Genomic DNA, 70,709 nt, shown 5'->3' on the forward strand with positions numbered 1-70,709 from the left:
GGAAATAATAGTGAACATATTTTGCAAACTCTCTGTAACAACACAAGTAATAACTGGACCATGTTCGAAAAGGGCGTAGGATGAAGTAAAGAACTTTTCTGGTCCTACCCCTTTCTTATACGTCATCAATCAAACCAAAACAAAACAAAACTTTCAAGACAAAACAAAAGTAGAAAAGAAGAAGAGAAATGCCAATGAGTCGAGAGGCAGAGATCTCTTTTTAATTGCAACTCCCGTGCCCCCATACACCGCACGATCCCCTAAGTGCTCTTTTATTCACACCGGCCAGAACGGACTAGAACTGACAGCAATGCATCGAGTCCCCCCCCCCCCCATGTACCAAGTGGCGACATCAGTCCCATTCATGGTCCTACAGTCAGTCAGTAAACGGTCTCCCACTTAGTCTGAGTCAAACCCCCGAAACAACAACAACACTAGAATAACCTCAACATGAACTCCACACCATTAAGACACAATTTTAAATCTAACGTTAACAGTCCCATTAGCCATTGTGCTCTGCCAACGTAGAACCACTGACAGTCAGAGCAACCGCCTCCCCCGGTCGCTACAGTATGGCGTCATCGTTTTGTTTGTAAGGGGCGTGTGTAGCAGGTTTGGAATGGAGTGTTTACTCACTCTATAATTACAAATGTACATTCCATGCAGCCCCAGCCCACTGTATAAAGTAAAGGCTTGGCGTACTGTTGGGTCTAAGATGTTACACAGCCACCTGCCACTACTGGGGGCGGGGGGGGGGGGGGGCTGCATGCATTACTAGGGGGAGCTGCAGCGCCCCCCCCCCCAGCACCACCTTCCCACGCTAATGTTCACAGTTAATCAGCAACTCTTGCGTCTTGTCTCTGCGTATTACCAGAGCCGGCCCAAGGCTTTATGGGGCCCTAAGCAGAATTTGATTTGCCCCCCCCCCACACGCTAAACCCACTTCCCACCACTGACGATATATGTCCATGGTTTTTTGTCCTCCTCTGCTTTCCTCCGCTTTCGCTTCTCTGCGCCAGACGGATAAAACCTTTTAGGTGACACACTGTCGCGATGTACTTGCTTACAGTTATAATGCACATGTACCTGACCCCAGCTCTGACATAGGCAGCGGAAATGATTAAATCAGTAGCATTAATTTGTCAGTCTGCTAACAACATGATATCAAAATATTTGGTTTTTGTTTTTTGGTGATTACTACTGATATGATATATCACACACACAAAAATATATATATTTATCACCCTTTCGTGTTCGACATTTCAAGCGCTCTTGGGGGCCTCCTGCTGGCGCGGGGGCCTTAAGTGACCGCTTAGTTTGCTTATGCCTGGGGCCAGCTCTGTGTATCACAATACATACAAATTTAAATTTGGGAGAGATGTTCTTGTTTGCGGTGTAAAACACCACCCAGCAACTTGTTGGCACGGTTCAGTGTTGAAATACCGTCATGGAAGCATCAGTGGGAGGGCAGATGTCTTTTCAATGGCCGTCGCCGTTCATCACCGTGCCCACCTTGTGGTAGATGGGGACTGAATTTTTGTTGGCAGGCTTGCCGCTGTTTACCCTGTTTACTCTATCTCTAAATCTGTCTCTATATCTGTCTCTATATTGGAGTGTCTGAGGAGGTGTTGAGAGTTTAGGTTTTGTTACCAGAGACAGTGCACAAACTGGCCATAACGTTTGAAGAGACTTTCTGTTCATTTGTAGACTGTAGATCTCATATCCAAAAGGGGAGCATCTATTTAGAGAGAAAAGCGGATCTCTACCGAACCATTAATACCTGATTTGTATGGTGGTACTGTACAACTACTGGTGTATAGAATAAACATGGTCAAAAACAGAATCGCTTCGCCGGTTCTAGTCCCTGTGTTACCTCCAGCTTGGTCGGGTGTCCCAACAGACGCAATTGGCCGTGTCTGTGGCAGGGAAGCCAGATGTGGGTGTGTGTCCTGCACTAGCGCCTCCTCTGGTCGTTTCGCGGCACCTGTTCGGAGTGGGGTGGGGTGGGGGGGCTGGGAGGGGAATAGTGTGATCCTCCCACACGCTATGTCCCCCCGGCGAAACTATTCACTGTCAGGTGAAAAGAAGTGGCTGGCGACTCCACATGTATTGGAGGAAGCATGTGGTAGTCTGCAGCCCCCCTGGATCAGCAGAGGGGGGTGGAGCAGCGACCGAGATGGCTTGGAAGAGTGGGGTAATTGGCCAAGTACAATTGGGGAGAAATAAAAACAAAAACAAAAAAGAAAAAACAGAGTCTCTGCCTTATGGTTTCTTACCTTTAAAGATAAAAAAATGTCCAAGGCAAAGTTAAACAACTTCAGAATGCTATTTGCAGTTTAAAAAAAAGGGGGGGGCTGAGATAGCACTGAATCAGGGAGGAATGTCATACTTCTTTTCAAAAGCAAGCATCCTTAAACCACATGCCAAAAGCAAATCCCAGTGCAGACATACGTGTGCATGTATGTGTATACATGCAAAGTAATGCTCTCAGGTATACAGATAGCTGGTTCAGGATAAAGGATAATGAGAAACAATCAGCAGTAAACCTATATTTGAACTGAAAACTTTCCCCCTTCTTATAATAGTGTAGTTGGTGGGTCTATGTCAGCTGTGCTGCTTTGATGCTTTGCTTTTAGATGTAATGTGAAGAACCGTTTGTTGTGTTTTGTTGGCTTTTCTCAAGCCTCAACGTTACAAACAGGTAAGTGGCCTCAAACAGTACAACCAATTCTGTCATACAATTTCAGAGCCCAAGAAAATCTGACCGTCCTTCTGGCAGTAAATGCCCACTGTGTTCCTCCACATGAGGCCTTGCCACAGAAACTGAAAAGCTACAGCTCCCAGAGTCCCCCTTTCTGCTCGTCTACTTTGTGCTTTTGGCCCAGATCACCTCCCTCTTTCCTGCATCATGATAGCGCGAATAAAATTAACAGCGATTGCAGATCTGCTTGTTCATCAGTTTCAAGATCATTTGAATAACAATACCCCGTTACAGCGCGCATAACGTATAAAAGCCCCCTGGCAGCCACAGGTTGTTGGACGGACTCCCACAAAGACAGACCATCAAACATGGGGAAGGTATGTATGCATCAGATCGTTCACTAAGGCCTCCGTTATGAACAACAAGCCATTTAGGCAAAAGAGGATACTTTTTTTTTTAAATCATAAAAGCCAAAAGTATGTAAAATTAAGTTTTGAAATAGACAGGCAACAGTTTATACATAGTAAATGTAAAAAACAGTTCAACTCAGAATTTCAATTTTTTTTTTTTTTTTACAGATCATCTTTTACGAGGACAGAAACTTCCAGGGTCGCTCCTATGAGTGCATGAGCGACTGCTCGGACATGTCCTCATACCTGAGCAGGTGCAACTCCTGCAGGGTGGAGAGCGGCTGCTTCATGGTCTACGACCGGACTGACTACACAGGCAACCAGTACTTCCTGAGGAGGGGAGAGTACTCCGACTACATGCGGTTCGGCATGCGTGACTCAATCCGTTCCTGCCGTTTGATTCCTGAGGTATGTGGGTCACTTTGTCCTGGATTCACCCTGCATTGCACATGAGTGAAAAATTGAAAACTACTCAAATTGAGAGTGCCGTTCAACGTGATTTCCATAGCATCTATGAATTCTGATATCTCATGAAATTAATTAGCATAGTAGTGAAATGAAATCATCATGTGCTGATGTTTAATATCTTTGATAACATCACTCTAATGTTGGTGTTTTATCATGACTCTAAAGACAATCTCCTAACATCCATATTAATGCTAAAACAAGGCATGGAAAATGACAGCTTGCAAAATTCATCTATTACATTCTTTTTGACCCTTGCAAAATAAACCTGAACACATTTGACCAAATACACATAAGCTTGCATAACTTCCTTTTTTTTGTGCTGCATTGAGTCCAATGTTAACGTGTCTTTTCCTGTGTTCCTCTAAAGCACCGCGGCTCTTACAGAATGAAGATATTTGAAAGGGAGAACTTCCAAGGCCAGAGCCATGAGCTGGTGGACGACTGTGACTCCTTCCAGGAGCGCTACCGCATGTCCGACTGCCAGTCTGCCCAGGTGATGGACGGCCACTGGCTGATATACGAGCAGCCCCACTTCAGAGGCAGGATGGTCTACATGAGTCCTGGAGAGTACAGGAACCTCAGAGATATGGGATACAGCGGGATCCGATTCAACTCTCTCCGCCGCATCACAGATTCCTGTTAAAAAAAGAGATGAAATAAATAAAGTGTTCAGTTGATGCAGCCCTTTCCTCCTGTGATGTATTCTTTATTATATTGCATGAATGAATTGTGTCTCCCGGATTGGGATGTTTAGGTTTTAGGGGCAAAACGGGATTGATCATCTTTAATGTCTAAACACAGCTCTTAAAAGTTAGCAAATTTTTATTTTTATTCAACTTTGGCTAGTCTTATTTTATTTTATTTTTTACATATTTCAAATACACATTGGAATACCACAAGTGGAATAGATACACATTTTTATAGACATGAAAATGAAAATGTCACACAAATTCAGAATTGTGTCAGAATAACAACACAGAACACTATTAAGGGCTTTTTAAACTGGATTAAACTGAACATGTAGTCACGTGATATTCCATACCTGTATATTTTACAAACTGGCAAATTTATTGAGAATACATATGGAGAATACAATTTTACAAGCCAGCCCATGTAAAGAAGTACAAATCAAAGAAGTCATTCATAATTTATTTGAATGGATACATTTTATGGCAAAATTAAGACTTGATCAATGATGAGTAATCACATTGTGTAGACTTATGTTTAAACATGAATATCAATATTAATGTTAATACTCTGTCATATCAACTATAATGAAATAGTTAAAAATAATCTAAAGGTAGTTTCCTATAATAAAATTAGATTAACGTGTGTATGAGACATTCAGTTTTTATTTTGCTTTTTTTGTGTTTAAGTCAGTGCTCTGATGTGTCCAGAGAAGAGTGTAAATTTTAAAATGGATACTTTCCACATATTATTAATTGTCAGCACACAAATAATAAAACTAGCCGGAACACAGTCATCATTTACAAGAATTATACAATGAATTAGTTTCGGATAAAACTATGCCTTCAGGGTACATATAATGGTTGAGAAAGGAAGACTCATGAACCCCTGAATCAATATTATATTTTTAGTCATTAGAAGTAAAACCTTAGTGTAAAACTGTTTCCGATGCTCTCTGTCACGCACTGACATGTCACCAGTTATTTGCTGGATTTCAATTTTGCCATCTAAACATAGGTATTGGTACTGATCTCACACAAAATGTTGCTGCTAAAAATGACACATTAAGACAAAGAGGACTCATAATAAATAAATAAATAAATAAAGCTGCAAGCAGTAATTAACAGGGTCCAAACGGTTTCAGACAAGCGCCACCTATTGGCAGATTCTGACCAAATGTCATATGCCCACACCTGGAGTGTATCCACACATGATTTGGTATGAACCAAAGATTCAGGAGGAGACAACATTTTGATTCAAGACCAAATGTCTTTTTAGCTACCTTTAAGAAATGTTAGCAGTTAGAAAGTAAAGTGAGTTGTAACAGCACAACCATCAGGCCGAATCTGAGTAAATGGTGAAGGCTCACATCTGGAGTGTACCTGCACATGTGGAGCAAATTTCATGATGAACAGTCGTACAGAATTGTCTGTGTTGGCAACTGAAATTGATTGGCTGATGGCAGCCATGTTGTTTCTGTGGTCAAGCTGTCATTACAGCTGTCATTTGGATGCTTGACAAAGACAAATTTCTGCCCTACCAGATTTTGGCCACGGCCCAAAATCTGGTAGGGCAAATGGACAAACCTATCAACTTTCTTCTGATATATTTTTATTCTTCATGGGACTCAGAAGAAGATGCACGCCAAATTTCATGGAGATCAGATCAATGGTACCAGAAGAGTTTGAAAAAGTAGGTTTTTCAGAAAATTCAAAATGGCAGAAAATTCACCATGGCGGAAATAAAATCCGGAATATACATTGATGAGTCAAAACATTATGACCACTCACAGGCGAACCGGATAACGTTGATCATCTCCAAACAAGGGCACATGTCAAGGTCCATGTAGATTAGATGGTTAGTGAACGATCCATTTTCGTAGTCAACGTGCTGGATTCAGGAGAAATGAGCAGAAGTAAAAACCTGAGCGACTTTGACAAGGGCCAAATTGTTATGGCCAGATGACTGGGTCAAAGCATCTCTGAAACGTTAAGGCTTGTGGGTGCTCCCGGTCAGCAGCGGTGAGTACCTACCGACAGTGGTCCGAGGAGCGACAAACCACAAACGGGCAACTGGGTGCTGAGTGTCCAAGAGTCATTGACCAGAGAGGGCAACAAAGGCTATCCCATCTGGTTCGACTCAACAGAAGGTCTACCGTGGCACAAGTCACAGAAAATTTTAATGATGATTACGGGAAGAAAGCATTACAACACACAATGCACCACACCCTGCTGCATATGGGGCTGCATAGCAGTAGACTGGTCAGATTGCCCATGATGACCCCTGTCCACCATCAAAAGCACCTACAATGAGCACGCGAGCATCGGAACTGGACCTTGGAGCAGTGGAAGAAGATTGCCTGGTCTCATGAGTCCCGTTTTCTTTTAGCTCACATGGATGGCCCTGGGAAACCCTGGGTCTGGCCATTCATGCGGACATCAATTTGACACGTACCACCTACCTAAAAATCGTTGCAGACCAGGTAAACCCCTTCATGGCAACAATAGTCCCTGATGACAGTGGCCTCTTTCAGCAGGAATGCGCCCTTCCACACTGCACAAATTGTTTGGGAATGGTTTGAGGAACTTGATGAAGGGTTCAAAGTATTGCCCCTCCAAATTCTCCAGATTTCAAACCAATTGAGCATCTGTGGATATGCTGGACCAACAAGTCCGATCCACGTAGTTCCACCTCGCAACTTAAAGGACTTGAAGGATCTGCTGCAAATGTTTTTGTGCCAGATACTACAGGACACCTTCAGGGGTCTTGTAGAGTCCATGCCTCGTCGGGTCGGTGCTGTTTTGGCAGCATATTAGGTGGTCATAATGTTTTGGCTCAACAGTGTACGTTTGTACCAGCATGAACCAAGCACACATGAGAAATAAGAAATTTGATTCTAGACCAGTTCAGATCGAGGCCAAAATGTAAAGTGGCTTGTACATCGGTCAAATGTTTTTGTGACTGACTAGCGGGAAAGTTTGAAATCTGTTGGCTAAATTTAGTGTCTCTTGGCCTTATGGTTTCTGATATCCAGATGCCTTCAGGGTAGAAAAACCTGGAGTAATATAGAAGAATAACCAGACCAAACAGAAGTGGGTTCCTGCAGCTTCACTGCTTTGACCCCTAACAATTATAAAAAAAAAATGTTTTTAATTTTTTTTGGTATATGGATTTTCAAGATCTCCAAATTTGCTTTACAGGGGCAAAAAATAAAGACAAAAACCAAAGCAAAAAAAACAAAAACAAAACAAAAACAACCCCCCCCCAGAAAAACACAATTAGCTGAACTAGAGAGACATTAAGGACATTAAAAGGTTAAAGGTTAGAAAAGTGTCTAAAAGGTTAGATTAAAGCGCTCCTTTAAAAAAGTCAGCGGTGTTATCAACATACTAATGTTGTGGTCTATCATAAAAGAAACAGATTAAAAGAATACATTAAGACCTAGTGTTGTCTTCTAATACACTGCCCATGTGTTGGGCTTTATAGAAAAAAAGGACAAAAATAATATCTATTGTTATTTCATTAATTCGATTTATCATTGAGCTGTTAATTGCTGTTGTTAACATTAAGTAAACCATGTATTATGACTATTATATTACATCTTGACGCATTTAAGTAATGAACTGATTTCCTTCATATACGTTTAAAACAAAGCCACAACGACGACAAAAGCGAGTGAGTCAGTTGATGCATTTGCTGTGGTCACCCACCTGTCCCCCACAGGAGAACTGCTGCTATTGGCCCTGCCCCAGACTGCATAAAGTCTAGAATAATAACCATTTACACACCGATTCAACAAACATCACTGCCCTGTATGCCACGCTGCTGAGTAAGGCATTCAAAACAATGGCTCCATAGATCATTTCGCTATCAAGTTGAGTATAAAAGTCACACCGAGGTTAGCTGAGCAAATTACCAGTGCAGTCAGGCATAGGAACAAGCATCACAATGGGCAGGGTAAGAGAAGTAGACCCTCTTTTTTTTAAATGTTGTACATCAAAGTAACAAATATAGCCTATTTCCAAATGGCTATGCGATCATAGCTCATACAATATACAGATTAAATATTAATATTTTTCAATATCTAAGGAAATGCATGAAATGTAATCTTTAACTTCATTATTATCATATCTTTATTTTATTTAGATCATCTTCTACGAGGACAAAAACTTCCAGGGTCGGTCCTATGAGACCAGCAGCGACTGCCCTGAGCTGACCTCCTACCTGAGCCGTTGCAACTCCTGCAGGGTGGAGAGCGGCTGCTTCATGGTCTATGAGAGGCCCAATTTCATGGGTCACCAGATGCTGGTGAGGAGAGGAGAGTACCCCGACAACCAGCGCCTGATGGGCATGACCATGAGTGACTGCATCCGCTCTTGCCGTATGATCCCCATGGTATGTGATGTCACGGTCCTTTACACACACATCAAGTCAATGCCATAAACTCGTTTTGTCAAACTTTAGTTCTATATGCTTGAACATAAAAACCAACATCTCAATGACGTGATTTTCCCGAACACAGCACAGAGGACAGTTCAGGATGAGGATCTACGAGAGGGAGAACTTCTCCGGCCAGATGCACGAGCTGATGGATGACTGTGACTCCATCCAGGACCGTTTCCGCATGTCTGACTGCCAGTCCTGCAACGTGATGGACGGCCACTGGCTCATGTACGAGCAGTCCCACTTCAGAGGCAGGATGATCTACCTGAGGCCTGGAGAGTACAGGAGCATGAGAGACATGGGCATGGGTCCCATGGATATGAGGATTGGCTCCATCCGTCGCATCATGGAGTCTTGTTAGACTGACCTGTTTCAGTATTGACAATGTAACCTACAAATAGTAATAAATTACCTTTATCAAAAAGACATGTGTCATCCCCTCGTTTGTTTTTTCTTTTTTTTCTTCTTTTTTCCCCTTCTTTTTTGGTGAAGGGAACAAATGTTGTATTGGATGACGGAGATTTTCCATTTAAAAAGAAATCCCAGCAGATTTAAGAATTCAGCTAATTCGGTGCTTTAGTTTAGCTTGGTCTGATATAACACTAGTATGATGGGGAGGTGCAAACTACCACCAAGTTTACTTCAACTTCCAATGTGTGATTTCATGATGATCCAAATGCACACTTGAGAAAGATTTTGAAGATTGAGAAAGGTGATTATGCTATAACACGACACAGGGCACATGTGTCAGTTTACAACTGATTGTACATCACATTTCAATATAGTTTATTTGAATGTACGAGGTTAAAAAAAATACATATCCACCTGTTTCAGACATAGTCCACTAATATCAGAGATGAATACCCTGGTTCTTTGTGTCTTAAAGTGAAAATTGTTCATGTTTCAAATGCTTGTTTGACTTTTAAAGGCTACATAACTACAAACATATACTTATTTTTTACTTTAGCACCATATCCGATGAAAATAATCTCAAAGTCTTTTCAATTTCAAAATACGGTTTAAATACATTCTAGAAAATCTTCAGTTCTAATATTTAGATTCAGCAGCAATTGACTCGTTTTGATTAAAGTGATTCATGAGAAGATAATGCAATAATTTATCCAGGGTAAAAGGGACACACCGTAATGAACTGATATAATGCGGCAACATTTAAAAGTTATTGATATAAGGCGATGTACAGTATTAAAAATAGTGTTATAGTAGAGGTAGAACAAGGTAAATACACACCAGCAAACATTCAGTAATAACTACAATATCTATGGGACAACGAGTCTGGTTACTGTATTGTTCTAAATGCACTTCCCCGATACAATAATTTATTGTATGTCTACTATTACCCCGTTGACTACGTTGACACAGCTCAGTTTTGAAAATCATAAGTTTCCACTCCTAGAGCTAGATCGTGACCATTTTTCATATTTCCATTTGTCTCAAATTCTTCGTTATGCTTAAATTCAGCATGGGCACAGAGGTGAATGAGTTGCTCAATGTCAGAGTTAAACAAAAGCAGCGCTAAATAACATACACCGATCAGTCAAAACATTAAAACCACCTGAGGCCACTGCCATCAGGGAATACTGCTGCCATGAACGGGTTTATTTGGTATGTAACAATGTCCAGGTAGGTGGTACATGTCAAAGCAACTTCCACATGAATGCCAGGACCCAAGGGTTTCCCATCAGAACATTGCCCAGAGCATCACACTGCCTCCGCCGGCTTGCCTTCTTACCATGGTGCATCCTGGTGCCATCTCTTCCCCAGCACAACGACGCACACACACCCGGCTGTCCACATGATGTAAAAGAAAACGTGATTCATCAGACCAGGCCACATTCTTCCATTGCTCCATGGTCCAGTTCTGTTGCTCACATGGCCATTGTAGGTGCTTTTGTTGGTGGAGAGGGGTCATCGTGGGCACCGGTCTGTGGTTATGCAGCCCCATATGCAGCAAGCTATGACGCACTGTGTGTTCTGACACCTGTCTATCATAGCCAGCATTAACTTTTTCAGCAATTTGAACTACAGTAGCTGTTCTGTGGGATCAGACTACATGGGCTAGCCTTCATTCCCCACGCTCATCAATGAGCCTTGGTCACCCATGATCCTGTTGCCCGTTCACTGGTTGTACTTTCTTGGACCACTTTTGGTAGGTGCTGACCACTATACCCAGAACACCCTACAAGACCTGCTGTTTTGGAGACCCAGTCGTCTAGCCATCTCAATTTGGCCCTTGTCAAAGTTGCTCAGATCCTTATGCTTGCCCATTTTCCTGCTCCCAATACACCAACTTCAAGAACTGACTGTTCACTTGCTGTCTAATATATCCCACCCCTTGACAGGCGCCATTGTAATGAGATAATCAATGTTATTCCCTTACCTGTCAGTGGATTTAATGTTTTGGCTGATCAGTGTAATTAAGTAAGCAGGAGATAACAGGAATTGGACAGGGAGTTACAATTTTGCCCATTCGTCACAGTTTATAGTTCCTGTTGAGGTGTGTAACCAGAGCATGGCTGCTTCTTAACAGTTGAACCTAATAAACAGTCGAACACCAGAAAAAGTCAGCATGCCAACATCTGATGTCAGTGACACCTAGTGTAAACAGCAGTACACGTGATGCGCTCTCATCTTTCACATCACATAACATGTACAGAAGACACTGAATGAATTCTGAAATACTGTTTCCCACAAATCAAAGGCCATGTGGTCCCATCAGCATTGCTCCCCAAATGAGAAACCGTAAAGAGTTTCTGTTGTTTGATAGCTTGGCACTCAGAGGATTATGGATCATAATGGCAGTATGAAGGTCCTTGACATGCAATTAAACAGGGATTCAAAGTAGCTGTTAAACGGAAAAGCCACCCTACTGACAATGAATCAGCCAGGAAAGGAATGAAAGATTTACTTGAGGGGCGTCCAGGTGGCGTGGCAGTCTATTCCATTGCCTACCAACACGGAGATCACCAGTTTGAATCCCCGTGTTACCTCCAGCTTGGTGGGAAGCCGGAAGTGTGTGTGTGTCCTGGTCACTACACTAGCGCCTCCTCTGGTCGGTCGGGGTGCCTGTCTGGGGGGGAGGAATAGCATGATCCTCCCACGCGTTACGTCCCCTTGGTGAAACTCCTCACTGTCAGGTGAAAAGGAGCAGCTGGTGACTCCACTTGTATCGGAGGAGGCATGTGGTAGTCTGCAGCCCTCCCCGGATTGGCAAAGGGGGTGGAGCAGCGACCGGGATGGCTCGGAAGAGTGGGATAATTGGCTGGATACAATTGGGGAGAAAAGGGGGGAGGGGGGTAAAAAAAAAAGATTTACTTGAGAGTCTGTCCCACCAGGTCAAAGTTCACATTCACATCACTCCAATGAATAGTTCAACACCCACATTTTGTGGTCTAAAAGGAAAAAAAAGACGATTAAGGATTGTCACCTCAAGCTAGCAAACAAAACACTTAGTATGCCTTAAAGGGACAGTTCACCCATAAATCAATGATACATGTTTTCCCTCTTACCTGTAGTGTTATTTATCCATCCAGATCGTTTTGGTGTGAGTTGCTGAGTTTTGGAGATATCGGTCGTAGAGATGTCTGTCTTCTCTCTAACACAAATGGAACTGGATGACACTCGACTTGTGTTGGTCAAAGTGCAAAAAATAAAAAATAAAATCTAAATTCAACAGCAATGTCGCTTTCCAGAAATCATGACCCGGTTACTCAACATAATCCACAGATCTTGTTGTGAGCAGTTTCATGTAGGAACTATTTTCTCAAACCGAACTACACCTACACTACCGTTCAAAAGTTTGGGATCACCCAAACAATTTTGTGTTTTCCATGAAAAGTCACACTTATTCACCACCATATGTTGTGAAATGAATAGAAAATAGAGTCAAGACATTGACAAGGTTAGAAATAATGATTTGTATTTGAAATAAGATTTTTTTTACATCAAACTTTGCTTTCGTCAAAGAATCCTCCATTTGCAGCAATTACAGCATTGCAGACCTTTGGCATTCTAGCTGTTAATTTGTTGAGGTAATCTGGAGAAATTGCACCCCACGCTTCCAGAAGCAGCTCCCACAAGTTGGATTGGTTGGATGGGCACTTCTTTGAGCAGATTGAGTTTCTGGAGCATCACATTTGTGGGGTCAATTAAACGCTCAAAATGGCCAGAAAAAGAGAACTTTCATCTGAAACTCGACAGTCTATTCTTGTTCTTAGAAATGAAGGCTATTCCATGCGAGAAATTGCTAAGAAATTGAAGATTTCCTACACCGGTGTGTACTACTCCCTTCAGAGGACAGCACAAACAGGCTCTAACCAGAGTAGAAAAAGAAGTGGGAGGCCGCGTTGCACAACTGAGCAAGAAGATAAGTACATTAGAGTCTCTAGTTTGAGAAACAGACGCCTCACAGGTCCCCAACTGGCATCTTCATTAAATAGTACCTGTTAGAGCCTGTTTGTGCTGTCCTCTGAAGGGAGTAGTACACACCGGTGTAGGAAATCTTCAATTTCTTAGCAATTTCTCGCATGGAATAGCCTTCATTTCTAAGAACAAGAATAGACTGTCGAGTTTCAGATGAAAGTTCTCTTTTTCTGGCCATTTTGAGCGTTTAATTGACCCCACAAATGTGATGCTCCAGAAACTCAATCTGCTCAAAGAAGTGCCCATCCAACCAATCCAACTTGTGGGAGCTGCTTCTGGAAGCGTGGGGTGCAATTTCTCCAGATTACCTCAACAAATTAACAGCTAGAATGCCAAAGGTCTGCAATGCTGTAATTGCTGCAAATGGAGGATTCTTTAACGAAAGCAAAGTTTGATGTAAAAAAAATCTTATTTCAAATAAAAATCATTATTTCTAACCTTGTCAATGTCTTGACTCTATTTTCTATTCATTTCACAACATATGGTGGTGAATAAGTGTGACTTTTCATGGAAAACACGAAATTGTTTGGGTGATCCCAAACTTTTGAACGGTAGTGTACATGAAACTGCTCACAAGGTCCGTGGATTATCTTGAGTAACCGGGTCATGATTTCTGGAAAGAAACACTGCTGTTGAGTTTTTAAAAAAAAAAAAATTTTGCCACTTTGAGCAACACAAGCCGAGTGCCATCCAGTCCCATTGTATTAGAGAGAAGGCAGACATCTCTCCGACCGATCTGTCCAAAACTCAGCAACTCGCACCAAAATGATCTGGATGGATAAATAACACTACAGGAGAGAGGAAAACACGTATTGATTTTTGGGTGAGCTGTCCATTTAAGATATGAAGAAGTCTAAAGCAAAATGTATATCTTTGCACTTCCCATTTGGTTTAATTTGTCCTCTGTCGCCACAAAACAATCTTGTAGGGTATATTATACTGTTATGCTATATATTATATTGTGGCAGGAATGAGGAAAAACACAGGAGACCAAGGCGAGTTTGATGTTTATTCCTCAACTCCAAAAACCAACTGCAGCAGGAACAACCCTGCACCGGCGAGCCCGGGAACGTAAACCACGCCCCCAGCTCACAGTCCTGCTGGGTGAGAGGCATAGTCCCTAGTGTCCGCCACACAGCCCCCCCCCCCCCGAACACCCAGAAGGGACTCCTGGAAAGAAAATTAGTGTCTCACTGGAGGCTTAAGCAGCCTGCCATAACGGCTGCGCCGTCCCTCACCCGAAACAGTAGGTGAAACATAGTCCAAAGCCGGCTGAGAAGCAGAACGCTGAACCCGTGAAGACACTGCCGGGGTCCTGGAAGGAGGACGACCCCGATGGGGAACCTGGGCCGGAAACACAACTTCGCCTGCCACCCTTTGCGCCGGTTTAAGCCTATCAAGCGTGACACGCTCCCTACGCCCACCCATATCTAGCACAAAACTCTTAGGACCCGTCTCAAGAACCCGAAATGGGCCATCGTATGGGGGTTGGAGGGGCGAGCGGTGAGCATCATGCCGTACAAAAACAAAACGAGCCGACATGAGCTCCGCAGGCACGAACGACTGCGGAAAACAGTGGTGAACGGGGCCTGGAACCCGAGTGCTGTCGGACAAAAAAGGATAAACGACCGGACGGGGCCGAGGAGCGGAACTCCCAGGCAAAAATTCCCCAGGGACGCGGAGCGGCTGACCGAGCACCAGCTCAGCGGGTGACGCGTCGAGGTCCTCCTTAGGAACCGAACGCAACCCGAGCATAACCCAAGGTAAACGATCCACCCAGTTACCATCCGAGAGCGCAGCGCGCAGCGCTGCCTTGAGCGACCGGTGAAAACGTTCACACAACCCGTTAGGCTGAGGGTGATACGCGGTAGTGCAGTGTACCTGCACACCCAAGGATCGCGCAAGTGCCGACCAGAGCTCTGACACGAACTGGGGGCCCCTGTCTGAGGTGATATCTGACGGAGTGCCGAAACGGGCGACCCAGGATGAAAGAAAAATGCGTGCAACATCCGAGGATGTTGTGGAGGATAGAGGGACAGCCTCTGGCCACCTGGTGGTCCGATCTACCATTGTGAGCTGGTGCGTAAAACCCTGTGAAGAAGGTAGAGGGCCCACCAGGTCCACATGCACGTGGTCGAAACGTCTGGCCGGGATCGGAAACGGTTCGAGGGGCGATTTAGTGTGCTGGTGGACCTTAGCGCTCTGGCACGCTACACATGCAGCTGCCCACCCCTTGAGGTCCTTGGCCAGGCCAGACGAACTTGGAACCGACCAACTTCACCGACGCCCGAACTCCAGGGTGCGAGAGGGAGTGAATCGAATCGAAAACTCGACGGCGCCAGGCCACTGGAACAACGGGGCGGGGACGGCCGGTGGAGACATCGCAGAGGAGGGCAGGACTGCCTTCCTGCATCACAGCGTCCTCTAGCTTGAGACCATTACGCGTTGACCTAAGGGCAAGGACGTCCGGGTCGCTGGGCTGGTCGGCAGCCATAGCGGAGAAATCCACACCGAGGTGCACAGGACACACAAGCACACGCGACAGACAATCAGCAACAGGGTTGGACTTCATGCTGAATGTCCGTTGTGAACTCTGAGATCGCCGCTAGGTGGCGCTGTTGACGAGCAGACCACGGCTCAGTCACCTTGGACATGGCAAAAGTCAGCGGCTTATGATCCACATAAGCCGTGAATGGGCGACCCTCCAGCAGGAAGCGGAAATGCCGGGTTGCAAGGTGCAGTGCCAGCAACTCCCAGTCAAAAACGCTGTACTTGCGCTCGCTATCCCGCAGTTTGCGGCTAAAAAATGCAAGTGGCTGCCACGCATTCGCCACACGCTGTTCAACCACAGCCCCCACGGCTATGTCAGACGCATCGGTCGTTAAAGCTATGGACGCCGTGGGTGTGGGATGGGCGAGGAGGGCAGCGTTAGCCAGGGCGCACTTAGCTCCGTCAAAGGCCTGGACCTGTTTGGGAGTCCAGTCGACAGGATCGTTAGCCTTCTTAAGCCGCAGGGCTTCGTAAAGTGGCTGAAGGAGGTGGGCAGCGCGAGGGAGGAAACGGTTATAGAAATTCACCATTACCAAGAATTCCTGCAATGCCTTAACAGAGACTGGGCGGGGAAATTCCGCCACCGCTTGCACCTTAGAAGGCAACGGGACCGCGCCTTGCGGCGAAATGCGGTGACCCAAGAAGTCAATCACCGGCAGTCCAAACTGACACTTGGCCGGGTTGACTATCAGGCCGTGTTCGTCCAGACGACGGAAAACCTGTTTCAGGTGCGCCAGGTACTCTTCAGCTGACGGACTGGCCACTAATATGTCGTCGAGATAAACGAACACGAAAGCAAGGTCACGCAACACCGAGTCCATCAGCCTCTGAAAGGTTTGCGCTGCCCCCTTCAAGCCAAAAGGCATGCGCATGAACTCAAAAAGCCCAAACGGGGTGATCACTGCGGTCTTGGGCACGTCCTCTGCGCGCACGGGAACCTGATGATAGCCGCGCACCAAGTCCACCTTAGAGAAAATAGTGGTACCTGCCAGGCGTATGGAAAAGTCCTGTATGTGTGGGATGGGATAGCGGTCATTGGCGGTGACGTTGTTCAGGCGGCGAAAATCGCCGCAAGGCCGCCACGACCCATCCGCCTTGGGCACCATGTGAAGCGGCGAGGCCCACGGGCAGTTGGAACGCCTCACTATACCCAGACGCTCCATGATGGCGAACTCCTCCTTAGCTATAGCCAATTTTACCGCGTCAAGGCGCCGCGCGCGCGCAAAAACTGGCGGTCCCAGAGTGGGAATGAAATGTTCTACCCCGTGTTTATTAACCGCGGTGGAAAAGGCAGGCGTAGTCACCGATGGAAAATCTGCCAGCAAACGCTGAAAAACATCCCCTAATGCTAAAAAGTTAGCGTGTATTAACGGCCCGGCTCCCCCTGTCTCGCACGGAAGAGTGGCGAAAGACACAGCATCAATTAAACGGCGGTTTGCAACATCAACCAGCAGACCATTAAGACACAGAAAATCCGCGCCGATAATAGGAACAGTAATGGCGGCCACTACAAAGTCCCACTCAAAATGGCGCCCGTGGAAGCAAACAGTCACCAACCTTGTGCCAAACGTCGCAATGGACGAACCGTTAGCTGCACTTAACTGTGGGCCGCCGCCTTCGGCCGACCTGTCTGTCTTAGCATGAGGTGTAGTGATATAACGCCATGTATATACACTGGAACTACACTAGGTGTTATGTACTACCCGGACTGTTATTATGGTTACACCACTACCATGTATGGTTATTACGTCTGCCTACTGAGCCACGATTAAACCTGAGTTCTATAGCCCGGTGTGGTCGTTGATCCTCGACCAATACTACCCCAAGTATTACTTCAGGAGGGAGTAGGCTTTTTTGCGAGCCTGAGTCCACCAGAAACCGTCTTCCTGACATCGTGTCCTTAATGAAGAGAAGCTCACTACGTCCGCCAGCGCCCACAGCTGCTACTGAGCGCTGGCCCGGGAGTTTCCCGCCGCCTCAAACGTGCACGGAGGGACGCAGCGCCTCGCTGGTGGAAGAAACAGAGACCTCTCCCGCGCCGTCTCCGGGCAGTCACTTCAGCCACCACTGCCGGGTCCGCGTCCTCCGGCGTCGGCTGCAGAGGCTCCGATGCCATACTCTGCACAGAGAACCGTCTGGTAGCCAGCAGGACCCGATCGGCCTCCTCAGCCAAACCTCGGCAGTCACCAGCGGCCAGACACGGGGAGTTAGCCAAAGCCGCGCGCACAGGAGACGGGAGCTGACGCAGGAAAACGTGCGGGAAAAGGAACCCACCTCCGTCTGAGCCTAGCAGCGACAGCATATTGTCCATGAGATCCACAGCCGTCCCGTCGCCCAAACCGGATAGGGAAAGGATTCTATCTGCCCTCTCTGCGGTAGATAGGCTGTACCTCCGGAGCAGAAGATATTTGAGGGCGACGTATTTATCGTGTTGCGGAGGGGCGCGCAACAGCTGCGTGGCCCGGCGTGTGGACTGCTGGTCCAGCGCAGCGACGACCAAATAGTATCTGGAGTCGTCCGCGGAGATTCCACGCAGGTGGAACAGCGCGTCGACATGCTGGAACCACGAGGCCGGGTCGCTCTGCCAGAACTCTGGGAGTTTCACAGCCGCGGCGAGAACGGCCGGCTGTGAGAGTTGGGGCGGCGTGGCCGAAGTGGATTCACACTCATCTTCTGTTCCAAACATGTTCAATTCGGGGTCACCAATGTGGCAGGAATGAGGAAAAACACAGGAGACCAAGGCGAGTTTGATGTTTATTTCTCAACTCCAAAAACCAACTGCGGCAGGAACAACCCTGCACCGGCGAGCCCGGGAACGTAAACCACGCCCCCAGCTCGCAGTCCTGATGGGTGAGAAGCATAGCCCCTAGTGTCCGCCACAATATCATACCTTAAGGCCTTGCTCTACAAATAACTGATCTCGCCTCAAATTTTGCACTGTTTCAGACCTCAAAAAGATATATTGTGGTGACCCACATCTATATATCGAGAGACATTCACCTAAGAGGACGGTGTACCTTTAAGGGAAGAGGCGAGGGGTCAAATAATGCACTTCCGCTTCCGGTTCACAGTCAGTGCAGTGTCGTTGTCTAATGTATGACATACTAAGTTGGAGCTAGTAAACTACCTCGACTACGTCTGCTCTCACGTCTCCTGTCTCGTTGTTTTCTAACTCCACATTGGTGACCCCGACGTGATCGAACTACTAATACGAGTATGTCTGACAACGACGACGCCGGGAATAATGCTGCCGCGGTACCCGCTCCCGACGCCGGTGCTAACAACATGGCTATTGCTAACGCTAGCATTTACGCCGCTACTGTGAAGGCCTCGACCAAGCTGGTGAGCGTCAAGTTCGTTTGGCCTGGGCTCCGTAAGGATGTTAGAGCCTGGGCCGGCTCGTGTGTGGCGTGCCAAGGTGCACCGCCATACCAAGGCCCCTTTGGCGCCGTTTGTGGTTCCAGAGAGGCGGTTTGACCACGCCAATGTTGACCTGGTGGGTCCCCTGCCCCCCTCCCGTGGTTATACGTTCCTCCTCACTATTGTGGACAGGGCCACCAGGTGGCCAGAGGCTATTCCCTTGTCCTCCACGACGGCAGCAGAGGTAGCACAGGCGTTCATCGGCTGCTGGGTGGCCCGTTTCGGCACGCCTGGTGACATCACGAGCGACCGGGGCTCCCAGTTTACCTCGGAGCTCTGGACGGCGGTCGCTGAGCACCTGGGGGTGAAGATCCACCGCACTACGGCGTACAACCCGCAGAGCAACGGACTTTGTGAGCGGTTCCATCGGGACATGAAAGCCGCTCTGCGGGCAAGCCTCACTGGCTGCGACTGGATGGACCGGCTCCCGTGGGTCATGCTCGGCCTGCGTTCGGCCCCGAAGGAAGACCTCCAGACCTCCTCCGCTGAGCTGGTGTATGGCCAGCCCCTGCGGGTTCCAGGGGAGTTTCTTCCGGATGCTACGGCTCCCTGGTCGGCCGCCTCTCACCTCAGTGCGTCCCGGAGCGCTGCCGGTGCCTTCGCTCCCGTTCCGATGTCTCAACACTGCCTCCCCCGGTCCTACGTCCCCAAGGATCTGCCATCGGCGAGGTACGTCTTCATTAGGCATGACAGCCATCGGTCCCCGCTGCAGCCCCCATACGACGGGCCCCTCCGCGTCCTGGAGGCGGGGGATAAGAACTTTGTGGTGGACATGGGGGGCAGGCCGGAGCGGGTCGCTATAGACCGTCTCAAGCCCGCTCACTTGGACATTGGGGAGCCAATGCAATTGGCCCTACCCCCGCGGCGGGGGCGCCCTCCTAGGTCGGCCCCGGCACCTGCCTCTGTTCCTGCTTCGGCCCCGCCTATGGCCCGGGTTTCGGCCCCATCTGTTTCCCCTCCTGTGAAGCGCAGCCGTTATGGCCGCAGGGTCCGCCCCCCGACTCGTCACCTGTTTTCCCCGTGACTTTGCACTATGTCATTGACTGTTCTGTTGTAGAGTCTATTTTTATGTTCATGACTTGCACTTTTGCTGTTTTGCATTGTTTTGTGTAGGTGAATTCTGGGGGGGCCTGTGTGGTGACCCACATCTATATATCGAGAGACATTCACCTAAGAGGACGGTGTACCTTTAAGGGAAGAGGCGAGGGGTCAAATAATGCACTTCCGCTTCCGGTTCACAGTCAGTGCAGTGTCGTTGTCGAATGTATGACATGCTAAGTTGGAGCTAGTAAACTACCTCGACTACGTCTGCTCTCACGTCTCCTGTCTCGTTGTTTTCTAACTCCACAATATCATTTGTGTTAATTTTATATTAATATATGTATATATATACACAGTATATATACAGTGTGTGTGTGTGTGTGTATACACTCACCGGCCGCTTTATTAGGCACACCTGTCCAACTGCTCATTAACGCAAATTTCTAATCAGCCAATCACATGGCAGCAACTCAATGCATTTAGGCATGTAGACATGGTCAAGACGATCTGCTGCAGTTCAAACCGAGCATCAGAATGGGGAAGAAAGGTGATTTAAGTGACTTTGAACGTGGCATGGTTGTTGGTGCCAGACGGGCTGGTCTGAGTATTTCAGAAACTGCTGATCTACTGGGATTTTCACGCACAACCATCTCTAGGGTTTACAGAGAATGGTCCGAAAAAGAGAAAATATCCAGTGAGCGGCAGTTCTGTGGGCGAAAATGCCTTGTTGATGCCAGAGGTCAGAGGAGAATGGCCAGACTGGTTCGAGCTGACAGAAAGGCAACAGTAACTCAAATAACCACTCATTACAACCGAGGTATGCAGAAGAGCATCTCTGAACGCACAACACGTCGAACCTTGAGGCAGATGGGCTACAGCAGCAGAAGACCACACCGGGTGCCACTCCTGTCAGCTAAGAACAGGAAACTGAGGCTACAATTCGCACAGGCTCACCAAAATTGGACAATAGAAGATTGGAAAAACATTGCCTGGTCTAATGAGTCTCGATTTCTGCTGCGACATTCGGATGGTAGGGTCAGAATTTGGCGTCAACAACATGAAAGCATGGATCCATCCTGCCTTGTATCAACGGTTCAGGCTGATGGTGGTGGTGTAATGGTGTGGGGGATATTTTCTTGGCACACTTTGGGCCCCTTAGTACCAATTGAGCATCGTGTCAACGCCACAGCCTACCTGAGTATTGTTGCTGACCATGTCCATCCCTTTATGACCACAGTGTTCCCATCTTCTGATGGCTACTTCCAGCAGGATAACGCGCCATGTCATAAAGCTCGAATCATCTCAGACTGGTTTCTTGAACATGACAATGAGTTCACTGTAATCAAATGGCCTCCACACAGTCACCAGATCTCAATCCAATAGAGCACCTTTGGGATGTGGTGGACCGGGAGATTCGCATCATGGATGTGCAGCCGACAAACCTGCAGCAACTGCGTGATGCTATCATGTCAGTATGGACCAAACTCTCTGAGGAATGTTTCCAGTACCTTGTTGAATCTATGTCACGAAGGATTAAGGCAGTTCTGAAGGCAAAAGGGGGTCCAACCCGGTACTAGCAAGGTGTACCTAATAAAGTGGCCAGTGAGTGTATATATACACTCACACACACACACACACACACACACAGTGTATATATACTGTATATATATATATACAGTGTGTGTGTGTGTGTGTATGTGTGTGTATATATATATAGATATATATATATAGATATATATATATATATAATGAGTGTATTTGTCTGTTCTTAGAGATAAAACTATCATTTTATAAATGACCATGCTCTATATCACAGCACCACATTACATTTGTGTTGGCTGACAGTAAAATAACTTGTTGGTAATGTATTTATTTTAGTTTGAGTGAAAATAAATCATACCTTTAGGAATTTTGATTCCCCCCCCCCCCCAGAATCATAACTTTAGGACATCTAAAAGCAAAACACTTTCCTTCATTTTGAGAAATTTACAAAGTATAAAAGAGAGCGATTTTGTCACGTGTAGTATATTTAGAAGCTTCCATTTTCCTTTTTATGCATGACAACAATATGCATAGAAATGTATACAAAGCTAGATAATAACCATTTAACGTCCTCATTGCTCAGTAGGCCTCTTGTGTCATGTTGCTGGGTCAGGGCTTTGAACAATAGCAGCCCTACAAGCTCTTTGGCCATGACCAACTATAAAAGTAAGGGTTAAAGCAAACAGGAGCTCAGAGCAGTAACGAATCAGTTCTGAGGAAGAACCAAACCAGATCAGCAAACATGGGCAGGGTAGGAACAAGTGTTTTACGTTTAACTTTTTCCTCTGTCAAGCTACAAAGCCTTCACCTAAATGACATTCTACACAATATACTTGTGTACAACACGAATAATCAGTAAGAATTTAGATCTTTGTTTATTGTAAATTTCACTGATAAGGCTTTGTATTTTCAGATCATCTTCTACGAGGACAAGAACTTCCAGGGTCGCTCCTATGAGACCAGCAGCGACTGCCCTGAGCTGTCCTCTTTCCTGAGCAGGTGCCAGTCCTGCAGGGTGGAGAGCGGCTGCTTCATGGTCTACGACCGTCCCAACTTCATGGGAAACCAGTTCTTCATGAGGAGGGGAGAGTACTCTGACTCCATGAGCATGATCGGATTGAGAGATTGCATCAGGTCCTGTCGCATGATCCCCATGGTAGGATAAGTGCTGCACTGTATCAAATACTGGGAAAAAAATAACTGCAATGTAACATACTTCAGCTCTAACCTCAGTGCTAACAACCACTTATTTACCTCCAAACAGCACAGAGGACAGTTCAGAATAAAGATCTACGAGAGGGAGAACTTCAGCGGTCAGATGCACGAGCTTATGGATGACTGTGAAAACATCATGGACCGTTTCCGCATGTCTGACTGCCAGTCCTGCCAGGTGATGGAAGGCCACTGGCTGCTGTACGAGCAGCCCCAGTACAGAGGCAGGATGATCTACGTGAGGCCTGGAGAGTACAAGAACCTCAAGGAGATGAGCATGGGCATGGAAGTGGGCTCTGTGACCATGAGGATCATGAGCATCAGGCGCGTTACTGACATGTGCTGAGTTTCTGGCTGACCATTCACACCTCTGTAGAGGAAATTGGGGAACATAACAAATAAAATTTTCAACTGTTACTTAACTAAAAGACTGAGTTGTGTTTTTTCTTAAAGAGGAATTGTATGGTTTGCTGGCTGTTGATATATTCAAAAACTGTGCATAAGGAAATTAGATTTTGGTTTTAGTCACACATGACTAACAAGGCCCAAAAACATTCACCCTATAGGATAAATCTTTTAAAACACTTATGTTGCCTAATATCTAACATTGAACTGTCGAATAACTCTATACAAAATAAATTGTTCTCCTTATTTTATTCAATTAGGATTTTTTCATATGAGTACAAAAGTCTTAATATGAGTACATTTGCTCTTTTATAAAAGTTCGGTTCAATCTAAAGCAATTACATTGATCAAGTTACTCAAACAGTCTCAGTTTAAGGCGATACTATACAATATATAGTATACATGATGTAGTTTCAATGTGTTCATTCTTCCAACTGGACTCTTGGAGGTGGTTTTAGGTGGCTTTTACATACTTTTATTTGTTAAATACAATATACACTGATGTGTGAAACAATACTATCAAATGAAAAAACACCATAGATGATTAACAAAATTAGCTTAAATAATTATATATATTATATAATATTATATATTATATATAATGTAAAAAATATATAAAAAATAAATAAATAAAAAGTGCCAAAAGACCAAATTGGAGTTTTTAAAAAAATACGTATTAGTAATGTGAAACAGGGTCTGAGCATAAGGGAAGATGGACTGACATCTAATAACTGACAGACCACACTGGGTTAGATAAGGGCAAACAAGCTTTCCTGATGACTTCATTGACACAGATTTGAATAGCGAGGTTAGTTTTTTTACCACAGCCCTAATATTATTTAAAAAATGCCATTGTATAATGCAATGTACTAAATGAAATAGTTTATATAGGCAAACCTAGGAGAGTAGTTTCGACAAGCTGAAAGATAAACCTTATCTCTATTTGAAATGTTTCCAAAATCACCAAAATAAAATTATTATAAATATATATATATATATATATATATATATATATATATATATAAATAAGATCATGTAAACGCCAAGAGAACACGCTGTAGCAAATTTGGGGTGCAGCTCGGTAACTGCCGCAGCCAGGACGCGAACCCGTGTCTCCGGCGACTAAGTTAACCAGTCGACTAAAGGGTCCAATCCGTTAGCCAAGGGCTTGTAAGTCTATTTATCCATGCACGTTACAATCCATTTATCTATCATGCTGTGCTCTTACTGTACATAAAAACCTATTAAATAAAAAAGAAAAGAAACTACTACATAAAGATAAGTTAGCCACTGAAAGAAATAAAGAAAGAAAGAAAGAAAGAAAGAAAGAAGTTTACTGCAGTAGTGCAGTAAAGGCAGTAAAGGCGCATTCAGACATGAAGCAATTTGGGAAACTCGTTTTCTATGAGCGTAATAACACAAGACACCGGTAGTGATTGGGCTTTATGGGTGGACGGAGACCTGTAAAAGACGGAGAAATGCTGAATAGTAAATAAAGTAGTAGTAAACAGCAAAAGAGATGCATGCATTTCACTCCTTACCTACCCAGGATGAAACAACTGACCGAATTTTGGCTCCTACTCCCCAGTTCCCGCTAAAACGGAAATGGACAAGAAGCTCATCATTATTGTCTGTGAATTCTCGGTTTCAGATAATGTTCAGCTAACTTTTTATTCTCATAATTTAATAACACTTGGAACACCAAGAAAGGGGTAACTCAGACAACAAATGCATTAATAATTTACATATGAATTGGTAAATAACATGTTTGGCTACAAACTAAAATGCTGTTTTTCGCATATCGGAGCTACTTGGAGGCAGCAAAAACAAAACAAAACAATAACACAAGCAGCCAGCAACTTAAGCGATATAATAAGTCAAATCAAGTAAATTTTATTTGTATAGCCCAATATCACAAATTTGCCTCAAGGGGCTTTACAGCAACACGACACCCTGTCCTTAGACCCTCGCATCGGATAAAGAACAACTCCCTAAAAAAACACATTTAACAGGGAGAAAAAACAGGGAGAGCAACAGAGGAGGGATCTCTCTCCCAGGATAGACAGATGTCAATGGATGTTGTGTTTACACGATTTACACAATACGACATTGAAAGAGGATAACAGAATTATAATGGAATTATAAAATATATGAAGGATATGATGAGGAGGACGCCAAGCAGTGTCCAGGCGCCACCAGAACCGCCCAGCACCTGAGCCACGTGACCAACATCACCATGTAAACGCAGTCAGAGGAATTTTTTTGTTGTTGTTGTTGTTTTGGACTGCGTTGCAAAAACTGTTTGTTTTTGGTTTGGTTTTTAGTTTGGTTTTGGGGTTTGTTTTTTTTTTTTGCTTTCTTCTCTGTTTTTTTACGTTTTTGCTGGTGTCGTTTTTGGGGAAATTGTGGATGTGTGTTTTTTGTGTTACACTGCTGTAGGCTGGGGGACACGAAATTTCATTTCTTTTTGTATGCAAGTACGTCTAAGAAATTACAATAAATTGTTCCTGATTCCTGATGTAAAAGAAAAAATATTAATAATAAAGAATAATAATAATATACATCTTACATTTACATTTATATGGTATTTTATCTAGACACCCAAAGCGCTTCACAGTGAAGGGGGTAACTCACCTCAACCATCACCAATGTGTAGCACCCACCTGGGTGATGCACCACACAGCTCGAGGTAGAGGGGGGAATCGTTGAGCCAATTACATGGGAGGATGGTTAGGTGCCCAGATGGAGAGGGCCAGGTTGGGAATCTTGCCAGGACACTGGGAGACCCCTTACTCTTTGCAATAAGTGCCATGGGATCTTTAATAACCTCAGTGAGTCAAGACCTCCGTTTAACGTCTCATACGAAGGATGGTATCTCCTACAGCACAGTGTCCCCCGCGCTGCACTGGGATTTTTAAAATGTTTTTAGGACCAGAGGGAAGACTGCCCCCTTCTGGCTCAACAACACCTCTTCCAGCAGCAACTCAGTTTTCCCAGGAGGTCTTCCATCCAATTACTAGCCAAGCCCATATCTGTTTAGCTTCCACCATTTGGCAGTGCCAGGGTACATGTTAGTGTGGCTCGTGCCTGAATGCAAACTGAAATTAGAATAGTGGCTTTCATCTGAAGCTGGCTGAATCATAAATGTGTTACAGGAACGGTGGTACCCAAAGGTTTTAGCGAGGTAAACCCGTGACTATCCGTGTTTTCGTTCAAATGTCTGTAGCAGGTTGGAAAATGTAGGCCTTGAAAGAGAACAAGCGACTCCAGTGAACTTGTGAGGAATGTGGGACCATTTTCTTAGTGTAAAACATGTTAGAATGGTTCTAGGATGGTACAACCTATTGCCCTTATGATAAATTTAACAAAATATGAGACACATCACAGAAGATGTCAGCTTTTCCTCACATCCAGGAGAAAATGAATGTTACTATGAACCCCTTATGAATTGTGTATTTGATGCAGATTCATAAAAGACACCAAGACTCATGCGACACAGGTGACATTTGTGGCATCCAGCATGTTAGACCATTGAAATACGAAGCAAGTAGAAAGGCGATATGCTGGCGAGACGTTCAACTACAAATCTACCACCTTCAATCTAACACACCACCATCACTCCCCCTCTACATCTACACCCCTTTTTTCAGCTTTTTCTAAATGGCAATGGACACAGGCTGAAAATCAATGCTCACTTACTCTTCATCATCATTATCATCATACCAATTATTTACTTGAATTCAAATATTGAATTCAGCTATTGAATTCAGCAGTTTGTTGAAATGCTGAATCAATACTGCATAAGTACAAAAAGTAAATGTATAATGTGTAAAAAAAAGTTTTTTTTTTGGGGTGGGGTTCCATATCCTCCTTGATCAAAACTGGTGTATTTACAGGCAGATGTAACTTTTACAGGCTGGCCACACACAAGGACTTCAAATTCTAAATATAAAACAGTGTCTATTGTATGTTGACATGGGTATTAGAGCAATAGAGGTACTAAATAGTTTAAACATATCTAGTGAGTTTATGTTAAAACATTTTATGTTCAATTTACCCCTCAAAATCTCCAAAAGGCTCTTATTAAACATAAAGTAGAAGCTGTCGTAAAAAAAAAAGTATAGAATACCTGTGTAATAAGGCTACAGGCACAGTAACAAAAGTGTGCAGCCTGGGGCTTTCCGCTTACCCACTAATTAACAGAATAGTACTGTGATGCTTCCAGTGACCCTCTCTTTGAAATATTTGAAAACTGCCAAGCAGCCTAAACTCTATTCTTGCAAAAGGAAAATTCTATTCAGAGGGTCTTTGAGGGGACCTGAGCCTGTTGCAATGTGACTAAGCACCTCGACCCTCTGTGTGCTTCTATAGCATGTTGCTGGGTCAGGGATTTGAACAATGAGGGCGTGTGGACACAGTTTTCGTCACTGGTCAGGTATAAAAGTAAGGGGTTGAAACAGTCAGGGTATCAGTTCAGTTCACCAGCAGTTCTCTGAAAGATCTGAGAAACCACCACCACCACCAGCAACATGGGCAGGGTAAGAAATATTGAAGCTATTTCTTAGATATAATGGTATAAACTGATTAATACAGCCTGATATTCTGTATATCACCTGCTTTAATTAAAACAAAAATGTTATGATTATCTTCAGATCATCTTTTACGAGGAGAGGAACTTCCAGGGTCGTTCCTATGAGACCAGCAGCGACTGTCCCGAGCTGACCTCCTACCTGAGCAGGTGCCAGTCCTGCAGGGTGGAGAGTGGCTGCTTCATGGTCTATGACCGCCCCAACTTCATGGGAAACCAGTTCTTCATGAGGAGGGGAGAATACTCTGACTCCATGAGCATGATGGGATTGAGCGGGGGTATCAGGTCTTGCCGTATGATCCCCATGGTATGTATTAGCATTCTCCTAAAATAAGTAAAGGCTCTGGATATTAAAATGATTTCATTCTGCAAGCACTGTTTTTCAAAGTGAAATCTAACTGTGATTTTATTTCCTCTAACAGCACAGAGGACAGTTCAGGATGAAGATCTTTGAGAGGGAGAACTTCTCTGGTCAGATGCACGAGCTGATGGATGACTGCGAAAACATCATGGAGCGTTTCCGCATGTCTGACTGCCAGTCCTGCCAGGTGATGGAAGGCCACTGGCTCCTGTACGAGCAGCCCCAATTCAGAGGCAGGATGATCTACCTGAGGCCCGGAGAGTACAGGAACCTCAGGGAGATGGGCATGAGCAACATGAGGCTCATGAGCATGAGGCGTATCACTGACATGTGCTAATTCTGTAATTAAGCTGCAATAAAGGTTGACATAACATCCTAAACTCTGGTGTGTTGCAATTTATTTACTGAACGAGATCAAGGGGTAAAAATTCAGGGTTCAAATGAGAGACGAGTTTGAAAAATGAGGTGCACAACTGAAACATCAAAAAATAGTTAAAAGAGCAATTAAAATTTGATTCGCTTACCCATGAATAGATGTTTACGCATTATGAGGGTACCGAAGTCAGTGTGGCTAAAAGAGATTATAATAGTAAAACTTTCTTGATATTTTGATCATCTCTGAGATATTGTTTCTTGCCTCCCTCATTATTTTTCCACATTTTCAAAGAGTTACTGTCATAGAAGAAAGCTGAATAGAAAAGCTGGAGATTAGATCAAAGAAGGTTGATTCAACCTTCTTTGATTTTCTTACCTGTATTATTGAGCATGCATCAAAACAGATGGAGAACAGAGGTCCAAAGACAGAAAAAAAACAACATTATTTGAAAAGCTTTTTACGAATCGTTACAGATACAAAGCTAAAATGAACTCACAAGTAACAGAGATCATTAATGCACAATACAGAGAAAATTAGCAGTATTTGATAGAGTAGTTGGTTGTTGGGAGAAAAATAGGTGGCTAGACCTCTGTTTAAAAGAGTGGCTAAAGAAGGCAATTTAAATATCACATTGACTTCAAAATTAGACAAGATTTCTTTTAACTGACACTGTATGGTCACCAGAATCCAATTAAGTATCATTTGCTTAGATGCATACTGTCTGCTGTCTGCAACAGCTGACCTATAAGGTGAACATGTCAAAAGTGATAAGGGTACAGCATCGCATTCTTCTAACAAAAAAAAAACAAACAAATAAATTAGAGATATCGCTTTTAAGTCATTGTACCATCACAGAAATAGCATACCTTCTGATTTATAACTTTTTTTTAAAATATAGTCCCTCTGTCTGTGGATTTCAGTTTTTCATCCTCTGTATCACCATTTTACTCCTTTCGGTCTTTGCAAAGAAGAATTACACCCCCACGTTGCTGATCACACATTTATACAGGAAATTAATTTTTCATGCACAATTTAAGGTAAAACAACCCTTCTTGTGTATGAGCTCAAAGAAGGTAACTAACTAACTAAGACATGCTGTTCCATCTGATCATCACACATATTTCAAATCATCAGATTATTATCATCAAATTATCAGGTCAAAATCACGTCTGCCCACCCGTTCCAGACAACGCAACCACAGGAACTGCCGCGGTCGGGAAGCGAACCCGTATCGCCCGCACCGCACGGGACATCGCTAACCGCTCGACTAAAGGGTCAGACTCGCGAGCCAATGGCCAGCGTGTCTTCTTATCCATGCACGTTACAATATGATGAATGCTTAGTAAATCTCATTAAATTAAAATCAGTCCAAGGAAAGTTGACTTTATTTATGTAAGTGTAAATTTTTTAGCATGATAAGATATCAAACATAAGGTTCAAACCCTGACAGGTAATTGATTCATCTCAACCATAGATGTGTACTGCTATTGATGGAGAATTTTTGAGCAAAATAATGAGCAGTCTAAAGTCCTTAGCTGGTTACATTCCCCAACCACATCGTTTTTTGTTTTTTGTTTTTTTTTCAATAACTCCCAGCAGAATATTTTCCATCTATCGTTAAAACTGCTATCGAGTGCCCACTTCTGAAAAGCAACACATGATAGCTCAGGCACTCTCACTAGCTACAGTTTAATATCAACGCCATTTAAAAAATAATATCATATTTGAGAAATTCCGATCAAGTTCCATAACATATGTGATACTAACAACTACTGTAGATAACATTGTTAAATCAATTGTAAAATGTAACATTAATGTAAAATTAATGTTCACAAGGAAAAACTTTTTTGATACAGTTCACCATGGAATGCTTTTTCACAGACTGTAAAAGTGGGTAGGCCCACTAGACACCATTTTATATTGGTTTATCTCATGCTTAACCAGTTGCGCTTTGCTGGTCTCCATTATATGTGGTGTGCCACAGCGTTCAATTTCAGGACCCTTACTGTTTAGTGTCTGTAATTTCCTTCGCAATAATAATCAGCAAGGACAATAATGGCTTTCTCTGTTGGACAGATAACACCCAGGTGAATATCTCAGTTACACTGGATGACCTTGCTGATACTTTCACTAGTAGTAGTAGTAGGAGTAGTAGTAGGAGTAGTAGTAAAACTGCTCCTGTCTACCTGAACTCCCTCATTCAGGTCTATACTCAGTCCTGCTCACTATGCTCTTCCAGTGAAAGGTGCCTGGCACTTGTGCCACAATGGGGCCCTAAATCACTAGCCAGACTCTTCTCTTCTGTAGTTCCCCGGTGGTGGAACGAGTTGACAAACTCCATTCGACCCACTGAGTCCCTTTCCAACTTTAAGAAGAAGCTAAACACCCAGCTCTTTTACGAACATCTCCACACCTGATGGTATTAATAAAAATACAAAACAAACCCCGCTTCAATGCACCATATACATTGCCTTTGTGCACTGCCTTTTGACACCTATGTCCTATCAAACTTGAACCTAGTTTTTTGGCCCTTACTTTCATTGTTGTCTCCTGACTAGATTCTTGCTTGTGTTATAATAACTCTCAGATGTATACGTCGCTTTGGATAAAAGAATTTGCTAAATGAAATTGTAGCATTGTAACATTGCAGTTGATTTTTTTGATATGCGAACATGTGGATGGGTTATAACTTTCTCGGACAAGGACAACACAAACCAGCGGTTTCAATGATTGATGCAGATATATAGAGAGAAGCTCACCTCACTAAATGTTTAATCCCTCTCCAGCCTTCCTAAAAGGGCCACAAAAGTTTAAAGTTACAAGTCAGCGATGTTCGGGTAATGTTTTGCTAATTTTTAAATCCCTCCACGAGCTTGCTCCAAAACCAGGGTTCATATCCTACACTGGTCGACACTAAATCCAGCCCCTCTTTCATAGGCTACCCCTGGTCTGTATCCCTCTCTTACACTATCCATATAGCCCACACTGCCGCACAGTTTAGCACAAACATGGTATATGCTAAGCTATGTGTAGGTATGTTTAAGTTGATTTCTCCCCCCCCCCCCCATTTTCCTCTCAATTGAAAGATTTTTATGGGGTTTTTTTTGGGGGGGGGGGTTGTGAATGTACCATATCAACATTGTTAATAAGTCAAATTAAAAAAAACTGATGGGTGATCAATTCCCTCCACCTCCTCATATTTCATCATCATCATAATCATCATCATCATCACTCTAACTACCACTGTTAATCATCATGAAAAAAAATGTATTTCTTTCTTGTATTGTGTAAAAAAGACCACAAGCGAAAAACGAAAGACAAAACATAGAAAAATAACTTAAATCCAGTCCTCATAGTTGTAAAACATACTTGTACTATTAAATTGCAAATAGTGTAATCAGTAAGTACTCTTACCTTTGGTGATGATTACAAAAAATCTTCAAGTTCTGTTATCAACATCTTGTGACAATTTTCTGAGTACAAATGACATGGCATTTATTATAGAATTTTAATAATACTAATTATCATAATTGATACCGCATTCTGAGTAAACTGAGTTCAAATGATTCAACGATGGAACAATTTGACTGATTAACCAGACTGATATCTGGGAATAGATTTTTTTTTAGATGTTTTGCTTTATTTCATTAATAGTTAGACAGTAAAATATTTTCATCCATAATAATCAGTACATAATTAGATTAAAATGATTTATTTCTGATCATTGTAATTACTTTATCGATGATATCTTTATCTACAATATATGCCTGTTATGTAATATTTGTTTCTACATGAAACTGCTAAAAAATTACCCCAACCTGTCAATATTTTTTATCATTAATTATACACAGTAATCATGCAGTTGTTAAAGAATGAGCAAAGAGCTGGAAAGACACATTTTATAGCATAACATAATTTATTATCTGTTGAAAATGATTGCTCTTTACTACCATGATCACACATATGGATACCAGCGTGTCACACAGAAAGTCATACACTGCTTGAAATATGCAAATAGAGATTATTGTCTGGTACAGTGTATTGTATCTTCAAAAGGATGCTCATTGTATTGACTTCCCTATGCAAAAATCCATTCTAAAGTCTTCCAGGGTATCCAGTCACATGGAAATGTGACAAACACCCTTCAGCACTGTATAGGCCTCTATACCATGTTGCTGGGTCAGGGGTTTACACAATGGGGGCTACAAAGTCTATCGGTTTGGTCATGTATAAAAGTAAGGGTTAAAACAGAACCAGCAGCAGTGTAGCAGTGACACAGTTCTGTAGGACTAAAAACCACCAAAATGGCCATGGGCAAGGTAATTACTTTAACTTTATACTGTATTTTTAAATTCTGGATTAATCTGAAGACATGTGAAATTGATTAATGGTGATGTCATTATTGGCCTTAGACCCTCATTTGTCATGTATAATTTTGTCATCCCCTTAATTACAGATCATCTTCTACGAGGACAAGAACTTCCAGGGTCGCTCCTATGAGACCAGTAGCGACTGCTCTGACATGTCCTCCTTCCTGAGCAGGTGTCAGTCCTGCAGGGTGGAGAGCGGCTGCTTCATGGTCTACGACCGCCCCAACTTTATGGGAAACCAGTTCTTCATGAGGAGGGGAGAGTACTCTGACTCCATGAGCATGATGGGCATGAGAGATTGCATCAGGTCCTGCCGCATGATCCCCATGGTAGGATAAGTAATGCACTCTATAAATCACTTGAAAAAATAATTTCAGTTTAATGTACTTTGACCTTTACCTCAATGCTAAACACCTTCTACTTTCCTCCAAACAGCACAGAGGACAGTTCAGGATGAAGATCTACGAGAGGGAGAACTTTGGTGGTCAGATGCATGAGCTGATGGAGAACTGCGACAACATCATGGAGCGTTTCCACATGGCCGAGTGCCAGTCCTGCCAGGTGTTGGACGGCCACTGGCTGATGTACGAGCAGCCCCATTACAGAGGAAAGATGATGTACATGAAGCCTGGCGAGTACAGGAGCTTCAGGGAGATGGGCATGGGAGGCACAAGGTTCATGAGCATGAAGCGTATCATGGACTCCATGTAAAAACACTTGTCTAGAATATGTATAAACAAGTTACAAATGATTAAAACAGTTTCTGACAAAATGTATTGTTAATGGTTGCTTTACTTTATCAACATATTGACCTTGGAAATATTAGGTCAACAATTTCTGTTGCATGGGATTATTAAATGTATAGGACATATACATTGTACCATTAGGTAACATGGTATACCAGTTTGATGGCAGATTGAAGAAAAGAGTCTACATGTTTTTAACACTTGTTGGACCTTGTTTCATAACAAGGTCCAGCAAGTGCTGCTAAATCATTCAGTCATACTCAGGTATTCTGGTGCAAGGAAGTTCATTATAAAACAAACATGGATGTCAGGCATAACAATAAAAAAAGACTTGAATTACCAAAGAGTTTATCTTAGGTGTTATATGGCTGATTGGGGGTCTGCAAGTTGGAATGGGTAGATAAGAGAGTTTACCAATTCATATGGAAAATGAAGGATTAAAAAAAAGAAATTCAACTCACCCAGAGCTGCACAACAACATTTTTAATTATCCATATAAATTATCCTGTAACCACCACCATCACTTCCAGACATGAAAGCATAGACTATTGAATGCTCAAAGTTTGGAGGTGTTACCTTCATTGGAACAGCATCACCATCCTGGCCTATGCATGTTACTGTGAACATGAAAATTTGACAAGACAACATTAGCAAGGGACCTTTCATTTAACAAACTGAAAAGCGCTGTATCTCTGGGAACATCAGTTTTACAGGGTGTGCATGACAAGTTTGTTGTTGGTAAGGGATGAGCAGAGGACCAGAGAACGTCTTCAGATGCAGGCACATTGGCCTTTCATTGTGCCTAATGACACAGGCCAACACGATAACTCTGCTCCCAGTTTCACAGCAAGCAAACAGAAATAGGTTACTTACAACTTTAGCTACTGTCCAGAAATGAACCACTCCTATACTTGGCTTGCAGGCCACTTCCTAAATACACCCCATCACCATGGGTACATACAATAACAGCCATAACAACCAATAATGAATGCGAAAGAATGGTTAATGTCCAGTTTTAAGTATTAAACTTGTTGCTAACATCCAGCTAGAGCAAACCAAGTTCATGGAAGACCATTACCAATGGATAATAACCCCAATATCAGATGGCAGCTGTTTCATTTTGAAATGATCTCTGTACTTTGGGGCGGTCAAACACCAATGCATTTACCAGAGTCACTGTAAGTGTCATCTAATTTAACAAAACATTGATCTTTGTGGCTTTATGCCTTTCTTTCTTTTTCTTTTTTTTTGGTGGACCCCCCCCCCCCTTTTTTTCTCCCCAGTTGTCTCTGGCAAATTACCCCACCCTTCCGAGCTGTCCCAGCCACTGCTCCACCCCCTCTGCCGATCTGGGGAGGGCTGCAGACTACCACATGCCTCCTCTGATACATGTGGAGTAGCCAGCTGCCGCTTTTCACCTGACAGTGAGGAGTTGCACCAGGGGGACGTAGTGCGTGGGAGGGTCACACTATTCCTCCCCGAACAGGCGCCCTGACCGACCAGAGAAGGCGTTAGTACAGCGACCAGGACATATACCCACATCCAGCTTCCCACCCACAGACAGACAATTATTTCTGTAGGGACGCCCAACCAAGCTGGAGGTAACACGGGGATTCGAACCGAGATCCCCATGTTGGTAGGCAACAGAATAGACCGCTATGCTACCCAGACACCCCGCTTTATGCCTTTCTTGTGGTGGACCAACTTCTTACTCCTCAAACTTGGCCATGTAAAGGGAATTGGTTTAGTGAGATACTTCGATACTTATTTTCTAAATGAATAAGCATTGTCCTTACTGGACCTTTTTGGTCTCAGCCAACTTGCTAGCTACTTGAGAGTCAGCAAAGAAAGGAAAGCTTCAGCAAATTAGGGAATTATCTTTATGTCATATACCAAGTTATGACTTTGGAAAATCCAAATATGCTACAATTTTCTGTACAAAATATGGATTAATCTCAATAATTGATAGACAAGGGGGGGGGGTAATGCTGTTATTTAGCATGATCTGTACCATTAACTTTCATCAACTATCAGAATTCTTATGTTGATTCTGCCTCCACTTTATGCTTAGACAAACGTAACTGCAATTTTATCTGCAACCTCTTATCTCGCCTGTATAAGTCAATACTTGTGTATATATCTGAAGATTATTGTGTTGTAGCGTTGTTATTCTGTGTTAAGTACACTGAGAGAGCCACGAATCCGGAGTCAAATTCCATGTATGTGCAAACCTACATGACCAATAAACATGATTCTGATTCTGATTCTCATTTTTTTATACAGCATTAGCTTAAGGCGATGTATGGGGAAGATGATGAATGAGCTGCTGCATACAGGGCTTTCCCAGAGTCCACTTGTTTTTTGCATTATTACATTATCACGAAGTGAAGTAAAGCAATTGAAGTGCTTTCATAATATATTTTGTATTTCCAAATCTATTACCACTTTGTCTGCTCTGCCCAATTGGTGCCTTTTGTGTGCATATCTATCCTGTTATAGGGCTCCCTCCTCTCAGTGCTATTTCTGAAGTTTATATTGTTTGTTTTCTCTCATCCAAATCAAGGGTGTAATGAAAGGGGGTGCTGTCCACTGTTGTTTACTATAACTACATCTCTGGAAATGTAAAATGAAACTGTATCTGAGATTCAGGGAGAAACAAATAAACTCAAATTGATGTTATTCTACTTTTATCATGTCAGTTCGATGGTTTGATCCAGAGAACAGCTTATGGTTTGAAGTAAATTAATCAGTGAATATACAGTATCAAATCAATTTTCATCAAAACACACTGGTTACTATTTCATTTTCATCATCATCATCTTCATAAATATTGTTAGAACAATGGTGAGAGATATGTGTCTGTCAGCAGGCATTTAATGTGAAAAATAGTAGTATTTTAAATTTTGTTAATGTTAAACATATTTAGCCAAAGGCACCACTACTCTAAAGCCCACTTTTTATTTATTCCTTACATTTACAATGTGATATAAATTATGGTAGGTGATCATTTGTAGCAACTGGTGTGTTACAGCATATACAGTACTAGAAAAAGCCATGTTTGCTGTTAATGCCCAGCAGAAAGATTTTCACATGTTTTAATGAGGTTTTGACCATTCTGGTAATTTCCACTCAATTTTAAGGCAGAAACTATGACGTGCCATTCAAAGCAATATTTTTGTATGTTAACTATTTAGGAATGGATATGCGTATATATATATATATATATATATATATATATATATATGTGTGTGTGTGTGTGTGTGTGTGTGTGTGTGTGTGTATATACGTATATATATATATATATACATATATATACGTATGTATATATATATATATATATATATATATATATATATATATATATATATATATATATATATATATATATATATAAATGTGTTCCTTTCAGGGGAACAGAGAAAGGCTAAAATTAATCAGTTTTATGTACCCTATGATATGTACTATAACTATATGTAATTACATTATATGTTACAGCAAATTCAAATATCATCAACACTATAGAAAGTCCTTTCTGAAATGAATAACAAAGCCTTGTCTAAATACTATGAGGTACACAGCCCCTGGAAATGTGGATGTAACCTCAGCACTCTATTGGCCTCTGTAGTATGTTGCTGAGTAAGGGGGTTCTCACAGCGGGAGGGGGGGGGGCACGGATTCTTTAGGCTTGGTCAGGTATAAAAGGAAAGGGTTAACTCAGGTAGGAAGGCAGTTCAGGGCTACTAGTGGCAACACATCAACCAACAACATGATGGGCAAGGTATTTTTAAAAAAAATGTTTCATGGTATACAGAAGTTAAACTTGCTTTATACAATATCGCTTAATTCTTTTATTGCTATCTGTCTGTCACACTGTGTCTTTCTTACTGAGATTTGAGATATTTCTAAATGGAAAAAACAACTGTTTTAGATATGCTGTTTTCATTCTTTCTTTCTTTCTTTCTTTTTTAGATCATCTTCTACGAGGACAAGAACTTCCAGGGGCGCTCCTATGAGTGCATGAGCGACTGCCCCGACATGTCCGCCTTCCTGAGCAGGTGCCAGTCCTGCAGGGTGGAGAGCGGCTGCTTCATGGTCTATGACCGCACCAACTTCATGGGAAACCAGTTCTTCATGAGGAAGGGAGAGTATAATGACTACATGAGCATGATGGGCATGAGAGATTGCATCAGGTCTTGCCGCATGATCCCCATGGTAAGCATAATAACACAGTGAATTGTAATCTACAGGGAACTCTTCTCATGGCATCCTTCTCCCAGTACAACTACCTCCTGCCATGTACACATTTGTCAGGGAATTAACTCTTGCATTGTACTGTATTGCAGCACAGAGGACAGTTCAGGATGAAGATCTACGAGAGGGAGAACTTCGGTGGTCAGATGATGGAGCTGGTGGATGACTGCGACAACATCATGGACCGTTTCCGCATGTCCGACTGCCAGTCCAGCCAGGTGTTGGAAGGCCACTGGCTACTGTATGAGCAGCCCCAGTACAGAGGCAGGATGATGTACCTGAGGCCCGGAGAGTACAGGAACTTCAGGGAGATGAGCATGAGTGGCATGAAGTTCATGAGCATGAGGCGTATTGTGGACTCTTGCTACTAAATGTCAATCAAATGTTTAACATGTACAGAAATGTGGCTGTTAATAAAAACATCCACTACTCTCTATCTATGTCTCTCACTGAAGTTATTTCAAGCATTAGTGTCAAAAATTATCCACAGATTTAATATTGGCATTGCCAACTGTCAAGGGGATTATCACCAAAATAATTAAAATAATAAGAGAAAGCACTGCACAAGTAAAACTTTTTCTAGGTTCTAGGTTGCATTAGGTGTTTATTTTCAAATGACAGAAAACATTTGAGTAACAGTTTCTCATTCATTCATGCCATTCAAGCAGTGGCAGCTGCTGAACAAAATGTTTGGTCAGGTAATCGCTCCAACCATCCCCAAATTCCACATGAGAATATTTGGGGGGAATATGGCACCATGGGTTACATATTCCACAACCACAACCATTAACACAACCATTAACACAACCATATCAGATAACATTTAGCATCTAAAGCCAGCATATGTGCATAAACTTTATTCAAAAGCCATATGACTTTGACATTACAACTCTTTTCTCAAAGACACTTTTCTCAAAAAAGTATTTGATGCAAAAAAAACAAAACAAAACAAAAAACAATCAGATGTGTGCATAACTACAGTACACCAAACTAATCACAGAAGTTAACACTCATTTTTATCTAAATCTCTCTGTCTCTCTGATGCACATCAATGCCTCTGCTAACTACGAAAGCGCAATAGTGGATCGGAGATGGAGCGGGTCATCTAGTAACTGGTGTGTGTGTGGCTGAACTACTACTACTACTACTACCAATACTACTACTACTACTACTACTACTAATATTTTTGGCTGCTCCCGTTAGGGATAGCCACAGGGGATCATCCATTTCCATCTCTCCTTGTCCTCTGCATCTTCCTCTGTCACGCCAGCCACCTGCATGTCCTCTCTCACCACATCTATAAACCTCCTCTTTGGCCTTCCTCATTTCCTCTTGCCTGGCAGCTCCATATTCAGCATCCTTCTCCCAACATAACCAGCATCTCTCCTCCACACATGTCCAAACCATCTCAATCTTGCCTCTCTTACTTTGTCTCCAAACCGTCCAACCTGAGCTGTCCTGCTAATATACTTGTTCCTAATCCTGTCCTTCTTCGCCACTCCCAATGAAAATCTTAGCATTTTCAATTCTGCCGCCTCCTGTCTTTTGGTCTGTGCCATTGTCTCCAAACCATATAACATAGCTGGTCTCACTACTATCTTGTAAACCTTCCTCTTCACTCTTGCTGGTACCCTTTTGTCACAAATCACTCCTGACTCCATCCTCCTCTTCCCCGCCCACTCCACCCTCTGCACTCTCTTCTTCACCTCTCTTCTGCACTCCCCATTATGTTGAACAGTTGACCCCAAATATTTAGACTCATCCATCTTTGTCACCTCTACTTCTTGCATCCTCACCATTCCGCTGACCTCCACTTCATTCACACATATGTATTCCGTTTTGCTTCTACTGACTTTCATTCCTCTTCTCTCTAGTGCATACCTCCACCTTTCCAGGTTCTCCTCTTGCAACAGATTAAAATGTCATCTGCGAACATCATCGTCCATGGAGACTCCTGCCTGATCTTGTCCGTCAACCTGTCCATCACCATTGCAAACAAGAAAGGGCTCAGAGCCGATCCTTGATGTAATCCCACCTCCACCTTGAACCCATCTGTCATCCCAACAGCACACCTCACCATTGTCCTCATACATATCCTGCAACACTCCTACATACTTATCTGCCACTCATGACATCCTCATACAGTACCACACCTCCTCTCTCAGGACCCTGTCATATGCTTTCTCTAAATCTACAAAGACACAATGTAACTCCTTCTGGCCTTCTCTATACTTCTCCATCAACATTCTCAAAGCAAACATCACATCTGTGGTGCTCTTTCCTGGCATGAAACCATACTGCTGCTCGCTAATCGTCACCTCTCCTCTTAACCTAGCTTCTATTACTCTTTCCCATATCTTCATGCTGTGGCTGATCAACTTCATACCACTGTAGTTACTACAGTTCTGCACATCACACTTATTCTTCAACATCGGTACCAGTATACGCTACCGTTCAAAAGTTTGGGATCACCCAAACAATTTCGTGTTTTCCATGAAAAGTCACACTTATTCACCACCATATGTTGTGAAATGAATAGAAAATAGAGTCAAGACATTGACAAGGTTAGAAATAATGATTTGTATTTGAAATAAGATTTTTTTTACATCAAACTTTGCTTTCGTCAAAGAATCCTCCATTTGCAGCAATTACAGCATTGCAGACCTTTGGCATTCTAGCTGTTAATTTGTTGAGGTAATCTGGAGTAATTGCACCCCACGCTTCCAGAAGCAGCTCCCACAAGTTGGATTGGTTGGATGGGCACTTCTTTGAGCAGATTGAGTTTCTGGAGCATCACATTTGTGGGGTCAATTAAACGCTCAAAATGGCCAGAAAAAGAGAACTTTCATCTGAAACTCGACAGTCTATTCTTGTTCTTAGAAATGAAGGCTATTCCATGCGAGAAATTGCTAAGAAATTGAAGATTTCCTACACTGGTGTGTACTACTCCCTTCAGAGGGCAGCACAAACAGGCTCTAACAGGTACTATTTAATGAAGATGCCAGTTGGGGACCTGTGAGGCGTCTGTTTCTCAAACTAGAGACTCTAATGTACTTATCTTCTTGCTCAGTTGTGAAACGCGGCCTCCCACTTCTTTTTCTACTCTGGTTAGAGCCTGTTTGTGCTGTCCTCTGAAGGGAGTAGTACACACCGGTGTAGGAAATCTTCAATTTCTTAGCAATTTCTCGCATGGAATAGCCTTCATTTCTAAGAACAAGAATAGACTGTCGAGTTTCAGATGAAAGTTCTCTTTTTCTGGCCATTTTGAGCATTTAATTGACCCCACAAATGTGATGCTCCAGAAACTCAATCTGCTCAAAGAAGTGCCCATTCAACCAATCCAACTTGTGGGAGCTGCTTCTGGAAGCGTGGGGTGCAATTTCTCCAGATTACCTCAACAAATTAACAGCTAGAATGCCAAAGGTCTGCAATGCTGTAATTGCTGCAAATGGAGGATTCTTTGACGAAAGCAAAGTTTGATGTAAAAAAAATCTTATTTCAAATACAAATCATTATTTCTAACCTTGTCAATGTCTTGACTCTATTTTCTATTCATTTCACAACATATGGTGGTGAATAAGTGTGACTTTTCATGGAAAACACAAAATTGTTTGGGTGATCCCAAACTTTTGAACGGTAGTGTATGTATTCTCCACTCCTCAAGCATCCTCTCACTTTCCAAGATTGCGTTAAGCAATCTAGTTAAAAACTCTACTGCCATCTCTCCTAAACATCTCAGTGCCTCCACAGGTATGTCATCTGGATCAACCACCTTTCCACTCCTCATCCTCTTCATATAGCTGTCTTCACTTCCTCCTTGCTAATCTACCGCAGTTCCTGATTCACCATCTCTCTCTCTCATTTTCTTCATTCATCAGCCCCTCAAAGTACTCCTTCCACCTTCTCAACACACTCTCCTCTCTTGTCAGCAAATTTCCACCTCTGTCCTTCATATGTTAACCTGCTGCACATCCTTCCCAGCTTGGTCCCTCTGTCTAGCCAATCAGCACAAGTCCTTTTCTCCTTCTTTAGTGTCCAACCTCTCATACAACTCACCATACGTCTTTTCCTTTACCTTCGCCGCCTCTCTCTCTCCACTTTACACCACATTTCCTGGTACTCCTGTCTACTTTTTTCATCTCTCTGACTATCCCACTTCTTCTTTGCCACCCTATTCCTTTGTATACTTTCCTGTACTTCCTCATTCCACCACCAAGTCTCTTAGTCTTCCTTCCTCTGTCCAGATGACACACCAGATACCTTCTTAGCTGTCTCCCTCACTATTTCTGCAGTGGTTGTCTAGCCATCCGGCAACTCTTCACTACCACCCAGTGCCTGTCTTAACTCCTCCCTGAACTCCACACAACAGTCTTCCTTCTTCAGCTTCCACCATTTGATCCTTGGCTCTGCCTTCACTCCCTTCCTCTTCTTGATCTCCAATGTCATACAGACCATCATCTGATGTTGCCTAGCTACGTTCTCCCCTGTCACTACCTTGCAGTCTCCAATCCCTTTCAGATTGCACCTCCTACATAAGATAATATAGTCCACCTGGGTGCACCTTCCTGCACTCTTATACGCCACCCTGTGTCCCTCGCTCTTCTTGAAATATGTATTCACCACAGCCATTTCCATCCTTTCTTCAAAATCCACCACCATCTGTCCTTGACACCATACCTACCCATCACCTCCTCATCGCCTCTGTTCCCTTCATCAACATGCCCACTGAAGTCCGCCCAAATCACCACTCTCTCCTCCTTGGGTACACTCCACCACTTCATCCAACTCATTCCAGAATTCTTCTTTCTCTTCCATCTCACACCCAACTTGTGTGGTATATGCACTATTAACATTCATCATCACAGCTTAAATTTCCAGCTTCATACTCATCACTCTGTCTGAGACTCGCTTCACCTCTAACACACTCTTTACATACTTTTCCTTCAGAATTACCCCTACCGCATTTGTTCTCCCAGCCGCACCATGGTAGAAGAGTTTGAACCCTACTCAGATGCTCCTGGCCTTACTCCCCTTCCACCTTGTCCCTTGCACATACAGTATATTTATCTTCCTTCTCTCTGTCATATCAGCCAGATCTCTCCCTGTACCAGTCATAGTGCCAACATTCAAAGTTCCAACTTTCACCTCCAAACTCCTACCCTTCCTTCTCTCCCAGTGCTTCTGGACATGTCTTCCCTCTCTCCTTCTCCTTCACCCAACAATAGCATAGTTTCCACCGGCACCCTGCTGCCAACAGTACCGGTGGCAGTCGTTGATAATCGGGTCCTGTGTGTGTGTGTGTGTGTGTGTGTGTGTGTGCGCGCGCGTGCATGCGTGCGTGCGTACGTGCATGTGTGTGTGTGTGGATGAATGTGAGGCATTTATTGATTGTAAAGTGCTTTGTCTGTTGCAACGAAAAGCGCTATATAAAATGCAGTCAAGTCCATAACTAACAGGAAATTTGGCAGAACAAGTGACTATTAGCCCTTTTTCCACTACCCAGAACCGTGCTTGCTCAGGGTGTGCAGGGCTGACCCCATAAAGGCAGGTTGGTTCTTGATGTGTTTCCATTTCATACACATCTAGCAGGACTTAGTTTGTTCACCATGGTGTAGTGACTAATAGTGACCAATAGGATCCTGTTTCTGCTGTCCATTATGCTACCGCCAATTTTAATGAACATTAGAGCTTGAACGTTATTATTCATCCAAAGACTCATTTTTATTGTGTTGTTGTGCAGAATAACCAAATATTTGCTGGCATGTAACCTTCAGCTTCATCATGTTCAGTTGACGGTTTTTTTCCCCCATCATTACATTACATTACAGTCATTTAGCTGACGCTTTTATCCAAAGCGACTTACAATAAGTGCATTTAACGTAGAAAATCAGGAGAAAACAGCAGTCGAGTTATATCAAAACAGCAATCAGTTATATCAAAACAGCAGTCATATATAACAAAACAGCAGCCAGTTCTATCAAAACAGCAGTCAGTTCTATCAAAACAGCAGTCAGATATAGCAGATATAACTACAATGTAGTCAGATATAGTCAGCTATAACTAGTCAGATATGTCTGCAAACACCCAGAACCTTAAAATAGAAGGTTTCTGACACTTTTCAATATGTTAGTTCACAATTTCTAATCATTGTTTACATTTGGTAGCTTGGCCAAAATACCTGAGGCAAGAAATCATTTTTATTGCTTGTATCAGAGATCGATAGAAGGGAATAATTTGTATTGTTTGTATCAATGAGATTGATACAAGACGCCATGTTTTGTATCAATCTCTGTGGCAATTCTCGCGCCGATTCTCGCCAAATGCAGAGCTGCCTGAAGAGGACGGTCGTTTCAGCAAACTAGCTAACATTAGAAGCTAACCCTAACTTGAGGAGGTTTACAAGATGAGTTATCAGCATTAGGAGGAATTCAGAGCTCAGCCTTTTGGACAAACGCTAGGTAATAGAAATAGATCGACATTTTGTATTTCAATTTTGTGCCACGCAGGGATGGAAATTAGCACTATATTTATCTACTTGGGAATGTTGGGCAGTCAAGATTACTAAATTTACTTATAGTTTACGAAACTGACTAAAGTTATCCGGACAAGGAGGTGGGATTCTCATGTTATTATTGGAAATAGTTATTTTCTTGCCCGGTGCGGGATTCGATACGGGGTGTACTGCACCACAAGACGACATAACTAACCGCTCGGCTAAAGCGTCGGACCTGTTAGCAACGGACTAACGTGTCTTATTAGTAGTTTACATTATTATTGAAAAGTTTCCTTTTTATGGTGAGATTGAGCCCCAGTTTGGTGCGTAAAACCAAACAAGGCTATTTCGTTTTTATTTATCATGTAGTATGCTAACCTTGTCTCTCAACCAGCTGTAAAATCAGTGCTACGCACATAATGCCCTGCCCCCCCCCCCATCAATTAGCAAACTGGCTATATTTAACATATTGGTTCCACTTTATTCTCGATCATTACTAACAGGGTTGAGCACTTTACCACTGACAAACGATCTAGCCTCATTCAAGGTATTGATCTATCACGCTTATTACAATCCATTGTCGTAATTGTAGCGCTGATGACTGAATCACCTTTTATGACGTAAACTTTGATTTCTTTTTTTTTTTAGTAAATGCGCCTGAAGAATTTCTTTTAACTCCTGTCTAAATGGATTTGCGGGGACCATGTAAAAACAAATAGTAGAATAAGATACCACCCCAATTGTAACCGGTTATCTTCTTGCCCGGTGCGGGATTCGATATGGGGTGTACTGCACCACAAGGCGACATCACTAACCGCTCGGCTAAAGAGTCAGACTCGTTAGCTAGGAGCTAACGTGTCTTATTACTAGTTTACAGTCAACACCCTCCCGGATGCGCGCCCTCGCGCTTGGTTATTCCCGCGCTCCGAAGAGACTTCTGAGGATCTGCACACTTCCGGATCCCACCGCTGCCACCAATATAACCGGTTATTTTTTTGCCTGGTGCGGGATTCGATACGACGTGTACTGCACCACAAGGTGACATCACTAACCGCTCGGCTAAAGGGTCAAACCCGTTAGCGAGGGACTAACGTGTCTTATTAGTAGTTTACACAATTTTTCATACATTTATAAAGAGTAATTGTTAACTTACAAGTTGGACTTTAAGATACCAAAAGCTTACAGTCTTTTTCAGGAGCTAGAAAACTCTATCTGCAAAACGTCACTTCAGTGACAGTATCAAGTATGCCATGCTAGTAGCAAGTGAGTTTGTGGCTTTAATTTGGACTGTAATCCAACAATAAACCCAGAGAAGATGACTAGAACAATAATTTTAATATGCAAAAACCAAAGCTATCTCCAACCCAATCAACAACAAAAACGTATTTATAGAGCGCCCAACACGGGGATAGCCGGTTCGAATCCCAGTGTTACCTCTGGTCGGACGTCCCTACAGACACGATTGGCTGTGTATGCGTTTGGGAAGCCGGATGTGGGTATGTGTCGTGGTCGCTGCACTAGCGCCTCCTCTGGTCGGTCGTTCGGGGCGCCTGTTCAGGGGGTAGGGGGAACTGGGGGGAATGGCGTGATCCCCCCACGCGATACGTCCCCCCGGCGAAACTCCTCAGTGTCAGGTGAAAAGAAGCGGCTGGCGACTCCACATGTATGGGAGGGGAACATGGTAGTCTGCAGCCCTCCCCAGATCGGCAGAATTGGGGAGAAAAAGGGAACTCCCTTGTTATGTCTGCACACATCGACAGTGCTGCATTTGATTTGGCGCTGTTCTATTGTGCTGGCATCGATTGGTGATGCCTGCGGGCTCTGGGTCGTTTGATCGGGTCTACCTGTGACGCTGTGTCAGTCTAAATAAACAATGCAACGCAGAGGTTGTGTCGAGCGACAGCGCTGTGTCCTGACGTGATTTCTAAACACAATATTGGCGACGAGGATGACTGATATCTCTCTCCCACCACCTGCCCCCTTCCTGGCGTTACCTGGCGAGCCTCCGGTACCATGGACTCGCGGCTACATAGTTTTGAAAAATTACCTCATAGCCTCAGGGCTCGGCGACGTGAGCCAGGCTAGGAAGACGGCTCTGTTGCTACACTGCTTGGGAGCAGAGGGTCATCGTGTGCTCGGGACTCTGGGGAACTTCACAAACTTTGACGAAACTGTGGGACTTCTGAACACCCATTTCGCTGCTCCACAGAGTGCCCTCCTTCGGCGATGTATATCCGTCAGCGACACCAGCTGCCTGGTGAGTCTGTGTAGCAGTATTTAGCTAATTTGCGAGGGCTAGCTAGCTCATGCAAGTTTGGCGCGCTTCAGGACGAGATGGTTCGCGACCAGCTAATCGAACACACCACCAACGCAAAGGTGCGTGAGACTCTCCTGCTGGAAAAAGACGATCTGCTGCTGTCCAGAGCAATTACCATCGCATTACAAGTTGAGAGAGCAGCTGAGTGTGCTGCTATGCTAAACACACAGCAAGTGGCCACCTCCAGTCAAGCTGCCAACGATTTCTCCCTCTACTCACGGCTGCCCCCCGGGACGCAACCCAGCCACAGCGAGGCGGGCGTCGACTCCGCTGAGGACGTCCTGCAACTGCAACGACAGCGTTCTCGGCCCCGCCCTCAACAGTCCTGTGGTAACTGTGGATCTCGGTCTCATGCTTCAAGGGCTCAGAACTGCCCTGCCCGTGGCCGGACATGCCGTAGCTGCGGTAAGCAAAATCACTTTGCCAACGTCTGTCGATCTTCCCCGACTGGGTCAGAGGGCCACACCCCCCAGTCTTCAACCGCCATTATTCACAAGGTGAGCTCTGGGCCAGTGTCCTTCAAATCATGCACAGTCAACATTAATGATGTGTGCATCCCCCTGCTGTTGGACACCAGTGCAGGTTTGTCTCTCCCGAGTGTTGATACCTACAGTCAATTTTTCAGTTCACTGCCACTGTCCGCACCCTCAGCTGTCCTCTGCGGGTATGGTGACTCCAAAATCGATCTGGTTGGCTCTCTCCAAGTGACTGTCCGCTATGGAACCAAGCTGGTGCCCAATGCAGTTTTTCATGTGGCACGCCGTGGGGCCAACCTGATGGGCCTGGACCTGTTCTCCGCTCTGGGGTTCTCCCTCTTAGACACAAGGGGGGCAGCAATCCTGACTGTTGCCACACCTTGGCAGCAGAAGTGGCCATCACTGTTTGTGGGGCTGGGCTGCCTCTCCGCCTTCGCCCATCAACCTCTCCTCAACCCTGCTGTGAAACCTGTCATCCAACCACTGCGCCGCATCCCGTTGGCTCTCCGTGATGGGGTCTCCGCCGAGCTGCAACAACAGCTGGAAGCTGGCATCATTGAACCGGTGGACGCATCACCCTGGGTCTCAAACCTCGTGGTGGCTAAGAAGAAGTCGGGGGGCCTGCGTGTCTGCGTCGATCTACGTGCAGTAAATAAGGCAGTGATCCCTGATAAGTATCCACTGCCCAGAAGAACTCACTGCTCAGTTCTATGGCTCTGAGGTGTTCTCCACGCTCAACCTCAGACAGGGGTACTTACAGGTGCCCCTTCACCCCAGCAGCCGAAACCTCACAGCCTTTGTGACACATGCAGGAGTGTTTCGCTACACCAGGATGCCTTTCGGTCTCAGCTCCGCCCCTAGCTGCTTCCAGAAAATCATGGTCTCCGTGCTGGCTGGCATACTGGGCGTGGCCATTTATCTGGACGATATAGTGGTACACGGGCCCACCAGTGAAATCCACGACAAGCGCCTCAACATGGTCTTCGCAGCCCTGTGCAAGCACAAGCTAACTTTCAATGCTGAGAAATGTGTCCTCTCTGTGCCAGCCATCGAGTTCGTGGGGTTCTGGCTGTCAGCGAGCGGTGTAACTCCACTACAATCCAACGTGGACACCATTCAGGCCATCCCTGAGCCCAGCTCGGCCGCCCAGGTCGCCTCCTTCCTGGGTATGACAGGCTACTACCTGAGGTTTCTTCCCCGGTACTCTGCGACCACAGCCCCTCTGCGCCAGCTGCTGCATAAGGACGAGCCATGGGTGTGGTCAAAGGCATGCAGTGACACTGTGCGTGATCTCAAGACTCAACTGACTTCACCACCAGTGTTGGCTCACTTCGACATCTCCAGCTCCACCTTTGTGACCTGTGATGCGTCAGCCACAGCGATAGGGGCTGTGCTGTCTCAAACCCAGAACGGTGTGGAGAAGCCCATCACCTTCGCCTCCCGTGCCCTCAACCTGACCGAGCAGCGGTACTCCATGGGTGAGCGTGAGGCGTTAGCCTGCATCTGGGCTTGTGAAAGGTGACACCTCTACCTCTATGGCCGCTCCTTCACCCTCAGAACAGATCACCAGGCCCTGACAGCGCTGCTGTCTACGTCTGGGGCAGGCCACAAACCCCTGAGGCTGCACCGCTGGTCTGACCGCCTCCGCCAGTACAACTTCAGCCTGCAGTTCACCCCAGGCAGAGACAATGTTGTCGCCGACCTGCTCTCTCGCTCTGTCTCCACCCCAGCTCCACAGATGGACACTGACTGTGTGGAAAAGGACATTGTCCAAATGCTACACACACCCCTTCAGGCCACTGTCTCTCTGCAGGAGCTGAGGGCAGCCTCCGAACAGGACCCTGTCCTCTCCCAGCTCCGCACCTACATCCAGAACAGCTGGCCTCACAAGGTCCCAGAGGAGCTGGCTGTGTTCTCCCGAGTCAGAGAGGAGCTCTCCTGCTGGAACAACACCTGCGTGGCACGTGGGTTTTGCACAGTGGCCCCAGGCGCTCTCCATGCGTGTGTTTTGAATATGGCGCATGAAGGCTACCTGGGCATTGTGAAACTGAAACAGCGCTGCCAAGACCTGGTGTGGTGGCCGGGGATAGACAGAGATATTGAGGCTCTGGTGAAGGACTGTTCTGCCTGCCTTGTGAGTGGCAAGACTGGCCACCAGGCTCTCCCACCCCTGCAACCTCTCGCCTGGCCCTCTCAGCCCTGGGAGCACCTGCAGTTGGACATCTGTGATGAAATCCATGGAGTTCCCCATCACCAACGCTTCATGTTGGTCGCCTATGATCTACACTCAAAATGGCCTGAACTCACCACTTCCGGCACTGTGACCTCACAGGTCATCATCGACTTCCTGGACTCTCTCTTCTCTCGCTGGGGCCTCCCAAAGATCATCACCACGCACTGCGTATTACCACCCCCAGGCCAATGGCGGCATTGAACGTTTTCACCAGTCACTGAAGAACGGCCTCAGAGCACACATGGCCCAAGGGTGCTCTTTCACGCAGGCCATCCGTCACACTCTGCTGCACTATCGGGCCACACAGCACTCCACCACAGGCATCTCCCCAGCCTCTCTCATGCTGGTCCTCTCCTCTCCAAGTCACCCGTCAGCTGGGCCCAGCCACCTACCTCCTCAGCGATGGCACTCGGTGGGTGGCACTCCAGTCGTCTGCGGAAGGTGTCAGCTCCGCCACACACAGCTGGTGACACAACCTTAGCCATTCCCTCAGCATGGCAAGACACCCCGGGGCTTCATGCAGCTCCTATACGGGCCCCAGACATTCCTGGGCCTCAGCTTCTCCTGCCTTCCCCCTCCCCACCTCGGCCTGCCCAGCCTCAGGCCACCTCGCGACCTTTTTGCACACGTTTACGCCCTGGCCACCTGGAGGACTTTGTGTCAACCTTTCATGTTTGAAATCCTGCCGGGGGGGGGGATGTTATGTCTGCACACTGGATCACCAGTGCTGCAATTAGTTAATGATAGCTTCGTTCTATTGCGCCTTGATTGATGTCTGATGCCCAGTAGTTCTGTTCTTGTTAAATCCTGCCGGGGGGGGGGGGGTGTTATGTCTGCACACATCGACAGTGCTGCATTTGATTTGGCGCTGTTCTATTGTGCTGGGATTGATTGGTGATGCCTGCGGGCTCTGGGTTGTTTGATCGGGTCTGCCTGTGACACTGTGTCAGTCTAAATAAACAATGCAATGCAGAGGTTGTGTCGAGCGACAGCGCTGTGTCCTGACGTGATTTCTAAACACAATACCCCCCCCCCCAAAAAAAGGCATTTATTACACGGGAGCCCATAGCTTTCACTCTCCCCACAGTATTCTTTGTTATTCTGTAATAATTTGAATGTATTAACAATAAAGCCTTCCCAAAGTCAAATGAATGCATTTGATTATCTTTATGGTTCCAGTTTATTTAACTGTCGGGTAGTTGATACACATGTGCACAGTGAGACAATTCTAAAATACAATGTGATAAAATACACTATATGTTTCATTAGCTGCTTTTTATGGTATTATACGTTTTCCTATACATTACTTTTATTAATAAATGACAAATGATTAATACAGAGTTTCCTGATAGGAAGTTCCAGAATGATATGATCTTTCAGTAGGGTGACCTTGTGTGGCATACTCTGATGAAAAGCTTTGTTAAGCATTGATGCTAAACCTTGAGTTCAACCACTGACTTTTATCTACATGTATTTTACTGATAAAGACACTTAGTCTTATTATACTTACTGAACTACCATGCTCTCTTTATTCTCAAAAAGGTGTAGGTAATGTTTAATTTTTCTTGCTAAATTGTGTTTAAATGTGTCCCTCTTTTTGAATCAATTTTACTAAAACCTTTTAATTGCTAATCTAACCGACATTTGTTATACCGCTAATTCTTTGTTCAAAATTAAAACAAATTCAGATGTAATGTGCTGTTGTCAATGAAGAGGCTAAAGCATTAGATGAAAATTATTCATCATCGGGTGTAAAATTTCCAAAAGTGCAAGTCGATGAATGAGCACTAACCCCAAAACCATTGTGCAAAATTCACAAAATAGGTTTTTTGTTACCTGGTCAAAGGGAGGGGGAAAAAATTCTAAAGTCTTCGAGGGCCCAGTCACGTGGATGTATGACATGGTAATGCAACCCTGTACAGGCCTCTATATTGTGTTGCTGGGTCAGGGTTTTTTACAATGGGGGTCAGAGATTCTTTAGGGTCTGGTCAGGTATAAAAGAAACGGTTACACCAAACAGAACAGCAGTGCAGCAGTAGCAGCAGCAGCAGCAGCAGCAGCAACAGCAACAGCTCATTTGACAAGAATGACTACCACCAGCATGACCATGGGCAAGGTAAGTTGGCTAATAATAATCACACAAATAATACAAGGGGGAAAAAACATTGGATATATCAATGCTGTGCTTTAAAGGTATATGACTATATAAAATAAAACTTCATAGACTCACAAAGTTATGCTATGGTTACCTTTCTAGCTCCAATGTAATATTTTGACAAATATATTTCTCTTTTCTCAGATCATCTTCTATGAGGACAGGAACTTCCAGGGTCGTTCCTATGAGTGCATGAGCGACTGCCCCGATATGTCCTCCTACCTGAGCAGGTGCCACTCCTGCAGGGTGGAGAGCGGCTGCTTCATGGTTTATGAGAGGCCCAACTTCATGGGAAACCAGTTCTTCATGAGGAGGGGAGAGTACTCTGACTACCAGAACCTGATGGGAATGAGCGGAGGCATCAGGTCTTGCCGTATGATCCCCATGGTAGGTCTGAAGCAACATCTCTCATAATGCCACCAGTGATGTGACCTAAACTGCATTGTGGAGAGACAGGGGCAGGTGAATTAATGACTTTTCTGTTGTCCCCAAACAGCACAGGGGCCAGTTCAGGATGAGGATCTACGAGAGGGAGAACTTTGGTGGTCAGACATCTGAGCTGATGGATGACTGTGACAACATCATGGAGCGTTTCCGCATGTCTGACTGCCAGTCCTCCAACGTGCTGGAAGGCCACTGGCTCCTGTACGAGCAGCCCCAGTTCAGAGGCAGGATGATCTATCTGAGGCCCGGAGAGCACAGGAGCTTCATGAACATGGGCCTGAGCGGCATGAGGATCATGAGCATGAGGCGTATCACTGATATGTGTTAAATTTCATCATTTTGAAATAAAAAATATGATTATTTGAAAATTGAATTGACCATTTTGTCTGTACTTTGAACATTTTTACATCATATAATGAAGCAAGTGTGAACAGCACATGTGAAAGGGTGTTTAAATAATATTTAAAGGTTATTTAGGATAGGGTAAGAACAAACAGCATAATCCTTAAAAATTTGATGGAATTGTGTGACTACTTCCTTCTTTATCTCTGAAAAACACTCTTTTTAAACAGCCTATTATGGGAGGAAAATTTTAAATATGGAAAACGGCAAGAGTTTAAATCTGTCCTGTATCAATTTCTGGGAAACTTTTGAACTCAAGGTTGATTTCTACTTCTATTAAAAGGGACAACTGACTTCATCCAGAGCTAAAGCAAAAGCTACTTTGAAAATTAATTTATCTGTTTTCATCTTCCTCAAACTGATTCCCTAGGAAGTGATAAATTAACATTTAAAATGTTGGAACAGTAAATGATAGTATGGTGTTGGCTTATACTTCAAATATCAAAGCAAACCATTAATATGAAAATAAAAGTTTGTTACATCATGTGATATAAATCAGTAATATAGTCTTGTGATTTTTGACAAAAAACATCCGGTTTTTCAGCTGTACATAACACTGCTATAAAACAAGGAGTCATTTAAGAGGGTCTATTATGATTATCCATTCTAGATAATGTCATCTATAAGTATTTATTTTTCTATGGTATTTGAGATAGCCTCTGGTGGTCAAGCATAGAATACCTTTTTTCCAGTATGATAACAATGTTTTATATCAAGTAACTGAAATGATGACCCTTGGGGTGTTATTCTCTTTTTCATCAGTCGGTATTAAATTACTAACTCCAATACTAGATGTAATTGGTTCCCAATAGTAATAACTCAAATTCAGTTATAATACGACTAAATTATAGATCAATTAGGATTATAATTCAAATACAACTACGTGGCATGGTGGCCCAGTGGTTGGTGCTGTCGCCTCACAGCAAGACAGTCCTGGGTTTGAATCCCGGGGTTGTCCAACCTTGGCGGTTGTTCTCTGTGTGGAGTTTGCGTGTTCTCCCCGTGTCTGTGGTGCGTTTTCTCTGAGTGCTCCAGTTTCCCCCAAAGAAACATGCATGTTAGGATTTATACTCCTGTCTGTGCCCCTGACCAAGGCAATGGGAAAGGAACTGGAGTTGATCCCCAAGCGCAGCATGAAGGCGGCAGTCCACTGCTCCTAGCTACACAGATCACAACTAGGATGGGTTAATTTGCAGTAACTGAATTTCCCAAGGGAATTAATAAAGGAAACTTGATTAATAATTAATTAATTATAATCCAAAATAAATATTTTGGGGCTATTTTTAGCCCACATTGAGAACATTATGTCCTACCAAAATGATGTGATAACACCTTAAGTGTGCAAGAAGCTTGCTTGCGTTCAATGAATTTATCCATCCATCCATCCATCCATCATCCAAACCACTCATCCTGCTCTCAGAGTCATGGGGATGCTGGAGCCTATCCCAGCAGTCATTGGGTGGCAGGCGGGGAGACACCCTGGACAGGCCGCCAGGCCATCACACGGCCGACACACACATCTAGTGTTTGTAGAATTCAAGTACACTGGTACATTTCTCAGGTTGGGAGCTGATAGTGAGCACTTTGTGAGCATTGTGGGTTAGCCACGTTTGTGGATGAACATAGTGAGGGAGCTGACTCTTTGCCCCATTTTATAAAGGGTCCTGGTTTGACAAGTTATTGTTTACAATTTATCACTGAGTAAATGACAGCAGAAATGCACTGATAAGGAGTTAGATAGACAGACAGATAGATAGATAGATAGATAGATAGATAGATAGATAGATAGATAGATAGATAGATAGATAGATAGATAGATAGATAGATAGATAGATAGATAGATAGACAGATAGACAGATAGATAGATAGATAGATAGATAGATAGATAGATAGATAGATAGATAGATAGATAGATAGATAGATAGATAGATAGATAGATAGATAGATAGATAGATAGATAGATAGATAGATAGATAGATAGATAGATAGATAGATAGATAGATAGATAGATAGATAGATAGATAGATAGATAGATAGATAGATAGACAGATAGATAGGTGGATGGATACATACATACATACATACATACATACATACATACATACATACATACATACATACATACATACATACATACATACATACATACATACATACATACATACACATTATTATCATTGAGTTCTCAAAGTTATATAAATAATCAGTGCATTCAACGTTTTAATGAAAGGCACACTAACTGTTTGGTCTACAATAGCAGCACCCATGAATGCACACATAATAACCCTATTCCTATCTGTATTCGCAAACAGCGGGACAGAATGTTGCATGCTGCTGACTCATGACTTTCATACAATGGTGCCATAGATAGCAGGGATGTCACGTTAGGTATAAAAAAGGCTTCAATCCCGCAAAGGACGGCTATAGCATTGCTCAATATATCAGCAACCATGCTTGGAAAGGTACAGTGGGCTTATATTGGCAATATACTTACTATATTATACACTTTTTGATTTTAGAGTTAGTATGTAGTCTGAGTAAATATATTTACAATTTATACTTGTACTACCATGATAACAAATAGATAATTCAGGAAAAATAATCATTAAATGTTTGTTGTGATTGGTAAAAATTAAACATTTTACTTAATATTTTGATTGTCATCTTAAATTCTAGATCATCTTCTACGAGGACAAAAACTTCCAGGGTCGGTCCTATGAGACCAGCAGCGACTGCCCTGATATGTCCTCCTACCTGAGCAGGTGCCACTCCTGCAGGGTGGAGAGCGGCTGCTTCATGGTCTATGACCACACCAACTTCATGGGTCAGCAGTATTTCCTAAGGAAAGGAGACTACTCTGACTACCAGAACATGATGGGCTTCAATGACTGCATCAGGTCCTGCCGTCTTATCCCCATGGTATGACTTATATATTAACAGTTTAGTCTTTCAGATATCTAAGGTTGCAGACAAGTCATCACACACAACAGTGACTTGGCTAAGGTGCTAGAACAAAACAGTACATGTACTTTCTTTCATTCAAGTTTAATTTTGATATCACAATGACCTAGTCTGATTCAATACAAAATCTCTACTTTCTCTCCAAGCAGCATAGGGGAACCTTCAGAGTCAAGATCTATGAGAAGGAGAACTTTGGAGGCCAGATGCACGAGCTGATGGATGACTGCGAGTCCATCCAGGATCGCTACAATATGTCTGATTGCAAGTCTTGCCATGTGATGGAGGGGCACTGGCTGATTTATGAGCTGCCCCACTACAGAGGCAGGATGATGTACATAAGACCTGGAGAGTACAGGAACCTCGACGAGATGGGACACAGTGCAATGAGATTCAATTCCATGAAAAGGATCACTGACTCCTGCTAACTGTACAGATTTGTCAGTTCAACATAGCAGAATTTTAAAATAAAAAAATTCTTTTAATATTCAATTTGATGCATTCTTCCTTTTCTGTCTGCATAAGAAAAAAGCAAGTATATATTTCTGATATAATCTGCTGTATTAAAGGGTCTCAAAAATTAGGTCCTACACTTGTGTGTCACATCAACCTCAATAACCAATCACATTGAGGTTACCCTCTCTCTTACTGAAAGCCATATCCAAAGGGCAGACCAGCACATAGAAAGTGGTAGCTTGGTGAATTGTAGCGTTAACTGTTTTGAGGAAACCATATCAGAGAACAATGACACTGTGCACAATGTGCAAGCATGTATCACATGCTGTCACTGAAATCTCTTTGCACTATAAGATTCATAACTTTGTTGCTGCTGCTATTATTAACAACTCTGCTGCGATTCTTTCATCAGTCTCAGAAGTTGTGATCGGACTGTCCACTCTTTGGACAAGTACGCCTTTTTGAAATTGCACTCCATGAAAGGAAGGCCACATCCAATCTCTGAGAAAAGCAAATGTGATCAACTCCTAACATCTGTGGGACTCATGAGGCTTGTTTTCATAACTCATTCAGATTCAACATTTCAGGAGATAACAAATTCTGAATAAAGACAAAACAGAGACCACAGAGTGCGGGGAGGCAGACAGTTGGTCCAGTAAAATATTTTCTCAACACATGGATACATAGACAGAATGCATAACATTGGGTGGCATGGTGGCCCAGTGGTTAGCAGTGTCACCTCACAGCAAGTAGGTCCTGGGTTTGAACCCCAGGGTAGTCCAACCTTGGGGGTCATCCCAGGTCGTCCTCTGTGTGAAGTCTGCATGTTCTCCGCATGTCTGCTGTGGGTTTTCTCTGCGTGCTCTGGTTTCCTCCCACCATCAAAAGAAACATGCATGTTAGGGTTTATACTCCTGTCTGTGCCCCTAACCAAGGCAATGGGAAGAAGAGCTGGAGTTGGTCCCCGGGCGCTGCATGAAGGCAGCAACCCACTGCTCCTAGCTACACAGATCACAGCTTGGATGGGTTAACTGAATTTCCCCAAGGAGATTAAGAAAGGAAACGTAATTTAGTTTCGAATGTTAATTTTGTTTGCTCACTAAGAAGGTCTCTGCTTAACTTATGGCACGGAAGATACTGTATCATATCCTTCCTGTCTCTGATCCTATCAATATTGTGTGTGTGTGTGTGTGTGTGTGTGTGTGTGTGTGTGTGTGTGTGTGTGTGTGTGTGTGTGTGTGTGTGTGCGTGCGTGTGTGTGTGTGTGTTCTTGCTCAGCTATATTTGTGAGGACCAATTTGAGTTTTTAATCATAACATTTTGGCCTGTCCTCACTTCTTCAAGAAACATTTTAGGGATAGGCCCTGGGTTTCGGTTGTTAGATTTTAAAGATCTTGATAGACACAGTGGCTATTGGAGCACCGGCAGACTCACTATCTATGTTCCATCTTTCTACTCTTAAAAAAACCTTTCTAATCTTATCACAGAAAAGTGAATCAGTTCATCTGGACCCAACGTTTAGTGGGAGAAACGTTTCATCACTCATCAAAGTGACTTCGTCAGTCTCAGCTGTCGCCATCTTACAATGCTGTGATTGCAACTACTCCCCAGTCCTCGGTGAATAGTATTCATGGCCATTGAAAGTGTAGTAGTTACTTGTCACGCCTATTTGTATATGAAACCAATCGTTGGTTTCGGTCGTTATGCACCAGTGCTGTTTATAAGATTGGGGGGGGGGGCGGTGTAGAAGAAGAAATAGAAATAATAATAATAATAATGCTTGGTGACAGCTGAGACTGACGAGGTCACTTGGATAAGTGATGAAACATTTCTCCCACTAAACGTTGTGTCCAGACAAGCCTATTCACCTTTCTGTGATTTCCTTACCTGGATTATTGAGCATGCATAAAGACACTTTCTGATCTTATTTTCAGGAAAAGGAGTGAAAAATAAGTCACTCGGGAATGAGAGGGAGCTCAATCTAAATTAGGAATACTATTTGTGTTGAGCACGGCAAAGTCTGTTCAACATAATTCTATTAGCTTCTTCCAGTGTCTGAAAGGGTTTACAGCACCAAGAACCCCCAGGCCAGCGCCAAGGAGTGAAGGAGTAAGGCACAAAACGGGAACCGGGAAATCCATCCTGCTGATAACACTGCAATTTAAAAAGAAGAACATACATGAAAAAAGGGAAAGCAGAAATATCACAACACATACATATATGCTTTATCACACAGAAAACACTAGTGCTAGAATTAAACACGAGTTAAAATGAACTGCATAGACTTCATATCTCCTTCTTCTTTCAGCTGCTCCCGTTAGGGATCACCACAGTGAATCATCCGTTTCCATCTCTTCCTATCCTCTGCATCTTCTGTCATGCCAACCACCTACATGTCCTCCCTCACCACATCCATAAACCTCATCTTGGACCTTCCTCTTTTCGTCTTGCCTGGCAGGGCATCTGTGCACATTTGTCCAAACCATCTCAATCTTGCCTCTCTTACTTTGTCTCCAACCTGTCCAACCTGAGCTGTCCCTCTAATATATTCATTCGTAATCCTGTCTCGTCACTCCCAATGAAAATCTTAGCAACTTCAACTCTGCCACCTCCAGCTCCACCTCCTGTCTTTTCATCAGTACTATTCAAACCATACAGCATAGCTGGTCTCACTACCATCTTGTAAACCTTACCTTTAACTCTTGCTGGTAACCTTCTGAACCGCTTCTCTTTATCTCTCTTACACAATCCCCGTTTCTTTGAACAGTTGACCACAAGTATTTAAACTCATCCACCTTCATCACCTCTACTCCTTGCATCCTCATCATTCTGCTGTCTTCCCTCTCGTTCACACATACACTACCGTTCAAAAGTTTGGGATCACCCAAACAATTTTGTGTTTTCCATGAAAAGTCACACTTATTCACCACCATATGTTGTGAAATGAATAGAAAATAGAGTCAAGACATTGACAAGGTTAGAAATAATGATTTGTATTTGAAATAAGATTTTTTTTACATCAAACTTTGCTTTCGTCAAAGAATCCTCCATTTGCAGCAATTACAGCATTGCAGACCTTTGGCATTCTAGCTGTTAATTTGTTGAGGTAATCTGGAGAAATTGCACCCCACGCTTCCAGAAGCAGCTCCCACAAGTTGGATTGGTTGGATGGGCACTTCTTTGAGCAGATTGAGTTTCTGGAGCATCACATTTGTGGGGTCAATTAAACGCTCAAAATGGCCAGAAAAAGAGAACTTTCATCTGAAACTCGACAGTCTATTCTTGTTCTTAGAAATGAAGGCTATTCCATGCGAGAAATTGCTAAGAAATTGAAGATTTCCTACACCGGTGTGTACTACTCCCTTCAGAGGACAGCACAAACAGGCTCTAACCAGAGTAGAAAAAGAAGTGGGAGGCCGCGTTGCACAACTGAGCAAGAAGATAAGTACATTAGAGTCTCTAGTTTGAGAAACAGACGCCTCACAGGTCCCCAACTGGCATCTTCATTAAATAGTACCCGCAAAACACCAGTGTCAACATCTACAGTGAAGAGGCGGCTGCGGGATTCTGGGCTTCAGGGCAGAGTGGCAAAGAAAAAGCCATATCTGAGACTGACCAATAAAAGAAAAAGATTAAGATGGGCAAAAGAACACAGACATTGGACAGAGGAAGACTGGAAAAAAGTGTTGTGGACGGATGAATCTAAGTTTGAGGTGTTTGGATCACAAAGAAGAACGTTTGTGAGACGCAGAACAAATGAAAAGATGCTGGAAGAATGCCTGACGCCATCTGTTAAGCATGGTGGAGGTAATGTGATGGTCTGGGGTTGCTTTGGTGCTGGTAAGGTGGGAGATTTGTACAGGGTAAAAGGGATTCTGAATAAGGAAGGCTATCACTCCATTTTGCAACGCCATGCCATACCCAGTGGACAGCGCTTGATTGGAGCCAATTTCATCCTACAACAGGACAATGACCCTAAACACACCTCCAAATTGTGCAAGAACTATTTAGAGCAGAAGCAGGCAGCTGGTATTCTATCGGTAATGGAGTGGCCAGCGCAGTCACCAGATCTGAACCCCATTGAGCTGTTGTGGGAGCAGCTTGACCGTATGGTACGCAAGAAGTGCCCATCCAACCAATCCAACTTGTGGGAGCTGCTTCTGGAAGCGTGGGGTACAATTTCTCCAGATTACCTCAACAAATTAACAGCTAGAATGCCAAAGGTCTGCAATGCTGTAATTGCTGCAAATGGAGGATTCTTTGACGAAAGCAAAGTTTGATGTAAAAAAAATCTTATTTCAAATACAAATCATTATTTCTAACCTTGTCAATGTCTTGACTCTATTTTCTATTCATTTCACAACATATGGTGGTGAATAAGTGTGACTTTTCATGGAAAACACAAAATTGTTTGGGTGATCCCAAACTTTTGAACGGTAGTGTATGTATTCCGTCTTGCTCCTACTGACTTTCATTCCTCTTCTCACCAGTGCATACCACTACCTCTCTAGGCTCTCCTCAACCTGCACCCCACATCGCATCTGTAGTGCTCTTTTGTGGCATGAAACCATACTGCTGCTCGCTAATCATCATCACCTCACCTTAACCTAGCTTCCACTAATATTTGCCATATCTTCATGCTGTGGCTCATCAACTTTATACCGCTGTAGTTACTGCAGTTCTACACATAACCCTTATTCTTGAAGGTCAGTACCAGTATACTTCTTTTCCACTCCTCGGGCATCCTCTCACTTTCCAAGATTGTGTTAAACAATCTAGTTATAAGCTCTACTGCCATCTGTCCTAAACATCTCAGTGCCTCCACACGTATGTCATCTGGATCAACCACCTTTCCACTCCTCATCCTCTTCATATAGCTGTCTTCACTTCCTCCTTGCTAATCCACCACACTTCATGATTCACTATCTCCCTCTCTCATTTTCTTCATTCATCAGCCCCTCAAAGTACTCCTTCCACCTTCTCAACATACTCTCCTCTCTTGTCAGCAAATTTCCATCTCTATCCTTCATCATGTTAACCTGCTGCACATTCTTCCCAGCTCGGTCCGTCTGTCTAGCCATTCAGTTCAAGTCCTTTTCTCCTTCCTTAGTGTCCAACCTCTCATACAACTCACCATATGCCTTTTCCTTTACCTTTGCCACCTCTCTCTTTGCTTTACGCTGCGTGTCCTTGTACTCCTGTCTACTTTTTTCATCTCTCTGACTATCCCACTCCTTCTTTGCTAACCTCTTCCTCTGTATACTTTCCTGTACTTCCTCATTCCACTACCAAGTTTCTTTGTCTTCCTTCCTCTGTCCAGATGACACACCAAGTACCTTCTTAGCTGTCACTATAACTGCAGTAGTTGCCCAGCTATCCGGCAACTCTTCACTACCACCCAGTGCCTGTCTTAACTCCTCCCTGAACTCCACACAACAGTCTCCCTTCTTCAGCTTGCACCATTTGATCTTTGGCTCTGCCTTCACTTTCTTCCTCTTCTTGATCTCCAAAGTCATCCTACAGACTACCATCCGATGCTGCCTAGCTATGTTCTCCCCTGTCACCACCTCACAGTCTCCAATCCCTTTCAGATCGCGCCTTCTACATAAGATATAGTCCACCTGTGTGTACCTTCCTCCAGTCTTATACGTCACCCTGTGTTCCTCCCTCTTCTTGAAAATGTAGTCACCACAGCCATTTCCATCCTTTTTGCAAAATCCACCACCATCTGTGCTTCCACATTCCTCTCCTTGGCACCATACCTACCCATCACCTCCTCATCACCTCTGTTCCCTTCACCAACATGGCCATTGAAGTCCGCCCCAATCACCACTCTCTTCCCCTTGCTATAAATAAGTGTTACAATTGAACAAACAATTTAAATGTTGTGAATTTATGAGTCTGTTTCCAGGCTGCTGCCAGCCCTGCTCCCCACCTGTGGATTCCCCCTCACATTTGGCTGTTGAGGCCCAAAGGAATGAGTTTTGAATTTTGTTATCTGTTTGGATTCAGCTATTCTTCTCTGTTTATTAGAACAATTCACTTTAATCTCCTGCCCAGTCACTTTCAGTGAGGGGATTGAGTGTTCTTCAACATGTTTAACTCTGGTTTTTCAGTGCTCCTATCTGGATTGAATAAAGGTGTTGTTTTGACTTTGTTAGAATGGCATGGGGCCAGTTTAGCCAATGTAGATTTTATGACACTGTGTGCAAACGGTGGCATAAACAGTATTCTTATCCTGAATGGCTATTCTCTGATTGTTTGGGCTGGAGGTGGAAGCAAACAGATTATAGATGAAAACTAGTTGCTTAAAATGTTCTGCATATCAATTAAGATTATCATTCAGTGTATTAGAGAAATAGCCATGCACCAGATCGGTGATAGATGAGTGATGAAACGTATCTGTCAATAAACTTTGTATCTTGACGAACTGATTCAACTTTCTTTGATTTTTGCTTTTTTCTTTGATTTTTTTTTTTATAGTAAATCTATCAATAGTATGTCACAAGTAGTAGACAATATCATTGAATGCATTACTGTAGAAATAGAACTAAAGAAATCAAAAAACATACTAATAAGCTGTGTATCCAGAACTCCAGGATCATGTATTGATACATTTAGGGGTAAGTTATTTGAGATGTATGAGAAAATAAATAAGAAAATGGTTTTTGTTTGTGGGGACTTCATTGTCGGTTTGTTAAACCCACTTGAACACAATACCACTACAGAATTCATTAATTCAATGTACGGTGTGAGCCTGTATCCCTCAATCACACGCCCGACCAGAATAACAACTCACAGTACCACACTAATTAATATATTCACTAATGTAATTGATAGGAAGGTAATAAGTGGATTAATAATAAATGACACTAGTGACCATCTGCTAGTGTTTGCAGTCATTCAGAGCTGTACAGAGGCAAATAAGGACATTACAACATACAGAATAATTAGACAAAAAACAGAAGGGACAGTTAATTCTTTTAAAAACGATCTCCACTTCCTGTCCCCTCACCTGAGATCACATTTGCAAAAACGACCCCCTGGAAGTTCTATCGTTCCCTAGTGGAGGTTAAACGGCTATTGGATTCGTTCTGTGGAGTCTGTATTATCACATCCACAATTGTCAAGAAGGAAATGGGGTAAGGCCAGGTTATAGTTGGGCTTCCTGTCAGACAGTTGGATAAGGTTGGGGTTTAGGTCAGGGGTCAGCATTAAGCTCCCTACATGTCTCAGAATTTGAATTTCAAATAGAAGATTTTAGTGTGTGGCGTTGTATGAATTCAAGTGTTGTATGGTGTGTCATTAATTGAGGCAAAATTTTGATTATTGGTACAGATTGTCGCATGTAGAAGAAATTTTATGCTGATATTGGGTGTGTGGTAATGAGTGGCTATATGTGTTTCTATTAGTCAATGTTCTTATCTGTTGAGACTGAGTGCCCGTGGGTGGTTCCCAAGTAGACAGCGCCTGAAAAAGTAGAATCTGCAGAGCAGCAGTCAGAATAGTCTAATATCGGGGTTCTGTTATATTTTTGGATGTCCCTAAAAGTTGTTCTCTATCTGATATTCATGGTGTAGGAATAAAGCTGAAGTTCCTCTCCAGTAGCTAAATTCCCGGAAAGATTAAGTGAATAAAAAAGGCAGATTTAGAACATTAGAGGGCTGATATAGGAGAGGTCCCTGTTGGCACTTCCCCCTGTCCTGTTATAGCTGCTCAACCCAATGTTTAAAAATCTAAGCTTTATCTAGTGTTCTGTGTATGTTTCCCACCTCAGTTTTAAATTCTGAGTGATGAATTTCAAATAGAGGATTATAGTGTGTGGCAATGTATGAATTCAAGTGTTTTATGTTGTGTTATTAATTGAGGTGAAAATTTGATTATTGGTGCAGATTGTCGCGTACAGATATTTTTTGCTACCATCTTATGGAGAATCTGCAAATGACAAAATGCTATTTCAGGTTAATTTCCCATGTTGTTTAGGCCCAGAGACAGCTCAAAAACTTTGATAATTACTTAAGTTTCCTTTATTAATCCCTTTGGGGAAATTCAGTTACTGCAAATTAATCCTTCCTAGCTGTGATCTGTGTAGCTAGGAGCAGTGGGCTGCCACCTTCCTGCTGCACCCAGGGACCAACTGCAGTTCTTTTCCCATTGCTTTGGTCAGGGGCACAGACAGGAGTATAAACCCTAACATGCATGTTTCTTTTTGATGGCGGGGGAAACTGGAGCACCTGGAGAAAACCTACTGCAGACACAGGGAGAACATGCAAACTCCACACAGAGGACAACCTGGGATAACCCCCAAAGCTAGACAACCTCCGGGGTTTGAACCTAGGACTTTCTTGCTGAGGGGCAACAGCGCTAACCACTGGGCCATCGTGCCACCCAAAAATTTGCCTCCAACTGACTCCATTCTCATCTCCCCGCCTCAGGATTTGGCTCAAATTTGACCAGGATCTGTGGCAAGTGAAAAAGTTAGCACCTGGATAACTATATGTGATCAAAAGTGTGAGGTGGCATTCTACTGAGACGAGAGCCACCAATAAAAATAACTGGCTTGGTGGATTTAATATTCCAGTCTCATATCTTGTGCGCTTCAAGTAGCATCATGTCAAGTGACTTTACATCTCCCACAGCTCAACAAGGTGCAGGGTTGCCAGATTACAGACTAAATCGCCTGTCCTCCGAGGCTGTGTTAGTGGGGCCTGATCTTGTAGAATTCCTGACATGTCTTAAAACTAGCATCTTTTGTGTTTTTGTATGTCAGTATTCTGGGTTTGGGAGTTGGCAGAGGGGTTAAAGTTTCATGGGTGGGGTCAGATTGGGGTATATGTGTGGGAGGTCTCCCTTCGGGGGGGGGGAGAGAGAGAGAGAGAGAGAGAGAGAGAGAGAGAGAGAGTGAGAGAGCGAGAGAGCGAGCGAGAGCAAAAAAACATGTATCGTTTTTCCCAATCTGTTTCGTTTGCAAAATCAAAGTTCACACTGGTGTCAATGGCGAGAGATCTGAGCTTGCACTGGCAACTGAGGAACTGTCAATAAAGTTTGGTATGGAAAATTGTAACTTGCATCTATAGTGCAGTGACGGGGACACTGTGCTTTAGGAGATGCCGTCTATTGGATGAGATGTTAAACCGAGGTCCTGACTCACTGTGGTCATTAAAGATCCCATGGCAGTTATCGCAAAAAGTAGGGGGGAGGGGGGTCCCCCTGTGTCCTGGCAAAATTCCCAACCTGGGTCTCTCCATGTGGCCACCTAATCATCCCCCCATGCAATTGGCTCAATGATTCCTCCCTCTCCACCTCAAGCTGATGTGTGGTGAGCGTTCTGGTTTAAAATGGCTGCCGTGCATCACCCAGGTGGGTGCTGCTACACATTGGCGGTGGTTGAAGTGAGTTACCCCCTTCAATGTGAAGCACTTTGGATGTCTAGAAAAGTGCAATGTAAATGTAATCCATTATTTTATATATTTTTTTTCTTTGTAAAACAATGTATTGAAACTTTTAAAAAGTTTCTATGGTTCAGATACATCTGTTCTTCAATCTGCTGAGCTGAAATTACGTCTTCATCTTTCATTTATTCATTTTTTTTAATTGTTCTTCTTTAAAAGGGCTAATTTTCTTAAGACTGCAATAACTTCAAAATATGAGGATGCAGAGATATGAAACATGGCCCATCTTATTCAGGGGCCTCTGTAATGGCCTTCCCATTTTTTGCTTTGCACATTTTTTTATTAGGATATGCTTTCATTTAGGGGGCACCCGGGTACCGTGGTGGTCTTTTCCGTTGCCTCCCAACACAGGGGATCGGTGGTTCGAATCCCTGTGTTACCTCCAGCTTGGTCGGGTGTCCCTAAAGACACAATTGGTCATGTTTCCGGGTGGGAAACCGGATGTGGGTATGTGAAGAAGCGGCTGGCGACTCCACATGTATCGGAGGAGGCATGTGGTAATCTGCAGCCCTCCCAGGAGGAGGTGGAGCAGAGACCGGGACAGCGTCGAAGAGTGGGGTAATTGGCCGGATACAACTGGGGAGAAAAAGAGGGGGAGGATATGCTTCCATTTAAGTGTTAGAATATGAGGATGAAACAGTTTTGAAATATGAAACGTGGCCCGTGTTATTCAGAGCCCTGAAATGTACAATGGGCATCTCTTGCTTTTTCAATTTTTCCTTTGTTCACATTTTATGTTTCTATTAGTTATAACGTGAAACTGCCAACTCTATGTAGCAATTACAAATCTTTTTCCTATTTAGAAATTCAAGCAGCAAAAAGTGCAATTGCATTAAATCCTAAGTGCAATATGAAGTATTTCCTGGGCACAGCTCAACAGGCTTTGTTACGGTCTTCATGTTCAGAGTGGCCTGGAGAAATGGACTATTGTAACACACACAGCAAGGCCTTATGATAAAATAGACAATAGTGTTGAGTGATAAATTCAAGCCCAAGTTTATTTCTGTTTAAATTCAAAACTCAGTTCAGGTATCAGATATTTTAATGTAAAAATAATCAATGCACATTGGCTCATGAACTGTTTGGTTGTCTTTGAAATGGGTGCATACATGCACACAATTTTTTTACAACAAACAAATCGTTACTGGTGATTCATAGAATAGTTGAACAATTTCAAAAATGAAGAATTACGAAAACAAAAAGATTTAACATAGAAATGGTTGACCAGAACGAGGTATATTCTCCTTTCTGTACCGTGTCTTACAGTGTTGAAAAAAATCCCATTCGAGTAAAGGCAGCATGGGTCTATGTTTGTTTAGCACCATACACAAAGGTTGATTTATGAAAAAGTCACACTTTCCCTGTCATTCAACAACAAGGACAATACACAGCTGGGCCTCTTCTCACAAATGCAACCGCCGCAAATCATGACCTGTTGAAGGCCACTTTGTACTGTACAGGGGGCCTCTGTTTCATGTTGCTCTGTCAGGAATTTGAACAATAGGGGTCATGTATTCTTTGGTTGTGGGGTCAGGTATAAAAGAGGCACAGGGACATAGAGGAAACTGTGCAATCCTTTTGGACCAATACAGTAACAACTGCAACCATGACCATGGGCAAGGTGTGTAAAGCTTTTCATTGTGTTCTAAGATGTAAACTCTGATATTGGTCGATAATAATAAGAATAATAATTATTATTATTAATAATAATAATAATATTAATAAGAATAATGATTATGATATAGTAAAAATAAAAACAGTAATGATAATTTATGATGATGATAATAATAATTGTGTACTGTATCATGCAAATCTACTGTACATTCCAAGACTTGCAAGATTCAGGATGGCATAATAATTTCTTTGTGTTTTCAGATCATCTTCTACGAGGACAGGAACTTCCAGGGTCGTTCCTATGAGACCAGCAGCGACTGCGCTGACATGTCCTCCTTCCTGAGCAGGTGCCACTCCTGCAGGGTAGAGAGCGGCTGCTTCATGGTCTATGATCGTTCCAACTACATGGGCAACCAGTACTTTGTTAGGAAGGGAGAGTACTCTGACTACCAGCGTATGGGCATGAGCGACTGCATCAGGTCCTGCCGCATGATCCCCATGGTAAACGAGTTTTTCCCCTTCTCAAAGGCACATCTCCCAAAGGGAGGCTTTTCAGGGTTCCCTGCCAATCCCTTTAAGTGGAAAATTAACACAACTGTGTGATTACAACTTCATATAACAATCGTAGTAACAAATCAATTTCTTATGTGTCAATCAAACGTGTCAATCCACAGCACAGGGGCCAGTTCAGGATGAGGATCTACGAGAGGGAGAACTTCGGCGGCCAGATGCACGAGCTGATGGATGACTGTGACTCCATGGTGGATCGTTTCCACATGTCCGACATGCAGTCCTGCAACGTGATGGACGGCCACTGGCTGATGTACGAGCAGCCCCACTTCAGAGGCAGGATGATCTACGTGAAGCCTGGAGAGTACAGGAACCTCAGAGATATGGGCACCAGTGGCATGAAGCCCATGAGCATGAGGCGCATCATGGATTCCTGTTACTAGAGAATTATGTAAAAGGAAGAGCTCAAATAAATTCTGCTGACTCATGTAAATGAAACCTTCAATTACTCATTTGACAGTTGTTTATTTTAAGATCTTAGTTATGAGCACTATAATAATATGAGTACAGTGGTATGTAACAAAATCTCATCCCATTATGATGAGAACTCTGTATAGGCCTATGTGCTGTACTGAGATCAGTGCTGACACCTCAGGCAGTCACTGCTCTAAAATAACAACAGATGGAAACTTAACAAACCAACAAAAACCAAACAACGTGAACACATTTATCCAGTATACACATTTCACACTGACAGCCAAGTGATTATAAAAAGGTGACCACAGCTCACACCATGAGATGGCAGCACCATACTTATTTAAAATCTGATTTATACTCCAGGGGCAAAACTGTGAGGATATTTTAATAACCAGTTCATACTCTGCATTCATCTCCATCTCCATGTAGCAAATATTTATACCGATGAGTGAATTTACCATCATTCATATAATCCAAATGCATTTAGATGTGAGTATAACATACGTATGGAAGTAGGATTACTACAAGAGGGTGAACTAAAAAATGCTGGCACATTAAAGTAGGATATGGGGTGTATTGTGGCGTGGGGATTTTCTTTTTTCTCCCCTTTTTTTTATTTTCCCCCCTTTTTCTCCCCATTTGTAGCCGGCCCATTACCCCACTCTTCCGAGCCGTCCCAGTCACTGCTCCACCCCCTCTGCCGATCCGGGGAGGGCTGCAGACTACCACATGTCACCTCCGATACATGTGGAGTCGCCAGCCACCTCTTTTCACCTGACAGTGAGGAGTTTCTCCAGGGGGATGTAGCGCGTGGGAGGATCACGCAATTCCCCCCAGTTTGTTTCATTATTCATCCTCAAACAAGCAAGAATAGACTCATGTAAAACACGCTACTCTTGAGCAAAATGTCTGGGTTAATTTTGAAAATGAAATAAGATGAAAACGTTGATAGCACTTTAGTTACTTTTCACTTGGGTTGGTTCAGTTTAGACTAATGCAGGTATGAAAACAGGAGTCTGTCTGAACACATGCAACTTCGATGACATTTAGTTCTGTAAGAAAAAACAAAAAGAACACAAATAAATAAATAAACAAACGAATGAATGAATGAATGAATGAATGAATGAATGCATGAATGGGTTATCCAAAGGACAATAAATGTCTATTGTACCACAATTCAATAATATCTTCAAAAAACATTTGTGAAATCCCCTGTGTATAGATTTTCGGTCTTCACCATAGTGAATTAAACTTTATATTGAGTACTAAACTATATAAAGAGCACATTTTCCAACGCAAGGCTGTTGAATCTACAGCAAAATTGTGATTTTCTCTGCTGACGAGAAAAACAAAATATCTTTTGTGGTTTGGCCACCATGTCTGCTTTTCAAAAAGGCTGACGTCCAAAGTCAATTGATAAACCTAACAATGTTTGTATTTGAAGAGGATATAAAAGGGCTGCGCGGCCCCATTAAAAGTTCGGTGTGACCTGTAGTGATATAACGCCATGTATATACACTGGAACTACACTAGGTGTTGTGAACTACCCGGACTGTTATTATGGTTATACCACTACCATGTATGGTTATTACGTCTGCCTACTGAGCCACGATTAAACCTGAGTTCTATAACCCGGTGTGGTCATTGATCCTCTACCAATACTACCCCAAGTATTACTTCATGACCCACAATGGGCAAGGTAAAGGCTCGTTGTTTTGCTGCAGAAATCTATCGTCAGCCAAAGATTAATAAGTGGTTTGCTTAAGAGAACTATGAATATGTCTGCCTGTGGAACTTCATTCGCAAACAGCCCAAACACCTTGAAGTACTACAGCCAATAAACACACTTTACCCACTGTGGGTATTTCATAGCGCCATTTCAGCCGCTGTAGTGTCATCCATGTGGAAGGGTGGGTGCTGGATGATGTATGAGCGCTCCGACTTCATGGGATACTAATACTTCTTAAATAAGGGGGGGGGGCACTGATATTCTCAGGGATGGACGGGTTTTGGTGATTGTGTTGGATGTTGTCACGTGATCCCACAAAGGGTCACACTCTTCTTCACTGAATGTTCAGTTGCGCCCCTTTGTGACTGCAGAAAAGTGTAAAAAAGTGTAAAAAACCGGTTGAGCGATGGCGAGAGCAGCATCTTTATCAACACACAACCCGCAGCGCGAGGCTGGACGAGTGCTCACACTTCAAACGAATGTCCCTCCCTTTATTTATTTATTTTGGGGGGGGGGAATTTTCCCCCTTTTTTCCCCCAATTGTATCTGGCCAATTACCCCACTCTTCTGAGCCGCCCTGGTTGCTGCTCCACCCCCTCTGCCGATCCGGGGAGGGCTGCAGACTACCACATGCATACATGTGAATACATGTGGATACATGTGGAGTTGCCAGCCGCTTCTTTTCACCTGACAGTGAGAAGTTTCACCAGGGGGAAGTAGCACTTGGGAGGATCATGTTATCCCCCCCCCCCCTGAACAGGTGCCCCGACCGACCAGAGGAGGCACTAGTGCAGCAACCAGGACACATACCCACATCTTGCTTTCCACCCACAGACACGGCCAATTGTATCTGTAGGGGTGCCAGACCAAGCCAGAGATAATACAGGGATTCGAATCGGCAAACCCCGTGTTGGTAGGCAATGGAATAGATCACCACGCCACCTGGATACCCCAAGCATCTCTTCTTTCAATGTTATGGACA

At 43.5% G+C, this 70,709-nt stretch overlaps 9 protein-coding genes across 11 annotated transcripts in view; all 9 read left to right on the forward strand.

Moving 5' to 3' along the window:
* LOC130121162 (gamma-crystallin M3-like) overlaps positions 1–4,222 on the forward strand; it is an 8,430-nt gene extending 4,208 nt beyond the window's left edge. Inside the window, exons 1-3 of one of the 2 annotated variants that reach the window (XM_056290017.1) lie at positions 3,070–3,078; positions 3,280–3,519; positions 3,947–4,222. In XM_056290017.1, the coding sequence (XP_056145992.1) occupies positions 3,070–3,078; positions 3,280–3,519; positions 3,947–4,222 (525 nt within the window). Of the gene's footprint in view, positions 1–3,069; positions 3,079–3,279; positions 3,520–3,946 lie in introns of those variants that run through there. The other variant, XM_056290016.1, reaches the window with a different exon arrangement.
* A 2,352-nt stretch (positions 4,223–6,574) lies between these two features.
* Positions 6,575–9,070, forward strand: LOC130121161 (gamma-crystallin M3-like). Of its 2 annotated transcripts, none has more exons than XM_056290014.1 (3): positions 6,575–6,610; positions 8,413–8,661; positions 8,789–9,070. In XM_056290014.1, the coding sequence occupies exons 1-3, from the start codon at positions 6,575–6,577 to the stop codon at positions 9,068–9,070; spliced, it is 567 nt and encodes a 188-aa protein (XP_056145989.1). The 2 variants fall into 2 exon arrangements, with proteins under 2 accessions (XP_056145989.1, XP_056145990.1); XM_056290015.1 differs by lacking the exon at positions 6,575–6,610 and adding an exon at positions 8,215–8,223.
* A 13,374-nt stretch (positions 9,071–22,444) lies between these two features.
* Positions 22,445–23,293, forward strand: LOC130121261 (gamma-crystallin M3-like). Its single transcript, XM_056290142.1, has 3 exons — positions 22,445–22,453; positions 22,616–22,858; positions 22,967–23,293. The coding sequence occupies exons 1-3, from the start codon at positions 22,445–22,447 to the stop codon at positions 23,258–23,260; spliced, it is 546 nt and encodes a 181-aa protein (XP_056146117.1). The 3' UTR covers positions 23,261–23,293.
* A 4,555-nt stretch (positions 23,294–27,848) lies between these two features.
* Positions 27,849–28,605, forward strand: LOC130121263 (gamma-crystallin M3-like). Its single transcript, XM_056290143.1, has 3 exons — positions 27,849–27,857; positions 27,972–28,214; positions 28,330–28,605. Exons 1-3 carry the CDS (start codon positions 27,849–27,851, stop codon positions 28,603–28,605), a joined length of 528 nt encoding a protein of 175 aa, XP_056146118.1.
* A 4,334-nt stretch (positions 28,606–32,939) lies between these two features.
* Positions 32,940–33,725, forward strand: LOC130121236 (gamma-crystallin M3-like). The gene is made up of 3 exons (XM_056290115.1): positions 32,940–32,963; positions 33,101–33,343; positions 33,450–33,725. The coding sequence occupies exons 1-3, from the start codon at positions 32,949–32,951 to the stop codon at positions 33,723–33,725; spliced, it is 534 nt and encodes a 177-aa protein (XP_056146090.1). The 5' UTR covers positions 32,940–32,948.
* A 3,777-nt stretch (positions 33,726–37,502) lies between these two features.
* Positions 37,503–38,382, forward strand: LOC130121235 (gamma-crystallin M3-like). The gene is made up of 3 exons (XM_056290113.1): positions 37,503–37,538; positions 37,730–37,972; positions 38,104–38,382. Exons 1-3 carry the CDS (start codon positions 37,527–37,529, stop codon positions 38,380–38,382), a joined length of 534 nt encoding a protein of 177 aa, XP_056146088.1. The 5' UTR covers positions 37,503–37,526.
* Positions 38,383–51,607: 13,225 nt separating this feature from the next.
* On the forward strand, positions 51,608–52,457 carry LOC130121213 (gamma-crystallin M3-like). The gene is made up of 3 exons (XM_056290093.1): positions 51,608–51,646; positions 51,830–52,072; positions 52,182–52,457. Exons 1-3 carry the CDS (start codon positions 51,617–51,619, stop codon positions 52,455–52,457), a joined length of 549 nt encoding a protein of 182 aa, XP_056146068.1. The 5' UTR covers positions 51,608–51,616.
* A 2,524-nt stretch (positions 52,458–54,981) lies between these two features.
* On the forward strand, positions 54,982–55,917 carry LOC130121212 (gamma-crystallin M3-like). The gene is made up of 3 exons (XM_056290092.1): positions 54,982–54,993; positions 55,208–55,450; positions 55,642–55,917. The coding sequence occupies exons 1-3, from the start codon at positions 54,982–54,984 to the stop codon at positions 55,915–55,917; spliced, it is 531 nt and encodes a 176-aa protein (XP_056146067.1).
* Positions 55,918–66,991: 11,074 nt separating this feature from the next.
* LOC130120827 (gamma-crystallin M3-like) lies at positions 66,992–67,964 on the forward strand. Its single transcript, XM_056289597.1, has 3 exons — positions 66,992–67,018; positions 67,273–67,512; positions 67,686–67,964. The coding sequence occupies exons 1-3, from the start codon at positions 67,004–67,006 to the stop codon at positions 67,962–67,964; spliced, it is 534 nt and encodes a 177-aa protein (XP_056145572.1). The 5' UTR covers positions 66,992–67,003.
* The last annotated feature ends 2,745 nt before the right edge of the window (positions 67,965–70,709 follow it).

The sequence above is a fragment of the Lampris incognitus genome, chromosome 11 (genome assembly GCF_029633865.1).
Source record: "Lampris incognitus isolate fLamInc1 chromosome 11, fLamInc1.hap2, whole genome shotgun sequence".
NCBI lineage: Eukaryota > Metazoa > Chordata > Actinopteri > Lampriformes > Lampridae > Lampris > Lampris incognitus.

Coding starts and splice junctions, on each gene's coding strand:
- LOC130121161 (XM_056290014.1), top strand. CDS start 6,575: ATGAGCACGCGAGCATCGGAACTGGACCTTGGAGCA. Junction 6,611..8,412: donor CGGAACTGGACCTTGGAGCA/GTGGAAGAAGAT, acceptor TATTTTATTTAG/ATCATCTTCTACGAGGACAA. Junction 8,662..8,788: donor CTTGCCGTATGATCCCCATG/GTATGTGATGTC, acceptor TCCCGAACACAG/CACAGAGGACAGTTCAGGAT.
- LOC130121261 (XM_056290142.1), top strand. Junction 22,859..22,966: donor CCTGTCGCATGATCCCCATG/GTAGGATAAGTG, acceptor ACCTCCAAACAG/CACAGAGGACAGTTCAGAAT.
- LOC130121263 (XM_056290143.1), top strand. Junction 28,215..28,329: donor CTTGCCGTATGATCCCCATG/GTATGTATTAGC, acceptor TTCCTCTAACAG/CACAGAGGACAGTTCAGGAT.
- LOC130121236 (XM_056290115.1), top strand. Junction 33,344..33,449: donor CCTGCCGCATGATCCCCATG/GTAGGATAAGTA, acceptor TCCTCCAAACAG/CACAGAGGACAGTTCAGGAT.
- LOC130121235 (XM_056290113.1), top strand. Junction 37,973..38,103: donor CTTGCCGCATGATCCCCATG/GTAAGCATAATA, acceptor ACTGTATTGCAG/CACAGAGGACAGTTCAGGAT.
- LOC130121213 (XM_056290093.1), top strand. CDS start 51,617: ATGACTACCACCAGCATGACCATGGGCAAG. Junction 51,647..51,829: donor CCAGCATGACCATGGGCAAG/GTAAGTTGGCTA, acceptor CTCTTTTCTCAG/ATCATCTTCTATGAGGACAG. Junction 52,073..52,181: donor CTTGCCGTATGATCCCCATG/GTAGGTCTGAAG, acceptor GTCCCCAAACAG/CACAGGGGCCAGTTCAGGAT.
- LOC130121212 (XM_056290092.1), top strand. Junction 55,451..55,641: donor CCTGCCGTCTTATCCCCATG/GTATGACTTATA, acceptor CTCTCCAAGCAG/CATAGGGGAACCTTCAGAGT.
- LOC130120827 (XM_056289597.1), top strand. Junction 67,513..67,685: donor CCTGCCGCATGATCCCCATG/GTAAACGAGTTT, acceptor GTCAATCCACAG/CACAGGGGCCAGTTCAGGAT.